Raw genomic sequence first — 72,089 nt, 5'->3', positions numbered from 1 at the left:
TTAAATCCCGCGACATTGCACGGGTTTCAGACTCGCGCTCTTTAGATCGTGGTTTCAGGAAGGCATCCATCTCAGTCAAGTCGAGCAGCCACCTCTACTTTTTTTAGTATACCAAAAAAAGTAAATTGGGTGGTTGTTACATTAAAAAAGTCTAACTTGTAATTTAAACACAATAATTTCATGTTTCTATATGAACGTAATTAAATCATGAAGAATCTGTACGAAATTCAACAACTTAATTTGTTCTTGTTGAGACGACATGATACAATCTAGGAAGAGTGGTTAGTTGCTAAACTCATGAAATTCACAAGATCGCACAAGATTTCAAACTGCAGGAAAATCACTGGAGTTATAAGAGGCAGGCAACTACACACACACCACGCGCATGCTATTGCTATTTATTGTGTATTATTACAAAAACAAAAAAATTCTGCATCAAATACAGGAAATCATAGCTTTCCTACATTTCCTAGATTGTTGGCATGGTGGTTAGTGCTGTTGCTTCACAGTAAGAAGGTTCTGTGTTCAAATCCACATTCTGGCTAGTTTGCAGGTTTCTCTCTGGCTATTCTGGTTTCCTCCCGCAGTTATTAGAGTTAGGGTTAACTGGTGATTCTAAATTACCTGTAAATGTAAGTGTAAATGGTTGTTTGTTTCTATGTGATAGACTGGTCAGCTGTCCATGGTGTACCCTGCCTTGTAACCCATCACTTCAGGGTTATTTCCCAGCCCTCCTGCAACCAGGATAAAGATAGAAGGATGGTAGTTGTTGAAGACCCATTCAATTTTTATGGTAACCAGGATTTAGACTTTGTTGAACATTATGTAATATGAAGACAGCATGTAGTATTTAAGTGACCAAGTAGTATTGGGGTAAAAGTTATTGAATAGTGTTGAAATAAAATGACATAATTGTGAAGGATTAAAATATTCCAAGAGCTCAACTTACTTCATCTGAACATGTTTCAATCGCGTTTTATGAACACAAAATGCACAGGTTTACTGAATATGAAAAAGTTGTGTTGACTTAACTCAGTTGTTTAAGTTTCTGCCAAAGCAAAACATTTGTGTGCAACCAATGTCCACTATTGAATCAAGTAAATCCAACATGGCCTTTTTTTCAGTGTAAGGTGGAACTAGAAAGAACATCAGCTGGAAACCATCACGACTCGTGTGCTGCTGACATACAGTACTAACTCAGCTTTAATCATGAAGAGCCTTTTGTATGACGCTTGATGGAAAGGACAGACCTCTTCATCTCTTTCACAGTTTAAAACATGTAAATGAGGCAAAAATGTGTCATTGTGGACTGAACTGCAAGTTGTTGTTTTTAATTACTGAGCAGTGGTACCCTGACACATACTTTTAAAACTTTTAGATTAAATAGAAACTGCTAGTGTTTTTTTTTTAATATCACTTGATCTGTTAAAGTGGATGCCTCTCTTATTATTAGTATTACTACCACTCAGACCATCTCTACATTCACTTGGTAAACTACAAACTACTTTAGTATTTTTTTAACTTTTCAATAATGAAACTTTATTGTTTGTCCATCACCTCTCACTTCATTTACTCAAGTAATGTGAATGTATTGATACTTTAACTATTTCTACATCGTTCTGCTTTCTACTTCTGCTCCACTTTCTGCTAATAGCTTTAAAACTTCAGCAACTTATTTCTTTCTTCTTCTTCTTTTTGCAGTTTTCTGCAGGAGGTGTCTTCTCCTCTTCTCCTTCCTAAAAGGGAGCTCTTCCTCCCCCTGTTGCCCAGTCCTTGCTCATTAGAGATTGTCTGATGTTTGGAGTTTTTTTCTTGCCATTGTAGGGTGTTTACAATATAAAGTGCCTTGAGTCAGTTGTTGAGATGTACTGGACCTAGAATTGAAGATAATAAAATATAAATTTACTGAGGTATTGTGTTTTTGCTCTACAAAGCCTTGTGACAAACTACGGGGACAATCCCAAAAGTAAAGTCTCCTATTTTTTATTTAGAAATTCAAAAAAACATTTATTTTCTATAATACTTACATAATTTAAAAGGTTGAAGAATTATTTATTTTTCTACATAATCACCATTTCAGTCGATGCATTTTTGTAGACGCTGTGGCAGTTTTAGAATGTCCACGCCATACCATCTCGCCGCCATGTTAATCAATTCCACTTGAAAAACTGTGAGCACCTCTATGAAAGCAGAAGTTTTGGCAGTCTGGTCTGGATTTAGGTGCACGTTAACATGATGGAACAATCTTTCCAGCAAATTCACATCAAGGTCAGGCTGTGCAATGTTCACAGGCCTCAGTTAAATGCTAAAGTTCAAGTACAATTTTAAAAAGACTGAAAGTAGGTTTTCCAGAATAAATCCTCTTCCCAGCAGTGATAAATAATTATGATTCAGTTACTTAGTAAAAGTCATACTTTCACTTTAGGTTAAATAGCTAAAGACCATGCCAGTGTTTCTACTTCTACTTCAATGGAGTTTATTCTTTAGTAGTGGGTCTAAAATACTTTTCCACTTTTGTATTTGATACTGTATTTGATGCAGTTGGTTCCTCTTTTCATGAAGTACCATCAAGGCACAAGACTGCACATCAGCATCAAAGTTTCACTCGGTGTTTTCCACAAATAATATATGATTCTGATTGGGCCAATTAAATTCAACATATTTAAGTTATTTTCAGAAAAATGTCAGTGTCATTTTCCTTATTATTGAGTGTAGTTAGTTGCGCTAAAAAAGGGTTTAGGCTTGTGCTTTAGTTGTGTTGTAGAGTCTGACATTGTTTAAACATCAGTTTATTGGACTGAAATTTATTGCATGAGCGTTGAATACTGAGAATGGAAAATACAACAGATACCTCGAATTGTGCAGAAGAAGACTTCCAGACAGAGCCATGCTTTTAAATATCATTCTTTCCATATGAGAAATCTTATGAGTGAGTGAAAGGTCAAATAAACACAGAAGTTAATTCAAGAACAAAGGTTAAGTTTCCACTTTGGAACTCTAGGAAGCCTATTTAAACCTACTTAAATGTCTGAAGCATTATTCACTGCTTTTGCATGTTAGAGCAGGGCTAACAGCAACACATGTGAGATCAGAAATTCGTCCATATTTGGCCGTGGGTACAGATTCTTTGTCTGAAGGCGAGTTGCGATAATCTGAGTTGGCCACTTTCATAACCAGGACTAAATCATAGAGGACAGGCTTTAATATTATCTGTTCTGACAGATTACATTAAAGTGTGTTCAATGCAAATTAGAAGTAAAATCTTTGCGTAATTTCATGGTTTTTGTAATGGCACACAAACTAAAGGTTGTGTCATTTCCTCTCTCACAGCAAATTTACTGTTTGGTTTGCACATTTTTAATGGCAAAAAATGCCATTTGCCATTTTTTAATAAAATGCTGCATATTTTAAAATAACAATAAAAACCCCCAAATCTCTGACACAGACAGTCCTGACCTGCGACCCTCTGTCTCGCCTGTCCACTCGTCTTCTCTAATATCTGTTGTATCAGCAGCACAGCAGGACAGTTGTCGTGATTATGTATCAGCCACTGAGAGATGTCACTGGTTATGCAATCTCTCTCCAGCAGTACTCATTGTTCTAGTAGCCAGAACCGGGGCTCTCTCAAGTCCCTGAGTGACCTGAAGAGGCCCTTGAGCAAATAGTACTTGAAGAAAATCCACCCTTTGGTTTCCACGTGAGGGATTGGATTTGTATTATTCGCCTTTATTTTGCATCAGATCCACTTCACATTAAGAACTCAGAGGTGTGGTGCTGTTTTGGGCTAATCATGTATTATGAATCCATTATTTGATTTTAATTGGCTCTTCTTATGAGAACACTTGACAGTCCTCTCTGATCTGCAGTGGGAAATTAGAAAATTCAATTACTAACTTCCTCCCTGTCTGTCTGCTGTTTGTGCATTTTAAAGTAAATATGACTACTTCATACTTCAGCAACACTTGGGCGATTATTTTAAAGTAAAGTAAAGTAAAGTAAAGTAAAGTAAAGTAAAGTAAAGTAAAAGAGCCCAGTTTCTGGTGCTTGGCAGCCATGGTATTTTGTTTGATATTTGGATTGTGATTTTGCACGATTTCACCAATTTCAAACTCATAAACTCACACTTCTTTTTTAAAATTTAATATGAAGTTGCCTCCCCTGTTTGTCATGATCGGTTTGTCACTGGTGGGGGCTTATCGGGGATTAGGGTGCAATGCCTCTCAGTAGTTTTAATATTGCTGATTGTTTTTGTTTTTCTGTTTGTTTGGGGGTTTTTTTTGGGGGGGGGGGGGGGGAGTTTTCAGTGGCTGAAAGGGTGATGCTTAGATCCTCTTTTTTGAATGCAAAAGTTTCATATCTATGGTCATAGGAAGCTTCATCAAAATCTGAATCCTTATAAAAAACGCTGAAGGCTCAGAGTGTCCATTTAACACTGTGACATTTTGATGAAGTAATAAAAATATGATTGTGTCATATGGGTTTGATGTTTTTATTCGTAATCCTTAACAGTGCTGTAAAACAGGATTATGTGTGATTGCAGTTAGTACATCATTATTCACTGCCTAGAAATAGGTTATATTTTCTTTGTTCCTGATATTAAATCAGCACTGCGTATGGATTTCAGTCACATCAGCTCATATCTGGACTGATTATCTAACCAATGAGGTGCTTCACAACATGGCTGGGCTGTTCAGTGTACAGAAGGGCCTGGCCAATTTTCCTGCAGATCTTCTTGGAGGACACCTAATCACAAGTGACACAAGAGCAGCACTGCAAATTTGATCTTAATCCATCCTGAAGTCAGAAACATTTCCAAGGCTCTCAGTGGAGCTTTCTAGAGAAAAGGGCGCAACTGAAATGATGTTATGAAGGCTGTGATATGACACCCATTTCACCCATTTACATACGGTAAAAGTGAAAAAGAGCAAAAGTGGAAAAAAGACTGAATTTATACCAATCTCCCTGAGGGCAGAGCTGAGAGCAGCTTGTTTGCATGCAGGTTTTCCCTGTTGCTCTAGCATGTGGTGCTCCGCTTGTCACTGAATGTCAGATTTTGTTGACCTTGAAGAATGTGCTAGATGTTAAGTCCCTACTTGGCACTCTCTCGGTTTCCACACCAGAAGTTATCTCCTAATTCAAAAATGTGTAAATTAGAACTGTGATAAAATGTGGCAAGGATGTTAAACACACATACACAAACTTTTTATTTATTTATTTTTGGCTGTCAAAGTGGAGTTGAGTTTCCAAGGTTGACATATGACAGAGATTCCCTGCAGCTCTGTTGTCCACTGTTGTAAAAGCTGGTGTTGCTTTTTCAGTTTTGATCTCAATGCACTGTGACACTGGAGAAAGATTAGAATAGGTAAGGAGAACAAAACATACATCAAGACCAATTTAAATTAAGCTGGATATTAATTCTAACAATATTAGTAGTGAAACCGGCGCTACCTGTCCCAATCACAGACTCCTGCAAAAACGAATTAGAGAAGAACATACAAACATGAGATGCTCTAAAACCGATTTAAAATTCTTCCTGCTGCCACAGTCTTGAATTGAGACATTGAGTTATTAGCTTCAGGTATAAGGGTATATTATTAATTGCAAAGCCTTCTGTCTCCTCGGATGCATGGTTTTTGATGTTTCATGGCTGTGAATGTCTCTTTTGATCGTGCTGCTGCAGAGCTCTTCTATCAAATCATTCTGGCAAACCTCCTCATTAGTCATATATTATGTCTGACTTCACACAGAGCCACTGACACCAGATACTTTAATCAGCAAAAGTCTCATTTGTGACTACACACATAGGCTTGTCTGCTTGTTAAGAATGATATAATTAGCCAAGCATGGATCTAAATGCTCCTTCAGCTCCCAAAAGCAAACAACCGCAGAGGCACCTCGAGTCCAGCTTCGTTTAACTCTAATAAAGTGATCAGTATAGCTGTTCTCCCAGGTGATGCAATCAAGAGTACCATCCAGGGTTCGACAGAAAAGAGGATTTAAGTGGTTAGTTAGCAGGAAGTTCGATAGCTGTCACTCAGAATATTTTGGACAAAAACAAAGATGAAAATCCAAATTTTGGCGTCCATACAAGGAAGTTGATACATTAGACAAAATAACTTAACACGTAATGCAAGGAAATCTGACCAGAAAATGAATTGTGCAGGCAACCACATATGTTGTATGAGCAAACTGAACTTATTTATAATGTATGTTGTATTTTTGTTTGTGATGGATATTTTTCCTTGCAATATTTTTCCAAAAAGTAATCCTTTTAGGCATAATCGCTTAAACAAGCCTACATAAAGTGTAACCACTCCATGCTGGGTGCAGACTAGGCATCATAGTTCATGCAGCTTTTATGGTTTCACTGCAGTGAAATCAGTAATATTGCTCTGAAAGCTCTGCCCCATTCTCCTGCTTGTTCCCGTTTCAGTTGCAGCTTCAACCGATCAGAAGAACATCCCAGATAGTGCCAAGAGCTTGACTGGACAGAAAGCTGGGCTCATGACAGAAGTCGTGCAAGCAGAATGATTTCTGCAAAGATAGGAAGGTTGGGGGTTGACTGTACCAGACTCAGCAGTGGCAGAGCCAGGGGTCATAGTTATATAACAGCACTAATGTCAGACCTTCACATAAGATGTGACCCTCCCTAGCATCCCTGTAGCTGAATGCCATTTTCCCTTTACCTAAAAATCACATCACAGCCGCTTCAAACCAGCCCTGCTGTCCTGCTGATTCAGGTGTAAAATGAGCATGAAACTGGCCAATGTGTTTTGACTTCAAAGAGAAAGTTCTTTTTTTTTCTTCTTTTTTGAAAATGTGTAGCATTAAATTCTGTCTGCGATTTTTGAGGCACTTACTCGTGACTGATTTTGACAGATAGGTCACACATGCACATCTGTACATGGATTCTTAGAATTATTTATTTGCCAAGAAACAACGATTCATCAGGAAAGGAGGAAAGAGAAATAGCAAGCCAGAGTTATCTTGTTTACTCACGACAATGACGAGCATGTCATTATTTCAGTTTTTTATGCCAAACTGAGCTAAGCCACCTTGCAGCTGGTTGCATCCTCTTAAAGAAGAGGCAATCAAAAGTCAAATGTCACGTCAACATACTAATTAGACCATTAAATGAACAACTGTTAAATAAATAAACAGCTTGAGCACAAAAACTATCACCAACAGGTTCAGCTTGAAATCCTTTTAACCACCCACTGTCCTCTTGAACATATGCCATGCATGTACTATATAGCCGTCAACTTGTTTGGTAGCTGACACCAAAGTTGTAAGTGTTTAAAACATTAAATACCACACGCTGGCTGACAAGAAATTTAAAAAGGACAGGAAAGTGTCTGTAATTTGTAATGTTGACATGTCATTCAGTAATGCACAACAGCTTACTGCTTTTGTCAAAGGAGATGGTTTTCTGCACATAAGAAGACATTTCCTCTCTATGTGATTAACAGCAGGGAGCGGAGTAGGACATTAATGGCATTTTCCACTTGTGAGATAAGGGTCCTGGCAGACGGCTGTATTTTCAGCTTCCTGTGAAAATGAGTTGGCCTCGTGCAATGCAATGCGACTGAGATGTGAGAGGAACTGAATGCTAGACATTTAGTGGTGAACGTACGCCCTCTTCATTTTTATTTATTTCTTTGAATATGCTCTGCCATGCCTGAAAAGGACTCATCCAGATGCTATTCTTTGGAATAATTTTAGTTTATTCTACAAGTTGCCAATCTCAGGAGACAATAGTGACAGCAAATGCAGGAGAACAAGGAAGGAGGTGATAATGTGGAATAGCGTTTTTATAAATGCTGGACAACAAAATATATAAAAAGTGACCAATTTTCAGGTACAAATGCCTTCAGATGTTTTGAGAAATGGCTTCAGTTTGATGGTTTTTTTCTCTGCTGACAGCTCCTTTCAAAAATCAGCGCCTGGATTTCACAGCATGCCGATTATATTCTTGAGTGCAGCGTAGAGCAGCCTTGCAGAGAAGGCCATTACTGTTCTGTACCTACTGTCTAATTACACTGTAACATATTTAGTCCACCTGTATTGTCTTAACATGCTGCTCATTTCTAACAATGTTAATGTTATCTGAGGTGAGAAGGATACGTCCTTTTGTTATGTTCATGTAACACAAAAGTATGAACGTAAGTAATGGAAAGTAAGTAATGGCTTGATGTTAGCATCACCTCAGATTGAAGTCTTCTTGTGCTCTTTTTGTGAAGCTTGGCCGTCCAACCATGAAGAACTGCAGCCTGTCAGATGGTATTTGTGTCCTCGAAAAGCTCATAACTCTGTGGACGCTTCCTGTCATATTCTGTAGTTTTCTTTGATTGTGTCCACAGTCCCAAAAATACTCATTGGGTTTTGTTCATAAATTTGTCTCCGAATTGCGTTGGTCCATTTCACCAAATAGTGCAGAAATAAATTAGTTAAATGCATCAATGATTAAATACATAGCAAAAACATAATGACATAATGTCAGTATGTTTTTGCTATGTATTTAATCATTGATGCATTTAACTAATTTATTTCTGCACTATTTCTTTTGTTAATTTGGAAATTACCACAAACATTACATGCAGATTTTGTAAACCTATGCTAGACTTTCTTTTTTAACAATGATTTCAAACCAGAAACATTCCTATGAAGCAGTGTGGGGGAAAAAGAAAATTTTACAGTTCAATCGAAAAGGAGGACACATCGTTCCAAATTGTATATGTAATAGGATCTTATCATTAATACAAATGATTACTTTCGGGGAAAAATAAAGAGGGCTGGACTTCTCTCAGATGAATCAGTCAGGCAGCAGTTGCCAATAAAGAATGATAGAGGACGATAAACACAAGGAAATGGAAAACGATAGGCTAAGAAACTGTCTCGTCAGTAGCACATTTTTGCTTGTTTATTCTTCAAGAAGCAATGATGGACCCAACCACAGCACTGTGAGAAATAAATGAAGCAATTATGAAAGGCCAGCTGAGCTCATTATTAATGCTACAGTCACAGCAGGAAACAGTGGTTGGAGACCAACAACACAAATAAAATTAATGCAACTGCGTGCAGTGAAATTGTGATCTTGTTACCCTTGAAATATTTGATTCAAACACGAGGACCAGGGCTGCAATCCCTTTGAGTTATCTGCCATCTTCAAACCTACTTTGGTGTGTCAAACAGCGATAAAACTCCAATAAGGTGGACTCAGTCCACTATCAGTCAAGTTGATGAATATGCCCAATCAGTTTGTAATAATACAGTGATTATCTGTGCTGAATTCACAGAAGATAAGGTTGTTGCACACCCAGACTCCGAGTGACCAGCTGGTCACCACAACTATTTGTAATTGGTGCTAAAAGCAAAAAAGTTAAATGCAATCACTTGGCAACCACCTTATCTTGGTGGGGCTGAGCCATAAAACATGATGGACGGAAAGTACAGTCTATAATAAACAACACAGTTAAAGTTTAGTGGCTGTACAGTACAGTTTCTGGTACAGCCAGTCAACTCAATTGTAATTAAATCCCTGCAAACCTATTAAGAGAACACAGTTTGTGCCAAGTCTATCATATCTCCTACATGAGTTTTTGAGACCTAGACATCATCGGTGTAATTTAAAAAAAAACCATCTAAATCCTTATTATGTATATTTTTTGTTTGCTTGGTGTTACGTGTCTGCAGGCTGCATGTTTTCTTTTCCTCTCCTTTTGTTTGCCATTCCCTTAGGTACGCAGACTGCAGGCTGATGTCAATTTGGGGATCTCCAACTAATTAGATGAGGGAGACCCTGATTGGACAAACCAGGAGGGCACACCTTGATAAGGAGACTCACCTGTGGCTGGGCGTGGCTCTCTTCCCTCCTTCGAATTGTTTGGCACATGTGTAAAGTGCCTCGGCTGTATTTCTTTTGTTTGATAGTTGTGGTGGGAGTAAAGTGGACTAAGTTTGGGGACCCCATACACTTACTCACGTAGAGTCTTTTTGTTAGAAACACTAGGTAAGTAGGTTGGTGCCACCCATGTAATTTTGAGCTGGTTTTGAGTTGAGGTTTAGGGTCTTTCCCCCCTGTTTTTGTTTTTGTAGGATAATACCTCAGCTAAGTTTTGTTTTTGTCTTTTTGGTGTCCCTTTCTCCCCCACATTTGTTGTTTGAATTTGGGTTACTTATTTTGTGAGAGCACTGCTATTAAACTTTTTATAACACCTGTACCGGGTTTCCAGAGTTGTTGTGTTATCACCTCCTGCCCTCAAGGAGACGTAACACTTGGATAAACAAATAAATTACACCCAAAGCGTGGAGAACACCTAGGACCAGCAAGTATGGTTCCATGATCTCATGAAGAGCCTCAAATACACAATGAAAACACATACACAAAAAAAGGTGTTGAAAAAGCTCTCACTTTATTCCCAATTCATGCTTTCCACATCCACGTTTCCCCAAGAGTTGTATGAGTCAGCGTGGCATAAATTCAGTTATCTGCCCAAATTTAAAAGGGTCCACAATGACGCAGTTTGGAGACAAACTTAAGTAGGCAAGGATGAGATGGTTTGAACATGCGGAGAGGAGGAATGGTGGATGTAATGGGCAAAGGATAGTAAATATGGAGGTGCCAGCCAGGAGGAAACGGGACTTCCATGGGTCTAGTGAAGGAGGGCATGCAGAGGGTTGGTGTAACAGAGGAGGATGCTAATAATAGGGTGAGATGGAGGAAGATGATCTGCTGTGGCGACCCCTCAAGGGAGAAGCCAAAAGAAAGAGAACCATTAACACATTCTCAGGATTAATTATTATTTAAATTGTTTCTTTTTGCAAGCTTTTTGTAAAATTACATAATGTACAGTGGGGCAAAAAAGTATTTAGTCAGCCACCGATTGTGCAAGTTCCCCCACTTAAAATGATGACAGAGGTCAGTAATTTGCACCAGAGGTACACTCCAACTGTGAGAGACAGAATGTGAAAAAAAAAATCCATGAATTCACATGGTAGGATTTGTAAAGAATTTATTCGTAAATCAGGGTGGAAAATAAGTATTTGGTCACCTCAAACAAGGAAAATCTCTGGCTCTCACAGACCTGTAACGTCTTCTGTAAGAAGCTTTTCTGTCCCCCACTCGTTACCTGTATGAATGGCACCTGTTTGAACTCATCATCTGTATAAAAGACACCTGTCCACAGCCTCAAACAGTCAGACTCCAAACTCCGCCATGGCCAAGACCAAAGAGCTTTCGAAGGACACCAGGAAAAGTATTGTAGACCTGCACCAGACTGGGAAGAGTGAATCTACAATAGACAAGCAGCTTGGTGTGAAAAAATCAACTGTGGGAGCAATCATCAGAAAATGGAAGACATACAAGACCACTGATAATCTCCCTCGATCTGGGGCTCCACGCAAGATCTCATCCCGTGGGGTCAAAATGATCATGAGAACGGTGAGCAAAGATCCCAGAACCACACGGGGGGACCTGGTGAATGACCTGCAGAGAGCTGGGACCAAAGTAACAAAGGTCACCATCAGTAACACACTACAACGGCAGGGAATCAAATCCCGCAGTGCCAGACGTGTTCCGCTGCTGAAGCCAGTGCATGTCCAGGCCCGTCTGAAGTTTGCCAGAGAGCACATGGATGATACAGCAGAGGATTGGGAGAATGTCATGTGGTCAGATGAAACCAAAGTAGAACTTTTTGGTATAAACTCAACTCGTCGTGTTTGGAGGAAGAAGAATACTGAGTTGCATCCCAAGAACACCATACCTACTGTGAAGCATGGGGGTGGAAACATCATGCTATGGGGCTGTTTTTCTGCCAAGGGGACAGGACGACTGATCCGTGTTAAGGACAGAATGAATGGGGCCATGTATCGTGAGATTTTGAGCCAAAACCTCCTTCCATCAGTGAGAACTTTGAAGATGAAACGAGGCTGGGTCTTCCAACATGACAATGATCCAAAACACACCGCCCGGGCAACAAAGGAGTGGCTCCGTAAGAAGCATTTGAAAGTCCTGGAGTGGCCTAGCCAGTCTCCAGACCTCAACCCCATAGAAAATCTGTGGCGGGAGTTGAAAGTCCGTGTTGCTCGGCGACAGCCCCAAAACATCACTGCTCTCGAGAAGATCTGCATGGAGGAATGGGCCAAAATACCAGCTACTGTGTGTGCAAACCTGGTAAAGACCTATAGTAAACGTTTGACCTCTGTTATTGCCAACAAAGGTTATGTTACAAAGTATTGAGTTGTATTTTTGTTATTGACCAAATACTTATTTTCCACCCTGATTTACGAATAAATTGTTTACAAATCCTACCATGTGGATTCATAGATTTTTTTTTCACATTCTGTCTCTCACAGTTGAAGTGTACCTCTGGTGCAAATTACTGACCTCTGTCATCATTTTAGGTGGGGGAACTTGCACAATCGGTGGCTGACTAAATACTTTTTTGCCCCACTGTATCTATAATCTGAATGTATTACTTATGTCTTAAAGAATGTTGCATTCTCAAAGTGGTCTATGGGTGAGGACAGTAACATAATACTGGATGGAGAGCCAATGTATGTAGGCCCTGGAAGGCATCCATTGCCTGCAGGACTTGAACCACAACCAGTGACATGGAAGGTGGAGGGAAGGGAAGAACCCAGAAATTGAGACCTAAAAGCAGCTTAGTAAACGTTAACCCCTTTATATACCCTTTAGATTATCTTAAAAGAATGTAACAAGGAAAAGAAAACCTCTACATCTCTAAATTAGCTGCAGCTTCTTGATTGTGTTTTTATGCTGTGATGTGAACATAAAGACAAGGTATAGAGAAACTGCTGAACTGCAAAGTGGTGCTGAGTGCAGTGCTGCAGGTCAGTACTTGCAGGGTTAAAGGATGGAAAGTAACAAACAACAAGAAGATCTCGGCTGATCATCTGTGCACTTTCTCCTTGGAAGTGGAGCGGAAGAGTTTACGGTTTGCAGCTGTGAAGGTGTGACTGTGACAGTTATATAATAATTTTCAAAACGGATGAATACACTGCAAGTCACCCCATCCTAACTTTGGTTATGTAACATGTCACTGAAGCCTGCACGGCTGAAAAGTTAGTCGTGATGAAAGGACTGGTGGCAGTCAAATACAGATTCAGGGAGTTTTTGCAACATGGGTCACATAGATTTATTATTCATTAAACATAATGGATTTGTCTAAAAATTTGAGGCTTTGTCTACATAGGGTGTTTAAAAAAATCTGGATGTACTCTTATTTTCTGAATACCCATAAAGCCAAAATTGAGATAAAACACAAAGTAGAAACAAAAGTAGGAAAATCTTTGACAACCAAAAATACTAGAAAACAAATTAAGATAGAAAAAGATAATTTCTTTAACTTAAACAGGAACTAAAGGCCTTTTTTTTCCTGAAGCTAATGCATTTTGTTTATGATGCATTAAATACATATTTTATTAAAGCCATTCTGCATTGAAGCAACTTTAATATGTAAAATATTTTCTCTTTGGGTTTAGAAAAAACGGCTGTTGTGCTGTTAGGAATTTTCAGCTCAATGAATATCTGCACTGTGACTGTTGAGGGCATCTCATTCATTATTAAATCCCTGGAAGGTACAAAGAACAATGAGTGTTGACTTCCCCTGCAATCTATAACACACTGAATACTGAATAAATGTAGAAAAACATGCATACAGTAGCTGCCCAGGAGGCTGTACCAGAGTATGTGTAGCAGAGTCTCTTGTTGCTCTAATGCTGGATGATTTGAGCATTTGCTATGAGTTACATTTAACCATATGCACACAGACGGGTGTAGAATTTTTTTTTATTGCAGAAAAATTGGGTAATATTTTTTGGGTAAAGTGCTTTAATTTTTCAAAATAAAAGACAGCTTGTCATGTTTAAAACTACAAAAAAAAAAGTCACTATGTGGCATTGTTAGGGGCACATTTCTAAGCAACTTTATAAAACTTGATACAAAAGCAAAGAAAAGCAACACGTAACATCTGTCTTCAGAGGGTGGAAAGGGTTTGGTTATGTTTTCATTTAGACAAATCATCTGAACTGGTAAATTATTTAACATTATCGCGGGAGATTTCCTGTAAACAAACAAAGATTATGTTTACACAGACCGCCATCCTTTAATTGTAAAATAATATGCTGAATGTGTTTCCTCACTTATAAAATATTTACATATTTTTAAATATTTAAAATCCCACGTTGTTTACATTTATGTTTAACTGCTAAACAATTTTTTTTACGTCTTTCTAAGTGCGTTTCCATCCTATGGGTGTCATTTAGAATAAAAGCATTGTTGCTAACTTGCTCTTTCTTGATTTTTCATGTAGTTTTCTGTTTCCTTTCATGAAGGTATATTTTTCAACATAAATATATTCAACTACTACATTTTATTTGGCCAAAGTAACGCAAACCTAGACACTGGTGTGACCAAATATATATTCCCCAATTGGTTGTGATTGGTTGTTGAATGATGCCACTGGCAGTTACATGGTGAATTTGGTGTCAGAATGGTATATGGTGCTACACCCAGAGCCACTGAGTAAGTCACTTGTGTCAGCGAGCGTTCAGAATTGGGTTTGTCACGGCAGTATTTAACAGCAAATTTAAAGTAAGTGACAAACTGTCAAATTTTGATAATTATAAATCTATAACTGTATTGATTTATTATATTACCATACCAGATACAACTGTATATGTGATTACATCAATATGTATACATACAGTAAAATATGTGAGGATTTGTCTGGACACTTAACCAGAGCTCTTGAATAGAATGCATTGATTTGAACTATTATGAGGCTCCATGATCCGCCATTACTGCAACAAAAAATAGAAAAAGGTTCATTGGAGTGAATGGAGATGATGCGACTGTGTAGTCCATACAATGAAAAAATATACCTCTACTGCTGTACACAAAAAAATTGCGTTACATGTATTTTCAAAATAAATGTAAAGCTGGAAAGTATGTTTTGTTGTGTGGATTTATTGGTAATTGAAATGTGTTAGCAGAATTTTCAAGTGATGATGATTCATCTCAAAAATCACGAGACACTGCTCTCCCATATATAAGCTGCCTTTATAGGTTAAAGGTATCAGTACTGGTATCAACACTACTATCTGTATTTACTTGGTATTGGATCGACACCAATATCATGATTAAAAATTAAAATAATACACCAAAAGCATCAAGATCAAATTTAAGACACTGTCCAAGAGTAATAAATGAGAGCCATGTTAATTAAATCATGTTTTATTATAGTTAAAGAAAAAACATAATGTTAATGTATAGTAACACACAAAGCTGACTGTTCATCACTCCGTTCAAAAGAGATGCTGAACAATGTTAACAGGCATATTGCAGTTAATGAGAACATTCCAGTACAAAAAAAGGATGAAATGTGACACTCTGTAAAGTAAAACTACTAAACTAAAATATGATAAGCTAAAGATTATGTAAGAAAACTCTTTCAGAGAGGACTGAAGCAAAAGTGAGCACTGCATAAAGGCCTCAGCTAGCTGAGCCAAGTGCGTTTAGACGGGGCTGGAGCAAAGACTCCATAAGTGCATGAGGTGCAAACTGTGAGGCCATCAGTAAGTGAGGTGGACGCCTGATATTCTCAGCCATCGGTACTGAATTCAACATTTCTGTGTAGTAAAGTGGGAGGAGTTAATTGGGGTGTATCGCCAACATAATGTGACTCCATTAAAAAAATGGTTCTCCAGTGTATGAAAGCGTGTACGACAGTCCTCTAAGGTGCAGCACTGAGTAATGCCTTTCCACTACACGTAAGTGAGCTTGCATGCTCTGATTTAGACTATGGGAATACAGTTGTTCTATATGAAAACATATGACAAGCAACATGTACATAAGATAGTTTGATGCACACGAAGAAACTTTGCAAAAGAAATTCACAGCGCTTTGCAGTGAAGTCTGAATGGGCTGTCAGGGAGGCCTTAGTGGTTGAAGACACTGTCGCAGGTTTGATCCCCAAAATGTTCTTCAGCAAACCTGCTCAATCATTCTCAGTCATTTAAGCACCTACACGGTGGTTTAATCTCATGGATGGAGAAAATAAAGTAGTTAGCAGAGCAGAAAGTTTGGTTTAAACTTGAACTGTAGACACACAGGAGACACTGAGATCAATTATCTTTTAAACGTTCACTGAAAAAATAGGTTTTCGCTCAATAACACCTACTAGTGTCCAAATATATACAAGCTTTAATTTCACTGAAGTGACCATACTCCTTACAACCAAAGATTTATTTTGGAAAATGTGGATTTAAGTTGTTTTTTGTTTCAATAAAATATATCTTGGCAGGGATTTTATACAGTTAGTACACCCTACTTAAGTGTGTCTCACAGTGTATTTTGTCCCTTTTCATATTCAAACAAAGTTCCGCCTCATGAGCACAGAAAATACTGAGTTCAATATTAAGATACTCGATATTCAGAGGTGCAGAGAGATGCACGTGGTTTTTTCCCCCTGTCTTCTAACAGCAATAGTTGTGTAACGAATGCTTCTAAAACAACCATTAGCGTCATTTCTCTGTAACATCAGTAACAATGTTAGCGCTAAATGGTTTGTGCTTAATTAATGGAAGTTAACTACATGGCTGGAGTCTGAAGGATGCATCCTCTTCAGTGCCAGAAAGAGGCAAACGTCTAGAGTCCAACATCTCTTCAGGATGCAAATAGAGTTCCCTTGGTGTCCACAACTAATCTCGCACCACAGTAGGAGGGCTCTCCCTCACTTCAAGTGGGACTTCATCTAAATGCACAAAGTCCTCTGGGTTTCTAGATGGAACATCTGCGTTTATTGAGTCTTCTGTAGGTGTTGATGCTGTGCAACCCCGTGGACACTGAGCTGATGCCCGAGTGGCGCTGCAGACAGCATACACAGCTGTTAGAGTGAAGGGGATTGGAAAAAGCCTCTCCCTGCTCCATGTAGGTGTCTGAAGTGGAGAGGTCGCGGGGGATGATCATAGGTATGGAGTACTGCAGCTTCTCTCTACTTTTGTACCAAAGACAGGAGCACATGGACTGGAAATGAAGCACCTCAGCGTAAACGTTACGCAGACCCCGGCTTGCCGCTCCGCCTCCCCCGCTTCCTCCGATCGCACTCCCTCCGCCGACAAACCCAGAATGCGTGGAAGAAGGAGAGGCCGGATCTACGGAGCAGTTGATGTGTCCGCCTGCCTGACCGTTATGTGCCAGTAGAGCCCTCTGTTCAGCATCCCTCTTCTCGTCCTCGGCGTTCATGGTCATGAAGCGCAGCACTGCTAAGTTGAGGAACGCTCCAATCACGGCCAGACCTGTCAAGATGTAGATGAAGCTGAAGGCCACGTACTGCGGCTTCTTCTGCAGAGCGTGCTCATTCTGCAGCGCCACATAGTCCCCAAAGCCGATGGTAGTGAGCGTGATGAAGCAGTAGTAGAAGGCGTGAAAGAAACTCCACCCCTCAAAGTGGGAGAATGCCACTGCGCCCACACATAACGTGCTCATGCAGGATATGAAACCGATGGTCACCATGTTGACCATGGAGACCTCAGTGCGCCTCATTCCAAGGCACTTCTTCAGGCGGTGGAGCAGGTACCTGACAAAGGTGTTGATCCGCTCACCCACGCTCTGGAACATGACCAAGGTGAGAGGGATGCCCAGGAGGGCGTAAAGCATGCAGAACATCTTCCCTCCATCTGTGCTCGGGGCTGCATGGCCATAACCTGAGGGAAGAAGGGAGAAAGAAGCAGGGTTACTGGGGCAGAACTAATTAAATCTGCAGTGCAGAGGACAGGGGTCTGAGAAGAGAAGGCTGGAGGCAGGAAAGATATGAATGATTTGTATTCTCTGAGCAGCTCTTCTGATGAATTCAAAAACCCTTCATTTCACAGCGGCAGTATGCAATTGGAGATGAGAATGCACAGCGGTGTGGCGGGAAGAGCCGAGTATTGATGTCGTGTACAGGAGAGAGAGAGAGCTTGAATAATTCATTGACAATCGGTGTCCGCAGAGTGGCTTCAACTAATGAGTACATTTGCACCTAATTAGGACTCAACATTTTCCAGATCAAATAAACAGGACACCGTAGGGTAGTGTGAACATACCGGCCTTTTTGTTTGTTTCTATAACACCACTTTTTGCCCCACATGGTATAGAAACTCGTTAGCATTGTGGCCGTTAACAGTCAAAGCCCCCCAAAAAAGTATCTATGGCACAAAATATATCAAAAAGTGGGAGAAAATTTTCCTGTAATTTATCCCCCATAAAACAGAGAGCAGCTGATAAACCACTTACTGTAAAAACATACTGTCAGGGAGATGTGTACTCACTGAAATGACCTGCAAGCACACACTACCTCCTACTTTATGGCCTGACTCAGAGATTTTGTAAAGATACAGAGCATGGAGCTCCCAAATTTCAGGATGTATTTTCAGGTTAATTGTCAGCCTTTTGTGTCATAACATCATCTTCTCATTATTATTGCCCAGCAGGATATGACTCCCTTGCAAGCAACATCATTACAGCGTGAAATATGTTCCCAATACGAGGACCTGTTGCGCGCCGGGACGGAAAGATGACGTCCCCGATAACAACAGGCTGGGGAAGTGGAACGGGCTGACCAATAGTTGAATGTAATTACTCCTGGGTTGATTTAATTCTTCTGGCTCTGGTTCTTTTGCCGTGCTGATCCGTGCGTTTGAACCATCTGTCTGTCTGGTGCCAAATATGTTTAAAGCTTTCCCAGTTGTGCCGCCAAAATGAGAGTCATTACGACTGATGGATCTCTCAGTAGAAGGAAAAACCTGACCTGTTCTCCGAGTGCGAGGACATCTTGCTTCTTTGTGGCTTTGCCTATTTTTAATCTCATCCCCACAAAGACATTTATCACATTTTCCAAAGACAGAGAAATTACCTCTGACTGCAGTCTTTTCTAAGTAAGAGACTGAGTCTCGGGACAAATGATGACCTTAGGTTGAGCTTAATATCTGCACGGGAGTGCTTTTAAACTTGAATAAAATTAGCATTCCTGGTGCAGCACACGTACTATTATTCCATCACTTATTGGTTGGGATGGTTAAATAATTTACTTTTAGGTCTTTCAACAGTTTATCCATTAGGCCTGCAATAATTTTTCCAGCTGTTCTCCGTGACTGTTATTTGCTTTCAGCCATTACTTCTAGCAAACTGCTTAAACAGTTTAATAATTTGAATTAACGATTTTAAACATTTAATCAGCACTTTTAGCTGTTTATCCATGTTATCTGGCCAGCTATTTATTCAGTACATTTAGCTCTCTATTTCAGCCGTCTATAATGTTAATCTTTTAAAAACTAAGTTTGTAATGTTACCTATTAGAACCATTTTTCTCTTGCTTTCTGTAAGCGATTACAGAGCTAACTAAGCAAACTGGTTGCTGTTTTATTAACCATTTAAAGGACACAACGTAAGTTGTTAACTCTCTGTTCCAGTCACGCTCCATTCCTTTGAGGATATTTAAATCTTTCTTTTCACTAACATGTTTCAACCTTACTGCTATACCTCGTCCTGCATGCTGTATTCAGTTCTTACAATATACTGTTCAAAAGTCTTGAGTCAGCTTTAATTTCTTTACACTTTGCTTCCATGAAGCCAGGCTTTCCTGTCAAGTCTTTCAAAGTTTTTCTTTGCACACTGGCTCCTTTTTTTTCTTTTTTTACATTTTCAGCCCAATCTTTGTACCTGTAAAAACACAATTTGTTCCCATTGCTTTAGCTGAATCTATGAAAAATGACAACAATAACCCAGCTGATTCCCCGGCTCTTTGGGAATCCCCTTGGGTGATTCCCAAAGAGCTGGGGAGCTTCTAGCTAAACTTGGCACACTTGCTGTGCAATGTGTCCTTAGAAATCAGAGGAAACTGGAAAAGTGACGTGGCAGTGAAAGTGGGAGGCCCAAAAAACTATTGACAACAGATGAACAGTATCTAAAAATTAGGACCTTATGAATAAATAGGAAAAAGTCCAGCAGAGACCCGACAAAATACAAGAGAACTGGACTGAAAATCTGTGGCAACATTTCTTATGTAGTGATGAAACGAAATGTGAAAGTTCTAGTTAACAATGAAGGAGGATACAACAGTGAGGGTCTACAGCCATCTTTAAAATACGGTGGAAGTTTGTCTTGGATTTTTGGCTGCATTTCAGCTGGTGGTGTTGGACATATGTGAAAATTTCTGAAATTATGAACACGGAAAAGTACTGTCAGATTTTGATCCACCATGCAGCACTGTGTGGAAAACATCTGATTGGTAATGGCTTCATTTGTCAAATGGTAATGAACCCAAACACACTGCCAGTGCCGTGAAAGGATCCCTGGACAAAAAACACACACAACGTAACACTATCAGTCATGGATTGGCCTCCCCAAAGCACAGACCTCAACATTATTGAAGTAGTATGGGATAATTTTGACAAAGGGGCGACCGTGGCTCAGGGGGTTGGGAAGCGTATCTGTAACCGGAAGGTCGCCGGTTCGATCCCCGGGCTCATCTTCCTATCAAAATGTAATGAAATGAGACGTTTGTACAGTTTTGTAATCAGTCATGTGCATTTGTCATTATTATAATTACTGACTACTGACTTGCTTTTTCTCCAACAAATGCTGCTAATCAGAAATGCATATGGTCAGTCCATCCCTCCGAACTTCCATCTCAGTGTTACTTTTTATGCATATATATTAAAGTCATAACCTTCTAAGGAAATTTTTCATTATTACTTTCATTTCAGAAGGTGCAGCTCAAACTTACTTCTGCATTTGAAATTATTTATTACTGTCCCCTCAGGCCCCGCACACTGCTAGTAGAGAAGAAAAGAAGAAGAAGTCATTGAAAGTTAACATAATTAGTCACAGTGCAAGAAAAGATGTTGGGGTGAAATCCCTGAGTGTGTTTCTTTCTCTAAAGTGTTAGCGACACACAGGGTTTTGTGGCTCTCCCCATAAAAATAAAAAATAATTCCTGATTTAAATGTGGCCACTAGCCTCTTTGAGGTGCTGCAGTATAGCACATGTGCATATGTGATTTCAACAAACTAACCAACCATCAGTCTTCAGTGGAAAAGTCTGGAATGTCCAAGCCTGGCGAAGGAGCGTGTTTGTTGTTTTTACATTGATAGGGTTGTGCAGGGTAAAATGCATCCCTGTAGGTGAGACTGTGAATGTGCGTTTTGTATCATCCATATGCCGTGAATGACCTTAGCTGTGCCTTGTGCCATCGTGTCACTATGTGGTCACTCACAGCACACTGAAAAAGTCAGGAGTGTTGTCATAGTGTGGAAGGAACTTTAATATTTTATCTTGTCTGTGATGTTATGTTGTGGGTTTCGTTAATATTGATTTTGATTATTTATATTTTGTATACACGCATCCACACATGTGCAGTAAAACCTAAGCGCAGTTGTCTTTTTCTGACAATGTTGTATTTTATTCTGTTCTGTTTATTCTTATTATCTTATCCTATTCCAGTGTTTTTCTTAATTTTTGCTACTGTGTCTTTGCACTGTCCACTTTCTGCTGCGACACAACAAATTTCCCACATGTGGAACGAATAAAGGTTATCTTATTCTTTTATTTGCATGCTTTTATTAAAAGAAATTGTACTACTTCCAACCTGCATCTCCATAATTCAACGAATGACCTACACCTGCTCAGTCACCCAATATAAAAGGAGTCCAGCGTAGCAGTTGGCACAGTGGGATCGATACATCACAGAGACTCACCAGGGTGGAGCCCCAATGGAACAAGGAGGAAGTGGCAAAATGGACTGGGAAATCCAGTTAAAGGCAATAATAGTGCGGAAAGTGACAAGAAAGTCATTGTTACGATGGCTTCTTGAGCATTTCGTTTAAGACGGTGATGCCTGTGGACATGTTATTACTGTAGACTGGCAGTTAGCATTGCGTGCTTTTAGTTTTTGTTATTTTAAATATTCTACACTTAAAATTCTTCCTTGACTTCTGCATTCTGAGTAGGGTAGGTTTCTCACCATCCAACTAGCTCACAACTTTGGCTCCATGTGACTTCTTTCTTTTTCCTCAAAATATAATTTCAGTTGAAGGGTTGTTGTTTTGACATAATAGACGTACATATCGCAAATATGCACGTGCAGCAGTCACATTTGGGACTCCCAAAAGATGGGATCTAAAAATAGGAGTACTGGAACATGCTGCAGAACTCATTAGGGAGATGACGGTGAAAGGAATGGCCAAATTTAAATTGGGAAAGATTTTTAAGATTTTTACCTGTAAGTAAAAATAAATAAATGCACTGATTAATCATTCATCATGGAGTAAGCAGGGCAGTGTATGCTCAGGTGAGCACAGAAGTTGAGCTGTAGGCCTGTTTGGAGCTGTCACAAAGAGCATGTGGCCTGTCGAGACAGGAGGATGACCAGAGTGACAGTGGCACTCGTCACCGGCGCACACGGGAGCTGGAGGCAACAACGCCAGCAGTCCTATCACCATGTGAGAGAGTGAAGAGTCGCACATGACAAAATCATCTTCGAAAAGGCCCCCAAACAGTGACAAAGTTATCATGAGACAGGATGTCTCCACGGCTTGTGCTGGCATGCAGGGGAAGGCAGCAGGGCTGTTCGCTCTGTTTGCATGGATTATAGTGACTGGCAGAGGAAAGGTGCAGCCTCATCCGTCACAAAACAATAGAAGATAAAGAGGTTTTGTTTGAACAACCCCTGACTGTCTGAAACTGAAGTATTAATCCAGAAAAGATCTAGTTTCATATTCGCCTCTGTCAGTGCGCCCCAGGGCAGCTGTGGCTACAATGTAGCTTGCCATCACCAGTGTGTGAATGGGTGTGTGAATGGGTGGATGACAGAATGTGTAAAGCGCTTTGGGGTCCTTAGGGATAGTAAAGCGCTATACAAATACAGGCCATTTACCAAATTGGCAGTGTCGTCATGAAGATATTGCCACAAATGTTTATGCATATTTGATGGATTGATCATGGGGGAGGTGGGACACTAATCCCCCGCTAAAATTATCTCAGATTCTCAATTTGTGTTGGGATTGTTGCATGATAGAAAACCAGCACTGAAGGTTTTTGCCGTATCCCGAGGCTGATTGTCTCGTAACCCAATTCCTGTAATTATCATGTGAAAGAAAATCTGAAAATTGCATAACTGTGGAAGGAGATAAGAGTTTTCTAAATACTTATTTGGCATGGGAGGCTAATGAATTTCAGCAGAACACAGGTGCACCATACACTCAGACCCTCCTCGCTGCTGCCTCTGATTGCAGAATCAGGATTTACAGCCAGTCGCTTAAGCTAATGCCTCTAGCAACAGGATAGTGCTAATTTAAGTGCTGCAAAACAAATCATTCTGCAGAGAGAAATATTCCCCTGTGATAGCCTTGCCAACATTTTGTAATTTGGAGGTTTCATTTCAAGATTTCAATCCTGGCCTGTAATACTTTTGGGCTTTTTTTTACCCTGTAATTCAATTCACAGTTTTTAATCCGTATTCACTTTAGCAGATGGGAGCACAGCTTTATTCAGTGCTGTGCCATATTAACCCTCGATCAGATTTTCCAAATTAAATGTTTGATACCTTCCAACACTGCTCATCTGTAGCAATGCAAATACAAAACTGGTGCTGGTTGTCATATCTCATTTATGACTCTAGTTTGCCTTTACAGATAACAATTCAGTGTATACAGTTCCTTCCTGCTCCTTAAACAAAACATTAACCGCTTTCCCAACTGCATCTAAAGTCTTCATTACGCTGATTAATTAGGCAGGGGCAAAACGGGCTTTGAAAATATATCAAAGAATGGCATAAATGCAGCTCCCAGGGCTCCAGTTCTCTGTCACTCAATTAAATTTTCATTGATTACCAGGCACAATTTGTTCTCGCCAGCAAGACGAGGAGCACAACCTATTCATCAGCTCACCTAATGGGAAGGGATTCTCAAAGAGGTGGTGCATTTATCAGGGGCTCTTTGTCAGTAATTTGTAAGGATAGGCTGCATGCAACTAATCCACAGCATACACCACAGAGGTAACGTGTATTCACAATATGCGACCATATATGTAAAAAGATCCAAAATCTCAGGATATGGAGTCTGTAACTTAGATGCTGGTGGCAGCACTACACTCTCTAGGGTAGGCAACTGATAACGTCCTTAAACATCTCTGCATCCTGAAGCCCAGGCAGCACCAAACTTGGTAGTGCACTCATCAGTCTCTCTCTGTGTATGTGTGTGTATGGTTTCACACAAGACTGAGGGACAAAGGTGAAATGATTGGAGGGTTTGGTTTTCTTTTCTTTGTATTACTGAATAAATTAGAAGCTCTCAGTGTGAGGAAACGATGCTGTTTGCTGGGTAGCATGTTAAGGTGTTCTAGAGGCATGTGCAGCATTTGAATGGTCTATTTAATAAGTGTGATGAGAATTATTTCAGATTTTAAGCTAATATTTTGACAAAATTAGCATATTATCCTATTTACTGTGTGGCATAAAAGATTGTTATCTAAAAAGTTAGAAAAATCTTACTTAAATAAAATTTAAAACAACTATTTAGTAAAATATGTAACAATAAATAAACAAAGGTCAGAAACCAAAATAAAACATTAATGTCTGTCATGTAAAAGACGATGTCATTCACAGACTGTGAGTACACAGAGGCCCGCGCTACGATGCATGATTTCTGTCTATCCAATTTTTAGTATTACAACAGCAGTTCACTTCCTGCCAGGGTATATTGTCATAGTAACTTATGCTGCAGACCTAATCTGCTCTAGATGCGGTCGCCCTCTCGATTAGAAATCAGCAGGTATGAAATCACTGCCTACTGAGCAATCAGGTCTCTGGAAAATGGCATCACTGATCCTGAAAGACCCATCAAGGGCATCTAAAAGTCTTTGTGCTTCCCAGAACAGGTTCAGTAATAAATATAAGTTATTAGAAGCAACTTTATTATTGTTGTTGTTTTTTTCTTGTTGGTTCCAAACAGTTTTACAACAATTTGTTGTGTTGTACAAGTATAAACACATGATCCTAAAGCAGCGATTTGTGCTTTTGAGCCTTGTATTGAATTTGCATTTACCTTAAGCCTAAAGTTTAATTCTGTCTTTTATATTTATTCATTACTCTCAGGTTATGAAACTCTAGCGCGGCTGCAGGTAAAATAATAAAAACTGCTGATCTGGCTGCAGCAGCGGTATGTATGTTTAACTTTTTCATATTTTTTACTATTATATTTCTCTAATTTAAAATCATTTGTGAAATTTAGCTGCTCTGCTACCAACAGACCCGCCCATGTTTGTGATCGGTCAGATTCTGCCAACACGATCCCTTTTAAGATCGTCTTCTGTCATCTCGGTTCTGTTTCACCTCCCAAAAGAAAAATGATTACTAGGGTTTCCAAAATTACTTCTTAAAGATGAGGTGTGGTTATATAACTGTAGTCAAAATTAAATATTTTTTTAATTAATTTTTTGGGGGAACAAGAGGCTGAGAGGAAACACTTACAGTGTAACACCAAAGCCTTAACAACTCAACAACTGTATGGGATTTATTCTCCAGCCACAACCTCCAGGAGTACACGGACACTGTACTCTCGTACATCAGGAACTGTGTTGACAATGTCACCGTCAACAAAAGGGTCAGGGTGTTTCCAAATCAAAAACCCTGGATGAATAGCGAAGTGCAATCCCTCCTAAAAAGCCGCAACACTGCCTTCAAGTCAGGGGACAGGGCTGCGTATAGGGCGGCCAGGGCAGACCTGAGTAGAGGCATCAGGAAAGCTAAGGCTGCCTATAGGAGGAGGATTGAAGATCACTTTGCTGACAACGACCCCAGAAAAATGTGGCAGGGGATCAATCACATTACCAACTACAGAAGCAATAACCAGGCAACATCTAGGACTGATGCCTCACTGGCTGAGGATCTAAACCGTTTCTTCGCCCGCTTTGAGACGACCAAGCCCTCAGCTGCCACACCACTTCCACCCGCCCCCAGCACTGGCACACTAACACTTAGGGAGCACCAAGTGAGGTGTGTTCTAAGGTCAGTGAATCCCAGGAAGGCGGCAGGTCCTGATGGAATACATGGAAAGGTTCTCAGAGCATGTGCTGACGAACTGACCGGAGTCTTCACTAAAATCTTCAACCTTTCCTTGTCATCAAACACCGTCCCGCCCTGCCTCAAAACCTCCACCATCATCCCCATCGCCAAGAAGACAGCTGTGGCCAGCCCAAATGACTACAGGCCTGTTGCACTTACGCCTGTAGTGATGAAGTGCTTTGAGAGACTGGTCTGTCAGCACATCAGGGCCGGTCTGCCTCCCACTCTGGACCCCCACCAATTTGCCTACAGGACAAATCGTTCCACCGAGGACGCCATCACCATAGCACTCCACACTGCGCTGAGTCACCTGGAGCACCGAGGAAGCTATGTGAGAATGCTCTTTCTGGACTTCAGCTCAGCATTCAATCATATCATCCCGGAGATCCTGGTCCAGAAACTGTCTCACCTGGGACTCTCCACCCCCATCTGCCTCTGGATCAAGGACTTCCTGACAAATAGACCACAGTCTGTCAGACTCGGCCCCCACCTGTCCAGCACCATCACACTCAGCACCGGGTCTCCACAAGGATGTGTTTTGAGTCCCCTCCTGTTTACGCTCTACACATCCGACTGCTCCCCTACCCATCTCTCAAACACCATCATAAAGTTCGCGGATGACACCACAGTGGTTGGACTCATCTCAAGGGGGGATGAGTCGGACTACAGAGATGAGGTCAACAGACTGACTGAGTGGTGTTCAGTTAACAACCTCCAACTGAACACCACGAAAACTAAAGAACTTATCTTGGACTTCAGGAAGGGCAGAGCAGACCCGGCCCCACTTTACATTCACGGGAGCTGTGTGGAGAGGGTACACTCCATGAGGTTTCTGGGCGTGCAGATATCTGATGACCTCTCCTGGACCGCAAATACTACAGCGGTGGTTAAAAAGGCCCAGCAGCGTCTCCACTTTCTGAGAGTGCTCAGGAGGAACAACCTGGAGGAGAGGCTGCTGGTGACATTTTACAGAGCCACCATAGAGAGCATCCTAACGTACGGCATAACAACATGGTATGCAGGGTGCTCAGCTGCAGACAGGAAAGTACTGCAGAGGGTCATCAACACAGCCCAGAAGATCACTGGCTGCTCTCTGCCCAGCCTGGAGGTCACTGCAAACTCTCGGTACCTCAGCAGAGCTGGCAATATCATCAAGGACCACTCTCACCCCAGCAACCAACTGTTTGAACTATTACCGTCAGGCCGACGGTACAGGTCACATAAAACCAGGACAAACAGATTCAGGGATAGCTTCTTTCCCAGAGCTATCACCGTAGTAAATAAGCACAAAAACAATTGAACCTATTCCATACCGTCACTGTCATTATATTATGCTGCTATTCATACTGTCATTATATTAATGCTGCTATCCTGTATATATTGTACATACTATTGTTTGAGTACTTACGATTGTTTTTTTTGTACTTTTTATATTTTACATTTATATTTATTATTGAAACTTGCACCAAGGGAGTGGCACTCCAATTTCGTTGTACTCTGTACAATGACAATAAAGGCTATTCTATTCTATTCTATTCTATTACAGTATTTATACAAGATGCGCATTTTGGAAGGAGTTTGAAACATGCTGTAAATATATAGACTAACATGCTAAACACAGCAGATGCTCAGAGGGCTAGCTACAAGTATGATATCCTGACATGCCTTGCATTACTCTAGCCCCGCCTATCTCGTGTGTCATGTTGCACCATAAAAGGCTGAGTAGTTTGACACCCAGCCCATGAGTCCTGGGGGGAGGAAGTGCCTCTTATCTAGCTATGTGTTGAACTACCCAAAAGTGAATGAGTGGAAAAAACTGCAAAAAGCTTTGGATGTGCATACAAAAACCACCTGTTTCTATAGACCTACTGAAGCAGCATACCTAGAAGAGTTGTAATAATTTGCGCTGAGAGGGAATGGCTGTCAGTGTGTAATGCGGTCGTGATCTGTAAACAAATTCCTTCTGCAAAGCTGAAGTGTGCTCTGAGGTGTTGGACACAATCACAATATTCAGCCGTATATGGCCATCCTAGTTCTTCAATGTACAGGTGGCCAGAGGAGGCATCCCAGCGTGACGTCACCCTTATCTGCGTTTACACCATCCCTGAAATGCTGAGCAGATTGGGGAATGTTCTGTACAAGTGTGCAAATAAACACATCATCATCATGTCATCCTCTTGGTACAGACTGTATTTGAGCAGCAGCCCAATCTGCTTGCCTTCCCCGCAGCCCGCTTTCATCTCTCGTTGACTCTGGCCAAAGACATCATTGTATGACCCAACAAACTGTAAGTCTTCTCCACTTGTAAGCATCAAACTTTTCGAAGAATAACACCTAAAGATGGCACATTAAAAGGCCATTATGACATTGTATTTCCCACAAATACAATTCCACTCTTATCTAAAATGTGGACCTAAAGCCCCCCCATTAATTGTCATTCACAGACACTTCAAACTCCAGACGACCTCACGATTGTTTATACAGTACAAGCACTCCAGCTCAGCACTGGTCCTCCCACCTCCCTCCAGTACTCCGTTTGGCTTTTGACCCACAAGGCCTTGCTGACAGCTGCTGCGTAATGTCCGTGTGTGTGTGAAAGGCAGGAATTCTAAGACCAGTTTTAGTGGAATATTTACAGTGAGTGAGTGAGTGTAATCACGAACTGGGAAAACAGAAACACGCTTGCTTGATTTATTTGAAATGAGTTATGGATTTCAAAGAAATACATTCAGGCATGTTGATGACTTCAAGTAACTCCAGTGACCTGAAAAATTAGAGTTCTCATATGCTGAAAATGTTTAATTTTATACAAAATGAGGAGAAATTCACCTCTAAGCTCCAACCTGATTGCCAAGATAAAGATGTGAAGTGGACGCAGTTTCTAAGATTCCATTTGTTCCTCCCATACAGTAAATTATATACGCTATACACATCATGTACACCTTGCTATTACTGAGTTGAACCGCCTTTTGCTGTCAGAACTGTCTTAATTCTTTGTAGCACAGACTCAAGAAGGACGACACGATAGCATTACACAGATTCGTTTCCTGATCGTCCCAATCCTAACCCCATTCCATATCCCAAAAGTGCTCCATTGGATTGAGATCTGGTGACCATAAAGGCAATTTGAGTACAGTGAACTCAATGTCATGTTCACCTAATGTGTTTGTGACATGGTGCCTTATTCCAGAAGATGAGTACACTGTGGCCATGGTCACGGGAAGGACATGGTCACCAACAAGACTAATATTCTGTTAAAATGATGTTTGGCTGGTACTATGGTACAAAGTGTGGCAAGAAAATATCCTTGACATCATTATACCACCAGCAGCAGCCTGAACTGTGCTTTCATGTTGTTTACACCAAATTTTTACCCTACCATCCAAATGTCAAAGCAGAAATGTTTTCAGAATGTTTTTTTCTGTCTTCTGTTGTCCAATTTTGATGAGCCGGTTTGAGTCGTAGCCTCAGTTACCTGTTTTTAGTAGACAACAGCAACTTCAGGGTTAAACAGGTACATTCAGACATGCTCTTCTGCATACTTTGGTTTAATAAGTAGTTATTCCAATTACCATCTTCTTCCTAACAGCTTGAACCAGTCTGGTTATCAGCCTCTGTCATCTGACATCAACAAGGCATTTTCACCCAGAGAACTGCTCCTCACTGGATATTTTCTCCTTTTTAGACAGTTAGGAGAAAATAGGGTTGTGTGGGGAAAATCCCAATAGAAATACTCAGACCATTCATCTGGCACCAACAACTATGCCATATTACAGTCTCCTTATCACCTTTGATGATCTATTTGAACATACATAAATGCATTAATTTGCTGCCATGTGTTCAGCTGATTGAATATTCATGTTATCAAGCAGTTGAGCACCTAATAAAGTGACTAGTGACTTTAGAGAAGGTCTGAAGAAAACCTGCATTAATTGTATTAATAGCCTTCAGTGGTGGCTCCTCTGATGATAAAGAGTCCAGAAGGAAAATGTTTACTGAGATCATGAATCAAGTAAGATTCATGAACTCCTGATGGGTTTATGGTGTTAATCATTTGCTTCAAACCCTCTGAAAAACTTCTTGATGTTAATTTAGCAAATTATTGTTTCACATACCAATCTTTGATCAGCAGCCATAGCTGTCAGATATTAATGCTTCGAGTAGTGTTATTGTGAATGTGTCACATGTGTCATATGTCTTAGATTTTTGACCTCTACATTATCAGTGGGACTTACTTTTCCTGAAAAACAAAAATGCCTGATGATTGGTTTGTTTGTTTGTTTGTTAAAGGGAATTCTCTTGCAATTTCATGGGTCAAGTTTTAAAGGGTGACAAAAAAGAGTTTCTGACCAGGCATCCTTATGTGACAAATTGCAAGTGAGAGTGTTGGTAAAACAGACAATGGAGCAGATATTCTGAGCGTTGGGTTACAATTGCAGTGAAATTGGCGTCTCAGACACATACATCTCTCACTTGTCAAGCATTTAATAATTGGACTAATTGTCAACCAAATCACCTGTTCAGTCTTTCCAAAAAGGCTATATTTGCTTTTTAGGGTGCTTTATCTTGACCAAAAAGCATCCCAATTTATATGAGAGACCCATCTTGCTAACCAACCTAGGGTTTTAGCACTGGCTTCAGCTGATTATCTCAACCCTCTTGTCCAAAGATAATGACAGCAACAGTTAAATGCTGAACTCAAGTACTTAAAAGTAGTATTCCACACAAACAATATTGATTTAATGCACGCAGTGTTAAGTCAGGAGTCGCAAGAGACGGGAACTGGGAACTGGATAGTGGTTCGGTCTACAACGTGGATATGGACAATGCTTTTAATTTATTGCACAAAAGGAAGAGAGCATGATGGTAAAGTGCAAACTGCATCCAGGACAGAAACAACTGCTTTATGCTGCTAACACAACTTCAGCTCTTTGCAAGCACCTGCACAGCATGCTGGCTGTAGGCTAGCCAAGAACCTGGAGTGATATTAAAGCTGAGTGAATACCGACCCCAGCCCGGGAGCCAGACCTTGAACTTCAACAGGTAACAAAGTCAGTGATGAGAAGTCTGGCTGCATCCTCCATTTCTATTTGTTCATGTTCCTAAAGTAGACTCCCTTAGGCAATCACTTTAAAGTATCTCTCTCTTGGTTTTCATCTTTGCCTTGTGTTGTCAGCTTTGTGTTCATACCTAAATACTAAGAGAAAGATCATACAGTATGTGTGTCCTCATTAGGACAGGGATTTGTGCTGATGTGTGGTCTAAAGTTTTTTATTGTTCAATGATAATTACGAGGCAGTGTATTTTAGGTCATATTAAAGAAAAAATCTAAGTAATGTCAGGAGTACTGCACTGACCACAACAAAAAAGGGGAAAAACATTCAACATGCACAAACATTTGACCACACAACATGAAATTAATTTGCGCAAACGTAGTCTTTGATATGCCGCTTAGCAATCATGGTCACTCGCAAAGCAGAGCCAATGAGAACCCAACGAGAATTGGGTGGTGACATCATTTCTTTCAATGTTTCTTTTTACCAATGACCACAAACATTTCCTTTGCTTTCAATACTAGTTAGCTTAAATTAGGGGTCGCTAAATTTTACTATAAAAAGAGACATTTTTGAGCTCAAATCGACATCATGAACAACTGTATAATTTAAATCTGTACTAACGTTTGTTATTTTTTTGGTAATTAAACTTTTCTTTTTCATTTGTATTTAAGAAATTATAGAACTAAAAATGCAACATTTTCATTTTTCACTTTATTTATTGGTTTAAAAATTGTATTAATGAAATCTTGGTTTAAAAAAATTAATTAATAATAATAAAGTAATTCAATGTTTGTTTGTTTTTAATTAGCTTTTTAAAATTTGTAAACTGAGAACATGAAGTCTTGGCCCTGATATCTGCTGGCCACAGCCTCAAAACACTGTTTGTCATCTCAAGGCAAAGTCATCAGACGATAGATGGGTTCCCATTAAACCTTAAATAAACCTTAACTCAAGCCAAAACATATCAACAGGTGTTATTTGTCTGGACATGCTCAATGAAGAGAGCTTAAAAAGGTGCCTATAAAAACAAAACAAAAAAAAAAGCCAACACTATCCTGCAAATGGGAGAGGCAGAGCAGGAAATAACAGTTTTGACTGGCAGCTATAGAGTCCCTGGCTCCTTTGTACAGTACAACACATGACTAGTCGTGTAAATCACTGCCGTCAGTGTGTGAATGAACAAGTGTATTTCTCTAGCTAATAAATTAAAATACTGGCGATAGCCACTGGAACCCCTCAGCTTCCTAGCAGACACACTTATGGTATCAGTTTCAAAATCCTACGTTGCCCTGGCCTCAAGTCAAGATTTTCAGAATACTGGACCTCTGATCTTGAAGTCAGGGTCACTGAGATTTGAAAACATCCAAGATTACTTGTTGGTGCACCTATGGCATCAACTTGAAATTCCTATGTCACCTTGTTCTTGAGTTAATGCTCACCCGCCTGCCCGGGTGACGATAGTTCCCCATTGCTGTAAAAATCATAGCCTTTTTTGACTGGTAGTAGCGTCAGATCTCAGAACACCCAACAACATAATGAACTGGCCTTTTAACTGAGATTTCTTTGCAAGGCTGTACTTTGACATACTGATAATGATGTCAGATTTGTCAGCTTCTACATTATTCAGATGATGCTGTCAGCTGACTGTGAAATAGTGAGAATAATCTCTTCAATCAGGCTGTCATTACATGCTTCAACAGTGAACAAGGAGCCTGTCCAGCCGCTGAGAGCGAGCGAGAAAAAGTGGGTGATGCGGGATGTATTCATCACAGGCAATCTGATGTAACGCCAGAGGAGACAGCGCATTGGCAGAGCGTCTGTCTGGGTTCACTTTAACTTGGTTACCCCTGTGTGGGCCTGGGAGCATGTGCTTTCATCCAGCACACAGCTGAGGCCCAAACACAAGCGTTCAGACCAAAGCGACCAGGCGTCAGATGTGAGAGCTGCGACTCGGCTGCCAGTGCCCCAAATATACCTGTCTCGTAGTAAAACCCTTTCACTATCATGCCATACAGCCGCAGCATCCGCTATCTGCCAAATCGCCTTTGTCCACAATAGAAAGCACTGTGGCTGTGTCTGTGTGTGTCCAAACATCCAAGTCATATGTTTTGCTTTCACTGTGAAAAAAAAACCCCTATCAGCGTCTATTTCCAAACGTACTCCTTAGGTTCCTTTTTAGGGGATATGAGAGGAAACCTTGGCAGGCCACAGTTTTCCATGAGGTCAGTAAGCAAGGCATTCCAAGCAGAGTGTGAGATCTCTGGGAGGCTTAGCTAATTAAAAAAATCATGTGATTTATGTACCTGATACACAGTGGATATGGACTTGTTTAAATCTCACAACACAGCTGTATTTAAATGGGTTCACATACACTAACACTGTACACAACACGGAGGTAAGAGCGGAGAGGAGGACAGAAGAGGACAGTAGGGATGAAATATGACGGGAAGTGAAGAAATTCAAGGTTAAGAAATATCACTTAAAAGTAAGACAGATTATGACTTTATCCTGTATCGTGTCCTCTGAAGCATTGTTGTGAATTTAAAAAGGGCTATTAAAGAAGTACAGACGCATTCAAGTCTTAATTTAGGTGGGAGGAAGTCTCTAATTTGTAGTCGTGGCTAATGTAGGAGCTCGAGTTGGGATTTCTTTTCTACGCTTTTAGGAGGTCAACTCAAATAACAGACGCATCTGTTTCAAGTGCTCCACTTGGGCTATCTGCTTTAAAAGTGTGCCTGTGTGGGCAGGGAGAGTGAAAAAATCAGGAGAAAGGGAGAATATGTTGTGTAATATGAATTTCAAAGAGTTTCTTTTGGGAATAGATACAAATTCTCTGGGTCGTGCAAAGCATCGATGCCGGTAATAATGACGCATTAAGCCAAAACAAGCAGAGATTTACACAATAATGACACGATCTGACTGCTGAATGAGTCTGGGCCGAGTCATAGCCAGGAAGTGAAGAATGTCGAAAAGCTCGACCCATTTGATAAAATATCAATTAGAACTGTAAAAATAGCTTTACATTGAGAGGTATGCCTCAGTGTTATGGCTCAGTTTCCCGGGCATAGATTTAGCCGAATCCTAGAGCTCAATGGCAGTCTTCATCAGTTTTCTTCAGTCTAGGACTAGGCTTTATTCAAGGCTTGGAAAGTAGATTTATATGTAGCAATTAAGAGTGTGACTTTCAGTGGGCAGTAAGAGCAGTGGATAATTGGCTAGCCGGAAAGATAAAAGTAATGAATAATGAATTAGTAATGTTTAAAAAGAGTAATATGTGATTATAACCTTTTTGAATGCTTTAGTGAAATAAACAAATATGTAATTTAACTAAATAAGATTTAATAAAAGGACAGCAAAAAACACAAGGAGGCACAATTTTAGGTAAGAACAGGGTTTTAGAAACTCCAGTGGAGCCACCGTTTAATAGGAAAACAATTAGTATCCCCCGGCTGGTTGCTGGAGGTTTCTGGCTGCCGCTTCAGTAAAACTGGTTGCAAAGTAGTTGGTAACTGTATGCAAACATGTCAGGATCTTCCATACAAACTGCAGGCACTGATTGGTCTTTAGACCTGTGTAACTGGATCTTTGGCATAAGCCATTAAGTATAGCTCATACAGTATTAATTAAGAAAGACCATCCCCTGCAATGGTTGAGCTGGATTCGCTAGTACACCTACCAATAATGCACAAACAGTTGAGGTATAATATTTTGAAATAATCAAATCCCCCTCTAAAGCGGTCGCATCAGGTCAGAAATACAAACTTTAGTTCAATATACTGTCCTGACATGCAAATAAGGTTGGGAATCACAGGTTTGGTACATTTACTCACAGGTGTCGATGGCGAGGATGACGAGGACAATTTTCTGTGGAATATATAAAAAGCACAGACACACTTACATCTAGGCTAGGAACTAGGTCAAGTGTGAATGAGGAGATGACTGCTATAATCCACACACTATGAAATGCCTTTTGATCCATTTGGACTCCAAAAGTGTTTTGTGTTTGTCACGTGCGATGACAGCTAAAGCAGCAGATGTACCGCAGAACCTGAGCAACACTGTATGGTTGTTGATCCTGACACACTGGAGGGGCTTTGTCTAGTCCAGCGTGTTAAACAAAATACATAACAAGACTGCTATGATTTGACTTTTCTTTCGATTTATGTTTATTTGAACAGCAGTATTATTTTATCCAGCTGAATGCCCTGTTAGAAAATAGCTGCTGTTTGTCTTGCGATCATGTTTCCATGACTATTGCTTACCCTTTCACATTTATTTACTCTGCATTTATGACTTTCCTTTATCCTCTTCTGTATCTATTTATTCTGACCCCTCAGCTGTTAATTCAGTCTTGTATTTGCTCTGTCTTTACAGCCTGTACCTGCCTCTGTCACCTGATTCCAGTGATATACGCGTGCTCGCTCTGGCTCATGTTCAACTGGTTCAGTTGTTCAAAGGGAGCAGATGCTGTCCTAAACTGACAGACGGAGAGGGGGGCGGTCTGGAACATAACACAGAAAGATCAATTTACTCAAAGCAAAAAGATAATATGGAAAAACTCAGAACTAAATAAGAGGCCATAGAAACACGAGGAGGTGCAATGACACGTGTCTCGCTACGTAAACAACTTAAACTGTGCCCATGTTCATCGGACCCAGTCCCGACCTGTGGCTTTTTTAAAGGATTGTGAACCTTTTTTGGTTATGTAGGCCACCTCTCTGTCGTCTTTCCAGAACCATTATTATGATTTACAAGAATACTGAACAGAAGCTAGTTCCATCCATTCTCTTCCAGTTATCCATATGCAGGGTGGCTTGAGCCTATCCCAGCTACCACAGAGTGAGAGTCGGGGTCCACCCTGCACAGTGGGCTTTCCCAAGTAGTTTTAATGCCTAAACCATACACTGTTTATAACTATTGATTAGTCAAGTCTCAAAGTGTGCTTTTTGGGGTTTTTTTTTTAGTTTATGCGAGTAGCCAAGACCAGAACAGTAGTGTGGGGGCTTGATACAGGATTAATAGGCACAAGGAAAAAATGCCAAACACATATCCATGCCACACGCTTGATTTATTGATTAAGACAGAACCGGTGCCCCTACAGTCACATCATGTCGTTAACTTTACTTCTTCTGCAAGAATTTAATGGCACCCAATGATGTGTGCAACTCAGAAGCCGCTCTATATACATAAATAGCGATATCAGATGGAAAGAAAGTTTAATTACCAGAAAGTTGATCCTGTTCATCTGATTTATACTGGGAGAAAAATCTTTCATTCAAGTGAAAAGCATACATCCAGCTGAACAGACTCAACCTTATAGGATTTCCTTATTAAGCACGCACCAGAACAAACATTAGCTGCGTTTTATTTTAATTTTCAGTACAGTTCAATGGCAAAAGAGTCTGACTTTTCATTCTTGTGACTTACAAGGTGCAGTTTGAGAAAAGGACTCCTGTGTTAAACTAACTTGTCAGAGGTAAGCAGGTTTCCATTTGCTGTCCTCTGATGATCTCAGCAGTTCAAGAGGCATTTTTAAAATGGAAATTGATAAAGACATTTCCAAACACAAGCCCACATGAGAGAATGTGTGGGTGCATCACAGCACTCTCGCAGAGATAGGAGCATGTGTGGTCGTCAGACAACGGCTGGAGACACAATTGCCCATCAACATCCTGGCTGAGCCGTCGACCAGGCTCATTGCCACATTGTAAAACTATCATATGTCGTGTCATGTGATGCACAAGACTAATGCTGGCACCTGACTTAATGACCAGAGGCAATTAAATCATGTAATGGATCTTATTAAGGTGTTATATGAACCCTAAAAAGAATTAACTATTCCTTGTGTGCCTCTGCAAAGACAGTATGTTGTTCTGTTTATCTTGTGATTATTTTATATTTCTTGTGCAAAACTGACAGATAAATCTGAACAAAAGAGCAAAAAGCATTTGGCTTAATGGTTTTTCATAAGAGAGTCATGCTGTCATTCGCAGCAGGGATTCAATACCTCGATTTAAATGGCTGGAAAAGCCAAACAATAAAAATTGTGGGAGCACAAAAGTCTTTATCAGCAACAAATGTCTTTTTCAAGTGCAGCATGTTTATTGGATTTTCTGAGCTTGTACTGCATTTCTTTATACTTGTTCTTCTTAAGTTAAAGATGACAGGCAAATATAATGTGTGTGTTAGAGGTTAGGTGTACCTTTTAATATCACAGGTTTTCAATATCAAGTCAAGTCAGGCTGACAGTGTGCTAATGGGGCAGCTCTGGTTGTTTTTTCTTTATTATTCAATCATTTTATACACTCGAGTGTCCCTGCTCGTCCAGGTTTTCTGGTCTTATAACAAGAAGGGTGTTCAGCCCTTTGAACTGACCTGCCTTTGCAAAATGTACACTAATGCATCACATGTCAATAAATGTTCCTAATCAAATCCTGCAAGTGTAGTAACTTTGGAAAACTGCTACAGAATGACTATCCAGTTTTCACTGTCAGGTCTCTTTGTCACCTTGGTGAGGTAACTGCTGCCTCGGGCAGCCCATATGGCTGGAGCAAAGAGACAGGGTGCCCCACCCCCTCTCAATCTGCTGGATCACATAATATCTGCAAATCGCTCCGTGGCATTCATGATAACCTACTTGGAGAGCTGGACTCCAGACTTCATGTGTTTCATTTAATATGTTTTGCCTGATACCATACATCAGGCAGTCAATACTACTTATCGTGAATCCTAGTTTGAAGAAAACACCACTTTTGGTTTAAATCCTGTCTTGACTTATATTCTTATAATGTAACAAACTCAGTGCGTTAAACAAAAACCAGTTTTCACTCCAGTTTACACTTTATATTTATTAGAATCAAACTGTCCAGCTGATAAAATATTTGGCTGATACAGCAAGAATGGGCATATATTATGTGAACAAAATGAATTAAAAAGTAAACAGCCAGTGCTGATGAATGAATTATTTAAACATTACACACACGAGAACAGTTCCTCTTTCCTATTTCAATCCATCACAGAAAATTAGTTTGATCTGCTACGCAACTATAACTGTTTGTTTTATCCAACGATGACAGCACAGCATCTAAAACTGTAAGAGAGTATTCACTGTGCCACAAACTATGATTTTTCACCTTAATAAAGTCCTTCAGTCATTTTATGATGATCTTTTTGATCTCTAACAAGTTTATGCTAAAAGTTACCAATACTTAGTCATACCATAGTCTTATGTTTAGATTTTCAGCACGGATTTGTAAATGTTTTGAAGAGAACAGAAAATATTTCTGTCATCCTGAGTTGTATTGGTGTTGAAAGATAGCAATATTCAACTAAATCTGAATACTTCTTCATGTCACTAGATAGTGAAATCAGTCTTGTTGGGCTGAATTTCATCTCACAGCACCATCCATGTTTAAAACAGCTATATTTTTTGTTGCAAGGCCGACTTTGTTAATCATTAGTGCGACAAAGTCATGCATCGCTGTTATCTAATACGAATGCAAAAGAGTGTATTACGAGCCTAGACCCTACCAGGTCTAAGCAGACCATCCAGAAGAAGTGTGTCAACAAAGTGAGATTAAAGCATTAGGGAGGTACGTTGAGCCTAAATTCTACATTTTATTGTCACAAGCTGAGTGTCGTTTTACGTGGTAAAATCACCAGGATAATTTATGCTGAACAACCTGATCCTAAGCATCATCATCATCATAGATTATTTATACAGCACTTTAAAAACACATAAGCAGGCTATGTTCAGAGTGTAGTTTATCAGTTGAAAGCGACCACCAAATGAAGCACAGACGTAAAGTTACAGCAGTGCAAACTGTGCTTTGTACTGTTACTGGAATTTGCATTCAGATGGTGATGCAGAAAATGGATACATTTTTTATGTTTAATCATAATTTACTCCCAAGTCTTTGTTATTTATCACCAAGAATAGCTATCCATCCAATAGCAAAAGAGCTGAACACTGAGTAATTTTTAATGTCAATGTGTATGCAGTTTAGAGTTTAGAAATAAACAGACTGCACTGAGCGATCATATAAATGCATTCATATGTTTTACTGCCTTGTGTAAATATGTTTATTTCACCACTTAGCAGTGATGATCAAATTTAATCAAATTAAAATTATTAATATTAATTAATTACCATTAGACCCGCTTTCTTTCCTTTTATTTATTTGGCACCACAGCAGAAAAACGGCAAATGTCTTTAAGTTATGTTTCAGGTACTTCAGTATCTTGCAAGAAAAAGGAGCTGCAAAGATAAAGGGAGTAATATTTTTTAACTGGCAGGTAATTCCAAATGCAACGTTTCTACCAGTTTAACAAACATCAGCAAACACACAAACTGCTTGTGTGAAGATTGTCGCACAGTGTGTTGCTAGCTGTATTTCACAGGGAGAGAAAAGAAACAGCTAAATTCATTCAGAGATGGAGAAAGATAAGAAAGACAGGGCAGTAAAGGAAGAAGAGGTGGTGAGGACTCGTATTTGATAAACTGGAAATTTAAAGCTTGAGGTTTTTAAATCAGATCTTGGGTGTAAACATGTGATATGTCTTTTTCATATTGTGAAATGTGCTGCAAAACAAATTGAGGTAGACTAACTGTGTTATTATAAGGATGCATAAAAATCCTCTGCAGGTTAGTGAAGGATAAACAGATTGCAGTACTGTGATGGATTTAAAGTAAAGGCCAGTGTGTGACTGGTGCACAGTGGCCATCTAGTATAAAGACAGCATAAACAGTGTACTGTCGGTATTGAGAATGGAAACCAGCCAGGACAACTCATGAAACATCTGTTTACATCTGGTTGAATTCAGGTGTTTAAATCTGCAAAGGGCAGCAGGTCTGTACCTTAAGAAAATCTACTGGAGCTCTCAATAGAAATTATTGTGAGCTGTGCTTCCTTCCCCCACGCTGAGCCATTAAAACTGTTTTTAGGGTTCCCCCACTCCCTGAATTCCACTCTAACTCCTGACTGTACTTGTTTTCCTGTTTAGGGGCAAAGAAAATACAGCTTTTTTACTCTCCTTCTTTTTCTCTGCTCATGTTCAACATAAATAATTCAAGCTAAGCAAATGTATTCAAATTCTTTATGCCCTTCTACTGATATTATTTAATTATTACATTAACATAGAACAAGGTTCAGCAAGCTTTGCACAAAAATAGCTGTTAGAAACATCCTCCAAAGAGCTACTTTTTACTTTCTTGCTGTGAGTACATTTCAGAACTTGTACTTTTTCACGTTTACTTTAGTAAAAAATTTGAATCAGCACTTCAACTTTCACTGGAGTATTTTTCAACACTGGTATCTGTACTTCTACTTAAGCACAGAATGTCTGTAATTTTGTCACCTCTGGCATTTTGCTTAAAAGGAGAATGCGTCATTTTATGTGAGGACACACAGAGCCCGAGCAGGAAACCTGGGTTAACAAAGAAAGTTGATAACCACCAACTTGATACCTGTTATCTCTGACTGGGATTCTGTCAAGCAAGCTAACACAAAGAAACTCTGACAATGTTAAACTTGCTTTGTAGTAGACTGTTGTTTTGATAAACTCCCAGGTATGTGTCTATCGTGCTTCTTCTCTATTAGAACAAAAGATCAGTGAGCGCTGCACCTACACAGCAGCTTCTGTTTTTGATTTGCGCCACACAATATGACAAAATATTTGTTATCAACTTTTCTGTGCCCTGCAGCCATGAGAAACTGAGAATGCAGTCATGTCCAATACTGAAACAAAAATAAAGAAGCTGTCAGAGTTTGCAAATTTAAAGACAGACTGGTCACACAAAACTGAACTTTACTTAGACTGACTGCAAAGTCCACATCACTGAAAGCCATAATGCAAGTTAATTGAAAACCAAAACTCCAGAAATGAACAGGTAGCATATAGGCGAATATGGAAGCTGTTAACACCACTAAAATCTTTTATTTTTTTGCTGTCCATAAGTCAAAATTTCAGGTTATTGTCTCAAAATTGGTTAGAGAGTTATCTTGAAATATTGCCTTAGGAGGGTTATGGTTAGGGTTCATCTAAGACTTTAAAAAATATAACCCAACATTTTCACTTATTGACTGCAAAAAATGTTTAGTTTTTTTCAGCTGGAGGAGGAAAAAAGCTTTCACTGGGGTGGCTAAAGAGACACTATTACAAAGACAAAGGGGAATGGGCATTACTGATGCCTCATTGGCAATTGGAAACAGAAGGGAAACAAGACACAGCTGAACCTAATCAGGACAATCACAATGAAGAAGTAAACCTCAAGCATGACAGACTATCAAAATAAAACAGGAAATAAAAGGGAAGCCCCTAAACACAGAGGCAAAGAAACCCCAATGTAATACACAGGAAACACTGGAACAACCTAAAGGTGATCACAACTGATAAGAAATACCCAAGTAATAAAACTAAAGCAGAGGCTCAAAAAGAAATACAAAAACCAAACCCTGTAGACATGATTGCAAAATAGACTGCAAAAAAAAACTAATTCAGCAGCAAATGAAAAAAAAACGTCCCTGTTTGTACTGTCTATATTATAATATATTGTATTAATATTATAATATAGACAGTTATCAAGGATTAGGATTACGTGTAGGAATTTTCACTTATTTGATATACTTCTGAAACTGTTTTTAACAGAAGAACTGTGCTGCCAAAATGCATTTTTTAAATAACAATTTATTATATTTTATTTATTTATTCTTTATTTGAAACCTTTTCGTGTTTGTTATTCTACAAGCGATGACTCAAAAACAGTCTAAGGATGTGTTTAGTCCATTTAACCCAAACTCTGGCTCATTTTCCCCCTTGGTGTGATTCGTTTGCGCAGATGTGAACACCATATTTGATTGGGCACATACCAAGACGACCACACAGAGGCTCTTTGGAGGAGGTGCTTTAAGTGTGGTTTCAAATAAACTGCAGAGTGTTTCATTTGTGGTCTGACCGCAGTCCAGACCAACTGTCAGGGGTTTGAGCTAAACAAAAACAACTTTGCTTTGTATTCTGGGATGCAGCAAGGTATCCCAGACTATATATGGTAAATGGCCTGTATTTGTATAGCGCTTTACTTGGTCCCTAAGGAACCCAAAGCGCTTTACACTTTCAGTCATCCACCCATTCACACACTGGGGATGGCAAGCTACATTGTAGCCACAGCTGCCCTGGGGCGCACTGACAGAAGTAGAATAGAAGAGCAGAAGTTATAACAACTAGCATTGAAATGAATGTAAATTCTCCATGTTCTCCAATAGTCCAGAACACAGCACCTTCTTATTGTGTTTACTTTTGTTGCTCCTGCTCCAGACACGCTTTGGTCAATAAGCGGACAGATTATTCTCATGTGGTTTTTTAGCGACATATTGGTTTGAAGGGACTTCACTTGGCTGTTTCTCCGTGTGAAAACAAACCAAACCATAGGAAAAGCTTTAGAAATTCATCAACTGATCCAGACCAGAGCTATCAAACTATAGGTGTGAAAATGCCTGAAAACTGTGACAGGTGAACAGCAACCTGCTAAGAAGCTGGTATGAATGTCGCTGTTGTCAGTGTGCATGTCGTCCACCAATCAGGTAACTTGATAGTTCAAAGGTGTAAATGCCCTGGCACCATTTTCCACCAGCACAAACCAGCATGTAGATAAGGAGCAAACACTCTGACAGCTGTGATATTAGGATTAGTCCAGAGAAAATAGCAGTCTGTTGTTTTAGCCCACGGTTCTCACAGGACACTTGTTTTCTTTTGTGGGTTTTTTTTTTCTTTTCTCGTTGGTTTTTTTTGTTTGAATGGAAATTAAATGTGTACTCATATTCTCATGTTTCATTCGCAGCCCTCGGGGGTAAACATGACTCACCTATCACTGTTATTGTTATTATCATTATGCCCCGGTGTGTGACAGTCCACTTCATCCAGGTTGGCTTGTTGAGAGATTAAACAGATGCTGGAAACAAATTGGAAAACAAATTCCCCTGGGAGACGGTATATAAGCCAGGCGAGCTCCAGTCGCTCGGCTCTGTCGGACTGAATCATTCCAGCGCTCAAAGCCAGTTGGAGTAGCGTAAAACTAATACAACACCCGGGTTACCAAAGCGTTCAACACAATCCCCCTCTCTGGATGCAGAGAAGTTGGAGCCGTCAGGAGCCAGTGAATTGTGAGAAAAATCACTTCAGGTTGTTATGATAAGAACGGCGTGGACGGCTCTCATTTTTAGTGTGAACCATAAACATGCATAAACATGCAGTATTAACTTCTCAGCGCTCACATCAGTGTTTGGACGCACTGCGCACAGCCGAGAAGCCTACTATGTGTGATATGGACAGAGCTTTCTTTTTTTGCCACATGTATGTTCTGAGGCCAGGGGGGAAAAAATAGCTAAGGCTATTTGGGCTCCACCATCGCTGGGTGCCGGGAGAGACAGCTCACTGCTTTGGGCACACAATCAGGGCTCAGCTGGCATGAACACTCCCACCATTACACAGAGAAATCTGTGTGAGGGGTGCATTTTATGGCACTGTGTTTCTCTGGGAGATTTATAGTGCGGTCGTGTGATAGTGATGTAGACCTTTTAGAGCTATAGAGGGTAATTACAAATGATATGGTGAAATATTTGTTTAGATGTAGATCATTTCTGGTTTTCTGATGTTGTTTTGCTCCTGATTTCTTGATTGAATTAGCTTTGCATGCATCATATCCTACATCTAGCTATGGCTCTGTACAGTAATGTTTATGGAATGGGTTATAGAGGGTTCACGCGCAGCACACTCATACCAGAGTGGCCATTATGAGCTATGGGATGAAATTTTCTCATCAGCATTTTAGTCATTTCTGTCCTAAATAAACAGGCAATTTGCAGCCGAACGCGAGCTGTAATATTTTGCTTCTTCTGCATGGTTGAGAGAAAGTGTCTGTCCAAACGTTTTGTCAGTGCTAGCCATCACATTTCTGCAAAATTTAATAAACACAATGCAAGTCCTATCAGACAACTCATGTGAAATGCTTTGCATGGATTTCTGAAATTAATGCTCATAACCTATGAACTGCAAAAGCTTGGACGTCATCCGCATTCAAATTTCTGAGAGGTCAAATCTTTTGTAAGATATACAGTATTGTTGAATTGAATTTGTAGCCTGTGGGGACTCCTGCTAGAACTCACCAATTAAAAATAGTCAACAACAACAAATCTTTATTTTTAAGGTCCCTTAAAATAATGAACGTGTAGCTTGGTTGAAAATATGCCGTAGAGCTAATATCTGATTTTGTAAAAACCATCTTGCAGATGTGTGTATCCAGGCTTGTTTTTACGTGACAGATGTGGGAATGAAAAGGGAACATTTGCTTGTAATGTGCTTGAGAGTTGGCAGACATGCTCTTTGCGATGCATTTTTAATCCAAATCTATGGTTACAATTGCATCAGATAATTTTTGTCCTTGAATTTAACCATGTGACAGAGACAATAAACATAACATCCATCCATTTTTTTCTGTGTGCCCATTACATAATTTATGAATGAGTGTCCCTTTTGAGCGACATGACAGTAGATTTAAAGGTGCAGAGAGCAGCCACCACAGAGTTCTGGCATTTCAAACCAAACAAGCTGCATCTTTCCCTCCCTTTGTATTTCATTAACAGCTAGAAAGGTTATATTAATTGAAGACAATAACATCAGCTCAGCTTTTGCCACCACTTTCCCATCATCGTCTTCTTTCAGCTGCTTCCATCATAGATCTCCACAGCAGATCATCTGCCTACATCTCACCCTAACCCGAGCAACATCCTCTGTTACACATACCCTCCACATGTCCTCCTTCACTACATCCATGAACCTACTATCTTGCCTCACTGACCTTTTTCTCCTGACTGCTCAACCTGAGCTGTTCCTCTGATGTGCTCATTTCAAGTCTTGTCCTGTCTTCTTATTAAGGTGCCAATATACTCACAAATGTTCGCTTCGCTCACCACTGCAACCTCGATCTCACAGTCACTTGTATTTATACCCGCTGCTGCGGTATTCTCCTGAACAATAGGTATCGCCACTCAGACAATATTGCCGCATAAGCGCTGACACAGGAAGAGAAGTCGTCAAAATCGGAAGCCAAGACTTTGTCAAGTGTTATTTGCAAAGTTTGTGCTGGAATATAATTAAAATGGTGTTAAAAAACCAACACAATCATACACTTGTGTCTTCAATGCGATGCAGCAGATTAAAAAAATGGAGCGGTGCTTGGGTTGCTCTCTGGAGCTCAATAAATTCCAGCGTGGTACCGTGACAGGATGCCACCTGCACAACAAGTCCAGTCAAGAAATAACGTTCTGACTTTAACCAAATAGAACACTTTTGGGATGAATTAGAGCAGAGACTTTCTTGTTCAACATCAGTATCTGACCTCATCTCACAAATGTGCTTTTGGAAGAATGTTCAAAAATTCCCATAAACACACTGCTAAACCTTGTGGAAAACTTTCCCACAAAAGTTGAAGCTGATGTAGCTGTAAAGGCTGGGCCAACATCGTATTAAACCTTATGGATTAAGAATGGGAAAGGGTGGAGCGCCCACTCCGGGTCGGGGATGAGTTCCTGCCCCAAGTGGAGGAGTTCAAGTATCTCAGGGTCTTGTTCGCGAGTGATGGGAGAAGGGAGCCGGAGATCAACAGACGGATTGTTGCTGCGGCCGCAGTGATGCGGACACTGCACCAACCCGTCGTGGTGAAGAGGGAGCTGAGCGCAAAAGCGAAGCTCTCAATTTACCGGTCGATCTACGTCCCTAACCTCACCTATGGCCACGAGCTGTGGGTAGTGACCAAAAGAACGAGATCGCGGATAGAAGCGGCGGAAATGAGTTTCCTCCAAAGGGTAGCTGGCCTCTCCCTTAGAGATAGGGTGAGAAGTTCAGCCATCCGGGAGGGGCTCGGAGTAGAGCCGCTGCTGCTCCACATCGAAAGGAGCCAGTTGAGGTGGTTCGGGCATCTGACAAGGATGCCTCCTTGGCGCCTCCTGGGTGAGGTGTTCCGAACATGTCCCACCTGGAGGAGACCCCGGGGCAGACCCAGGACACGCTGGAGAGATTATATCTCTCGGATGGCCTGGGAATGCCGAGGTGTTCCCCCGGATAAGCTAGAGGAGGTGGCTGGGGAGAGGGAGGTCTGGGCTTCTCTGCTTAGACTGCTTAGGCTGCTGCCCCCGCAACCCGGCCCCGGATAGAGCGGAAAACGATGGATGGATGGATGGATGGATGGATGGATGGATGGACGTTACTCAAGTACACCCAAATACTTTTGGCAATATAGTGTATTTTAAACTTATCTATTTTCACTACCTCTACTCCTTGTGACTGTTATGCCCGTATCCCTCTCATTCACATATATGCGTTTATTTCTACTAACTTTCAATCTTCTCTCCAGATCATACCTCCACCTCTCCAGATTCTCTTCTACCAGCTCCCTGCTTATCATTACTTTCAGGTTGCAAGGTTAAAATTTAATTCTTGAGCAAACCATCATCATATGTATTTACGGCTGTTTTGCTGCGCTCCTCTGCTCTTTGTTTAACTGTGCATGGCTCCCAGGCCTCTAGATTAACCTAAGTTTTGTGGCTAGATGAGGGGAGTGGATGGATTAGAGCAGGGCTGGGGAACTCCAGGCATCAAGGGCCGGTGTCCTGCAGGTTTTAGATCTCACCCTGGGTCAACATACCTGAATCAAATGATTAGCAGGCCTCTGAAGAACTTCAAGACATGTTGATGAGGTCATTTAGCCATTTAAATCAGCTGTGTTGGATCAAGTACACATCTAAAACCTGCAGGACCCTTGAGGTCTGGAGTTGCCCCACCCCTGGTTGAGAGTAAATTTTGTCACTGGTTTACCGCCAGTACATCCTGTCCTAAGCATTCAACTACTCTCTCTGTCCCATGTACTTTTTGTTTGAACTCTATTTCTTGGTTTACTTATACAGCATACGTAAGTCTACAAACTAACTGCATCACCGATTTGCTGATTATGTATCTCATTTCTTTTGTTCTTAAATACATTTGTTTTTCTTATAAGTCTTCTACAATCTCCATATTTTGCCCTTCGCTTATAGCTTTTAGTAGCTCGGATGGAGAAACAAAAGGCAGTGGAACAGCTGCAGAGACAGAGCTACATGAAAAGATTTCATATAAATGAGGTAAATGACACGAATAAAATACTGTTTTTGTTCTTTTTTATATTGCAATCTAAACTCTCTTGGCTGGAGCCTTTCATCAAGCGTTCAGTTTTATGTTCACACTTTTTATAAACAGGCTCAAACTGAGAGACTTATGTGAATAAACCTGGCATGATGTTGTGGATAACTATAAACACAAAGGGAGTACGAATTCATTCTCTGCTAAAGACCCCATTACCCCGCTTTATTTTTTAATACCCAATAGATCTGTGCTGCCATATTAAAATTTTAAATCTCACTTATAGAATCATTAAGAGAAGGGTAGCAGAGCAAATAAAAAAATCTGAAGTTTAAACTGCCCAAATGGCACAAATTATGCTACCAGAACATAGCAGATTTGTCCTACAAGTAATTTTTATGAAGTCTATATAACTGCACAGATACCTAGAAATGCAGATTCTTTCAACAGTATGCAGTGTGCATCCATCTCTATGTCATGTAAGGACCGTTATCATGTTCTGGCAGAAGCGATGAGTGAGTGTGGTTGCAGCTAGCTCAGACATGTCTGTTATACCACCTGGAAATATGTGACTGAACGTTTTAATGGCTTTCGGACATCAGTGATTACGAAAACAAAAAATCCACAAACTTCGATGACCAGAACAGACAAAGTTGAGACAGGCTGAGATGTCCCAAAAGTAAAAATGTATAAACAGCTGTCTGTTGTATAGAAAGTAAACCACAGAGATGTCTTCTTGGCTGAAATGATTGCATTCAGTTACAGAAGTTAGAGAAGCAGAGGCATCTTATCACATTGTGCTACAACCTAAAACCAAATCAATCGGTCAAATAAAACCAGCCCAGCTGGGTGGGTGGGGGGCACACTGTAATACACACATTTTGCCTCTACTGTACATTGCATACCCAGTCAGAAAAACAAAGAGGTGTAATATTCACAGCATTATTGCCAGCATTGCACCTGGAGTTACGACCCAACTGTCTGCACAAGTTCCCAATACCTTTCCTTTTCAGGTCACGAGAAGAGAAACACGGCGAACGCAGCCCAGTGACAGTTTTAACAAGCAGTCAGTCTGCTCTGTGCAGAGATTCACACATCTCATCTTCCAACAGCAGCCCTGTCTTTTATAACGAAAAAAAGACAAGTTCTTAATACTGTCATTAAGTAACATGAAAGACCAAAAGACAAAAAAATGAATTGGTCCAGCTGACAAACACAGACTGTGTATTCAAAGCCTGATGTATCTTGTTCCTAGAAGTCATTATGGTCTGTAATTGAATTCAAACATTGGCAAAACCAGAGTTATTATAGTTTTATAGTTCCTAATTACTTTTTATTCTTATGTTGTTTTGACTTTCAGTTTTGTTTTTAGTTCAGTTTAGTTTCTGTGGTTTGAAATGATTTTGTTTCGTTCTAGTTTTTATTGATTTCACCGTTAGCTTTCCTTTCCTTAATTATTCTAATATGGAGAGTATTTGTCAGGGGTATATTTAAGACATTCAGAGGAAATATTATAACACAAATGCATCACTTTTTGAAGACAGCTGACTCGCAGGAACACAGATATATGTTTTCAATAAACAGATGCGCCATGGGCCTGACCAGAGGTTGGGATAACAAATCTGACAAAGACTAAAGTGCTGTTGTGTCCTTCAGCTTAATGAAAGCCTAGAAACCAGGTGATGTGTTGTGGACAATGAATTTGATATGAAATTTAAGAAACTGTGATACACTGAGTCTAAGACAGTGAAGTGCAGAGGAGGCAGCACACGTGCTAAGCACACCTGGCTATGGGAAGGTGTTTAGCTCAAACTTCCTGCGTACAGCTAGTAGTTGGGTTTGACTGAGGTCAGATGGCATTCTTACCATAAACAAACTGCTTTGGAGTGTCTCTGGAATCTCAAAATAGTCTTGGTGCAGTTGTTTTGATCCTCACCCGATTATTACGTTCAGAACCACATGGAGGCTCTGATAAATCACAGTTTGATTTAAACTAATTAAACACAAATTTCTGCTTATAGTTCTCATTTTAATTTCATGTGTATTTGAAGATATATGGTACATACACATGCCCACTTTTGCTCTATCCCGCAATGGTAAAGAATCTGACCCTGAATTCAGAGCAAATCTGGATCAAGACTGACTCCAGGCATTTAGCCTGATTTAGACTTCTGCAGGAAATCCATATTATATTTTACAACATAAGTCGAAACACTTTTTAACCCTACGCTGTTACCTTCCATGCCATTTAGTCATTGTAGCTTGCGTGGACCCGATGTATAGTTAGAGTTCTGAGAAGGTACAGATCTGACTACGTGGAAGATTAAAGCATAAGGTTGGAGGGTTTTCCGGTGACATCCTAAGTTATAATGTAGATTTCCCCACAAAGGTCTGATTTAGGCTTTTCTCATGTCCCTGACTTTAAGAAACAAAAAAACAGACAAACTAAAATAAATCACATTCCCAACAGAGTTAATTAGCAAATCTAACAACAATATTTTACATTTAGAATTTATTTTAAAAACTGTCACAGACAAACAGTATAATCCCACAAATTCTTTCCAATGCACCCTGAAATATTTCTTTACATTGTTACAGTGTTGAGTTGTAATACATATTTAGTGTCTGATGAAGCTAGGACACATCTCAGTTAATCTCAAATTTCCAATGGAAGGATTAGGACATTAATCGAGCAGCAGTGCCCAGCGCTCACTAAAAGCTCTGGGTTGTGAAAGAGGCTCATAATTCAATATTGCAGGATATGAGATTATAGGCATTCTTACATTTGGAGAAAAAACACAGGAAAGAGTTCATATTTCTGATCAAATAAACCATAACACAGCCAGTTTACCCCAATATAGAAAAGATTTCATGCTGTATCCTGTATATTTATACTCTGGAACAGAATCAGTGGGAGATCTCACTACTGTGTACTATTTTATTTGGTTAAACTCCAGCCAGCTCCTGCTGGGATATAAAGTCTAAAAAATACAATGTCATGTTTTGTTTAGAGAGTCAGGCAAGTACTCAACTTTCCATAGAGGCAGTGGAGCATAAAGCAGACGCACAATAGGTAAACATTGGCTGGTCATGTGAACGAAGCAGCAGCAACAGCAATGAGAGTGACTTCTATCAACTTTCTCAGACCTAACTCCTTCAGATCCAAACCAGCAACAACCTGCCTCAGCCAGTAACAGCTGCGCATCTTTCAGTATTTATGCACTTAGTTTGTGCCTGTGGTTGAGTGTAAAGGTTTGCATCTTCATTACTAATGCAAAGAACATACAGTGCTGTATTTTTAATTTGAAACATTGAAATTTAGATGCAAAATGTCTTGTAAAAGTTCGTTTATGTGGCGTGCTGCCATCATAATTAAAAAGCTGGTTACTTGCTTAACCCAATTCATAACAGAGAAAGTTTGGCCAACTTTCAAACACTTTGACTAAAATTTCTGAATATTTCGTATTTAATTTAAAGTTACATCAGCCAATAATATCGCGAAGGCAGAAAAGAGATCTTTGACTGACAACTGATTGTTGGTTTACCTTTAATAGTAAAGAAGTCAGCTAACAGTCAAACAGACCTACAGTCATATGAAACAGAAGAGAGTATATAGAGCCGAGTGAAAACTTACTGTGACCACAGGAATTAAGTGGGCAAGTAGCAGACAGGTGCTGCGAATCAGATGCAGTTAATAACCTTTATAAAGGCAGAAGTTTTGCGGACTTTGCTGGTATCAGCAGTCCACTCTTCCCAGGAGTGGACTGCTGTAAATTCACCCCAAGGTCTTACTTTACAAAGCTCAGAGACTCTTCAACAACTCCACAAGCTACATCTCAGACTCCACGGGCAGTTAGCATTTTAAATGTTTAAGTTCATAACAGCACAATTAGAAAAAGACTCAACAAGTACGGCTTGTTTGGAAGGATTGCCTCTCTGAAAAGAACATGGCAACACATCTTAAGTTTCCAAAGTCTCATCTAAACAAATCACAGTACTTCTGGAAAAAGGTCCTTTAGACAGACCAAGCCAAAGTGGAGATAGTTGGCCATAATGCACAGCATCACATGTTGGGAAAACCAAACATAGCATAGCAGCCACAGGACCAGGGCACCTTGCAGTCATTGAAGGAACCACAAACTCCTCTGTATACCAAAGTATTCAAGAGTCAAAAAGGCCATCTTTCGCGCAGCCAAAACTTAGCCAGTAGTGAGTCATGGAAAATCAGAATGATCCCGAACACAACAGCAAATGTACAAGAGAATGGCTAAAAACAGAAAAGAAGCAATAGATTTTGCAATATCATTAGCCCAAGTCAAAGAATTCGACCTGACTGAAATTCTGTAGTGTGACCTTAAGAGCACTGTGCATAAAAAACTAGCCACAAACCTCAATGAGCTGAAGCAGTCTTGTGAAGAAGAGTGGGTCAAAACACATATGTGCAAGAAGCCCCTGTGAGCCAAAGGGCTCAGGCTTCAGGCTCCTCTAAAACGCATATATTATATTATATATAATATATATGTATGTATTCCTATTATGGATTTCAGGCACATGGCTGAGGAACACAGTCCTTTCTGTAAGCACAGAAGCCCCACCCACATCCTGCTTAACCCTAGAACACTATTGCTATAAAAGTAACAGGATCACTAATGCCGGGTGATTTTTACCCGATATAATATAACCAATGAAAAGTAATCAAATATATCAAAATATGACAACACATGACAAATTAGAGTGGTCTTCTTTTACTTTCAACTGTGCCATGTCTAACAAAATGAAAAATAAAACTCCTAAAACAAAATAATGACTCTGGAAAGCTGGTCTTTGGTCCACCCATTCCTGGGACATTTGAGACTTCCCTGGTGATGGCACAGGCTCCTCGACACGCAAACAGCTGCAGGAGAGAGAAATCATGTAAATGTATTTTCTCGGGTGTAAATCACCCAGCGATAGTGTTCTAGGGTTAAATGTTTTGTTTGAAAGGGTGACAAATCAGAAGAAGGTTGGCTTAGAATGAGAACAGGTTAAACAGTTTGTTACAAACAGATGCTGAACAGCGCTTGACTGTACTCCAGTAGAGTCCACAAATAAAAAACATGGAACTGAAAATGAGTAGAAAGTGTGCACTTTAATCTGCAGCATGTTAGGACAGATTTGCTTTAAACATGGATGCAAAATACACTATCATAAATTACAGGGCGAATTTTGGGGAAAAGTCACATGGTAACGCAAAGAACAACATGAAATCATTGAAACGGAATTATAAATACCAGCCCGCCACTCTGGCTTCTAAAAGCTTTCCATCCAAACAATGGGTGGCATCAGATGTAAACCAAAAGAACACCAACTCTGTGGGAGTTCAGACAATTCATCACTTCCACCAGCACATGACAAAAGGGAAAACATTACATTCATCTCTATTTAGAAAACCTGTTTGGGAAGCTACCCCTTTACTTATAACCGTGTAATTGCAGATAATTAGCAGCGACCACAAAGTGAAGTCAAGCTTTATGTTATTATAGCTCACAATTGTTTGCGGCTTCCTGAGGAAAAACATCGATCATTACCATAAGTCCATTATAGATCAATACAACAATATTTAGCATCACCACAAGGAGACGAGGGGATTTAAAAGGAGCTATCTCTCTTTCAGTGGGATTTTTATGTGCATTGCAGTATGTCACATGAGCTCGGCATTAGTGAGCCACATCCGCTCAATGAGATACTACAGTTTCTAATCATATGTTCATACTAAGACTACTGGAAGTATGAGTCTGGGAGTATATTACATAACTTTGCTTGACTGGAAGTGAGAGTAAAATGTATTTTTCAGCTAAACTCACTGTTCACAGTGATTGGGACTTTACGGAGGCATCAGAACATGGCCAATTAAGATAATAGAGATTATTTAACTGATTTTGCTTGAAACAAACTGGAAAACAAAGACGCATCAGGTGGGAGGACTCAAAAGTTGACATTATATCAATTTGAAAACCTACACAGAGGCTTCTATGTAATATTTCTCCTTTTTTGATGATGTCTCCCTCAGTGACCCCATCATCTGCATTAACCAGTGTGCCTTATTCAGCTGTCTTCCTTTCCAGATTTGTGATCTGCTTGTAACCTCAGTGACACAGAGCTGGACGAATAAAACAAAGAAAGCTTAGTCATCCGTTCAACTCTTCAGGCTTTCAAAGACGACCCTGTGAACACACTGTCTGACTGACTCTCAGTCTAATCATTTGTTTTATTACTAACATGCATATACACACTTTTTGCTGTGATCTTTATGGCTTGGAACTGGTATGTGCTATGGAAACACACTGGTATTATGTCACTCCTGTAAAAATGAGAAGTGGAAAGGGTTGTCTTTTTTTTTCAAGGTGTATGTCACATTACATCCAAGTGTGTCTGCATGATAGGTTTGGAGGGCAGAGCCCAACATTCAGAGTGCAACACTGGGTTATGTAAGGTAATTTGTTCTGTTTGGGGGACCTTCTGTAGAAGCACAGAAGAGTTAAAGTTACCTTATCCCCGAAATCTCCGAAAAGATAGCAGCTGTTCCCCAGCAGCATCGGGATCAGTTCACCGCTAATTCAATTAAACTGTAAACTAAAACCACTCTGGTTGATTATAACTATTCTTTCTTTATTTGCTGTAAATGAGTTTTATAATATTTGACTATTTTTCATTTGAAAACTGTGTTTCGGGAGTTCTCATTATAAGAGCAACGTTGATATTTTGAAATAATAAAAAAAACAAGGATTCATTAAAAATCATTTATGTATCAACAGCATTAAAAATAATTCAAGTGTTAATATGGAATACAGCTGTCATCTTACGTGTCTTCTTCCCCTTAATTTAGAGAAAACACATGATCTTGATTAGTTATTAATAAAGTGCAAAGCGACCTGAAGGATGAAAAAGGCTGCAAACCAAAATAAAGCTTGTTCCCTTTTTAATGTGATTAAAAAAGGATTTCTTGAATCTGATTAGACACGTGACTTGTCACAGAAGACTGTGTGCTCTACATGTTTATTGTGTTTTTGTCAAGCATTCAGTTTGTGCATATAAATCCATATGAAAATGAATTTTGCATAAATTTTGACACTTAAAATAAATTCTTTATTTTGTCATTGAGTTATTTTGTTAGTTTGTCATGGGCATCTGGTAAATTGGTAAATCATACATTCTTATATAGTTCTATACTGTGTATTGTGTATTTTGTTGTACAGTTATTTTATTTTCAACTTATATATTTTATCTTATTCTTTCCCAGTTAAATTTACCCTTCATTCTAATTTGTGTTGTACAGTTATTTCATTTTTAACCTTAATTTTTTATATTTTATTCCTTCCTAGTTAAATTTACCCTTTTTAATTTTTCATATTTATTTCCTATCTTATTCATAACCTTTTCCTTTTTTTTTCGTTAGGTCACGAGCAGTTGTCTAAGCATTTCACTGCATATCGTACTGTGTATGACTGTGTACGTGACAAATAAAATTTGAATTTGAATTTGAATTTGAATTGGTGCGACATGCACATGTGCTAGAAAAGCATAGCGGATACTCATCTTGTGCATATTTGTCATTAAGTTATTACTCATAATTCATCCTATTTTTAATTGCACAAACCATTTTCTATGGTTGCCATCTACAGCAGCTGCTCGGCCCATGCCATGAAGCTCCTGATGCACAGTTTTTGTGCTGATGTTAATGCCAAAGGAGGTCGGAAACTCATGTCTGATATGGAAGAAATTTCACAAACTGACTTGTTGCACTGGTGGCATCCTATTACAGTACTACACTGGAAGTTAGTTGTTGTTTAGAATGAGCGTTTCTTTCACAAATGTTCGTAAAGAAAGCCTGCATGGTGTTGGATGTTATACTGTACATCTGCTGCAGCAGGACTGCCTGAATTTTGTCTATGTCTAAGTCTGCAGGTATGTGCAGATGCAGGCCAGGAATTTCTATGACTTGGTTTAGTTGACATGGGTAAAAATTGTGGCCAGTGAAAACACCAGAAGGGTGTAATGTGGCAACTACCGTATAGCCTCCCTCACACTCATACAGTATGCATCTTTACTCTTCTTTTTCTCCCCCCATAAACGTTGTTTCTTTCATGATATCATTAGCTCACATACTAACTTCATTAAGTACGTGAGGTAGATGAAGTCATTAATGACTATAGAATAAAGTATGAATGAAATGTATGACTAAATGTGGCCTGTATTCTAAAGCACTTTTAGTGGGCAGTAAGACTACAAAAGCACTATATAAATGCTAGTGCGTCATAACGTAAAGCCAGCAGAGGAAGCAGAAACCCACACTCAGGGCCACTGAGGGAAAACACTAATGCATATGTGCAGTTTGCTGCACAAGCAAACCTCAAAGCTGGAAACTTTTTGGGCTCCAGGCGAACAATTTTCATTCAAGCAAGCAGACACCATTTTTAGTATCCAGTTCTCCTTAATTCATCCATGAGTGGCACCCACAGAGAGTTTGGACCTTAAGGAGCTTGCATAACACTAGTGGACGGAGATATGCATCCAGTTTTCTATTCTCATATTGATGTTTTAGGAATTCAGTTAAAACTTTCACTACAAAATGAGTGGGAACTGCACATGTCAAACACTAAGATGGGATCACATCGGCCATAACACCAATGACTTTTTGAGTCATTAGCCTTGCAGATGGTACAATCATTTTTTTTAAGTTGTAGGTATTTGTGCGCCTCATGTAGGCAGGCTCCAGCCACTGTCACTGAATAAGAAAACCGGAAGAAAACAGGTGGAAAATGATTTCTTGGTAACACCTCTGGACTGAAACGTGGAGTAAAATTCAAAATTAACAAAAAAATTTGTTTTAAAGTTTACTATTTGTCAAACAAAAATAAATAAATAAATACATAAATAATTGTTTTTATCTTTGCTGATGTCTTTTCACTTGTCTCTTCACCTTCTTTTATCTTCCCAGAGCCGACACTTTCTCCGCTCTCCTCTGAGAAGAGCTGAAGTATTCGTCTCGGTGCGCCCACGAAGAACATCCACGGAGAGTTACGTTCTTTGTGCACTCAACCACTTACTGCACTAACCTCTTAAGCTGACTGAATAATAATGGTGATTCTAATGTAAGTAATTAATTGCATTAATAATTCAACACGTGCCCTCGTGCGTAATTATGCAACAGCTAAAAGACGGGTTCGTGCCTGCTGCCAAATCAAACTGCTGCCAGCAATGGAGATAGAGAAATGATCCGATATTTTATTCAGTTCCAGCCCACATATAGAAACATTAGAGTCATTGACCCAGAGAGGATTTGCTGAGCACGCCTGCTCATTTTAAGCAGCAGCATACGTCACATGCATACACTAATGTGCTTACGCACTTGGTAACTGCCCAGCACATCAAGAACTGATGTACTGCTGGTGACAGAGTAACTAAACCAGCGCTGGAAGGGCTTTCAGCACTGTGATCCAAGCCACTTTTAATGTGATGGCAGAGTATGTCCTGCAAACAAACTAGGGGATTCTCCTTAACACTTCAAGGCTTTATCTTGGGATTATAATGACTAGTAGAGACAGCATGTCCCGCACACATTTGGATTCAGTTTCTTTCTCCTCAGAAGATTAAAGATTTAAAGAATACAGATGATGATGTGTCTCTATTGAGACAATGAGCTCACGTCTACTGAATCAACAATAGGCAAACAGCCAAATGATCTTTATACAAGAACTATTTAACAAGAGGTGATTCACTGTCATAAAAGTCCAAGCAAAACATGCTCTTTTTTTTTTTGAAGTAATGGTTTTCTAACTATAAACATGTGGGTTTAGATCCTATTCAAAAGAAAAATGTTTTTATGAGCCCAAAGCGAAGGTTAATGACATCAGGGATTAGATATTAGATGATCCTGAGGAAAAGAGATGCTTATTTTTTTATTAGTTTTTTTCCTCTTTTGAAATATTGAATTTTCTGCTGAAAATGCAAAATAAAAACTAACTTTTTGCATCATTCACCTAAATAATACAGTTGCAGAAAATAGTTTGCAGACCGAAGTGGACATAGCCCAATGAAAGACATGAAAAGAAAATACAGATGTTGATTTTGGGGGGTCTTTTTAACTATTTTTGAGATAGGACAGTGGAGATTCAAACCTAGCCTTACGGTGTATGGGTTGCCTGCTTGACCAAGTGAGTCATAGCAGTACAACCAAGGTTTTGGTTTTTTATTTTATTTTATTTTTTTGAGGGACATGATATGATATTACACATGTGGGAGGAAAAAAACTTCAATCAACAAGAATTTGAAGTTGAAATGGTTTTTATTTATTCATTTTCAATTAGCTCGTTCATGCATTTTTCTTCTGTCCTGCATATTTTTTTCTTCTCTTTCCAGTTATGTTTTCCTCATTCTAGTGAGTGATCTACTGAAGAGTGTGCTTTTAATGAGAGTATTACATCTGTAAGAACCAGCTCCATAACTCACAGTGAGGTCTGCGGTTTATTCAGAGTTACTGGGACATGTTCCTGTTGAATTTTCCGTCTTTTATGAGACTTTTTGCATGATTATATCACCTCAGAAAATTGTAGTTATTTATATGATGGTGTTGGAGAGAGGAAGCAGCAACTGCAAAGAAAGATTTCTTCCACTGATTGCTGATTAAATTCAGGCTTATGAGAAGGCTTGAGCTTGTCCAAGCTGTCATTGGGTCAGAGACGGCACACCATTATAGGACATGTTTTAGAAAAGGCTTGTTTCTTTTTCTTTTAGGTGGTCCAAGTGTTTAAGACAGCTAATCTAAATATCTTGTAATAATTATTTTATGAACATATAAAACAACATTTTTCTTTTCAGTATGTAGTTAAAGAGTGGCTAGAGAAAAGTTATTGTTATTGGTGAATTAACAATACCGTTAATCTCTATAAAGTCATGCACGTGAATATGTATGTAGGAGACAAGATTTTAAAGGACAGGAAGTAGAGGTAAAAGAAACCTTGCAGTTTGCCTGTAGCTCCACTTCCACTGACCAGTCACTTTTATGCAGGCTTTAGGTGGATGTAACTGAACAAGAAGGTGAAAAAATGCAGTTTTGTAATACATCTTGGATGTAATCTAATTACAATTTAGCCTTGTATTATCCATTCATTCTCTTCCACTTATCCTTATCAGGGTCTATCCCAGCTGTCATGGGGCAAACTCCACACAGAAAGGCCCCAGTTAAACCCAGTCCACGCCACTATGCTATCCAGCTTTGCGTTAGCTTTTGTGAAGCTGTCTGGATTTATAAACACTGACTGGTGCAAAGAGCAGCATGACTACTTCCTGCAATGAAAGCCCTTAAAGCTGGGCCTGATGCGTTTCCAGGCTGTGATGTCACCAAGGTGTTGCTAGTGTTAGGGTTGTTAAAACAAAGGGGAAAAAAGTCTCATTTCAATTGTAGGTTTGTCTTGACACTCAGAACTGCATTAAATTAAAATGCACCAGCTTGTTTTATAGTGTTAAAAAGGAATTGTGGTAAATAATGTTGATCAGTTGGTTAATATTTAGTTTGCATGAAAATATTAGATCTTTGTAAAGCTACAAATTTACAAAAACAAAATCTTCTAAAACTTAAAAAAAATTGCAGCTTAATGGTATTTTGTGCACCTATAAACATTATTTGGGAAGTTATTATAAAGTTTATTACGGTGTTTCAAAGACCATATAAGTAGGGGTGAGGTGCCAGTGATGTCACAAAATCTGAACCTAGTGATGGGTCAGATGCGTCCTGTTTTACTCACAGCTCTGTCTGTTCAGCTGTGTGGTCAGTTGATTTTTTGTTTACTTTTGCTGTCTTTTTTACCACGACCAGTCACAGCAAAGTACCTACCTGGACCTGGTTTTGCTGGAGATTTCTTTCTGTTAAAAGGTATTTTTTTCATTCCCACTGTTGCCTGGTGTTTGCTCAAAGTGGGTTGTCTGATTGTTGGGTTTTCTCTCTATTATTGTAGGAGAACTATCTTACAGAATGAAGTGCCTTGATGCGACTGCTGTTGTGGTTCGGTGCCAGATGATTTCATTTCTGTTCCATTTAGACACTACAACATCCTGATTAGGCTGATTAAAAGATTGTAGTTTGCAGAAATTGGTCTCTGTCTGTTGCTGTGCATCACAGGACCAGTGTTGAAGAACATCTTGTGCATCTGCGATGTGAGCAGCTTTCACTGTATATGTGACACCAAATGTGATTTCTATCAAACATCCAAAAACATCAATGTTGAGAAAAGTTACTTGAAATTTCGATTCAGCGCTGCCAATCAGTAATCTACGTGAATGATGTCATTTCCTTGGTACCTGGAAGCTGAAGCCCTCAGCTACAAATGCTACAGCTAAGCTACCAGTATTATAGCCAGTCATGAATGCACAAGTTGCTGAGTATTTTCAGCGGGGCTTCACAAATAATAAAATCCTTGTGTTATTAGCTGAATCACATGGTGTTACTATCAGCAAATGTACTCTTGAAAGGGCCAACTTGTTGCGATCTGGTTTTGAGTGTGCATTCCTCTGCACCATACCCTGCCGGGTTACAGGAAAATGACGTCATTCACGTAGATTACTGATTGGCAGAGCTAACTCGAAATTTCTAGTTACTTTTCTCAAAATTTTTAATTAGTAAGTCAAAATTTCGAGTTATGGATACTTTTATTTTTGTGGCGGAAATGGCCTTCCATACAACACTAATAGAAAAATTCTTAGTTTTTTATTTTTGCTTTTTAAATGTGTTTTTCAAACTTGTGAGAACAATAAATATCATTTGTTTTCTTTCTGCAGAATTCTGTCTGGATTCAGTGAAAGTCAATTCAGTGAATGTGTGAGCGTAATTCCGGGGAACCAACCGTTTAATTTGGCTTGTGTAATCATACAGTGATATCATATTGCTTGTTACACAAAGACTTCTATAGTGTAAGTCAACATATTATATGATGGCCATCTGCCCACGACTGCTTCTCATGACCTCCAATTGTATGCCCCTGTCCTTCTTTCTGTTATGTAACAGTCCTCTGCCTGGTAGAGTTCAAGGTTTGCCCTGTGGTGTGGCAGTGATAAGAAGTTCACCCCTGGGGTGAGGATACAGGGAAGATGACTCTGTTTCATATCCCCGCGAACCCCCACATTTTATAATACTCAGTTCGAAATCGTGCAGAGGCGCTCCCCAGGTGGCATTTAGAGAGCATTTTCTTGCCCAAAGCTCATTTATTTTTTTCCTTAGAGGTGTATCCCACATTGATTCCATATTACTCCCACAGTTGGGTTAGTAAATATACACCCCAACCTCTTCCTTCCCTTTTCTCTTTTAGAAAACGATGTGTGCTTACTGGCTGTAGCTTCTCCTGCCTTTGTCAGTTACATGGATCGGCCAAAACATTAAAACCACCTGTCTAATACTGTGCAATTCCCCCTTGTGATGCTAAATCATGGCTTGGATGTAGGACCTTGAAGAGTGTTCTGACTGTAGGGCCTTTTTTTCCTGAAGGTCAGGGTGGGAACTTAATGTACTGGGCTTTTAAAGGTGTATCTCACAGACGAGTCAATTACTCAAAGTCTTTGAAATGTTTTTAAGTCATTTGGGGTATTTAGCACAACATTACATTGTATCAAGATGATCCCTGTTATTACCTTCTCCTTTCAGTGATTTTAATATTGTGGCTCATTGATTTATCTTAAATTATCATTATGGCTTGCAGGGACTGATTCTGTCATGTGCTAGCTGGCAGTTGACATGGAAAATTCCCCATTTTATTCTTGATACTGAGCTGTTTGCACATCATACTGAGCTCTCTGGTCCTTGGGGGTGTCCTGCGTTGGAGCGGAAAGTCCTGAGGCCTCATTCTGAAAATGACTTTAATTATAGATTCAAAGAATAAGCGAGGAATTAAGAGGTTCTTGTCTATTTTTACGCTTCAGCTTAACAAATTAGGCATTCCACTCTCATATCCTGAAGCAATATTTGGACTTTGCTATAAGCCACGGCTGCGTGATATTATGTGTACAGTACAGTGTCCGTACTGTTGATTTCATGTGCCAGGAGTCCAGTGGAACAGCGAGGCTCTGGTGTTGTCATTAATACTTAATGGCAGACTGAAACGCCAATCACTGTATTTGTAGCAGCCTCGAGGCTCGCAATTACAGAATGCAGTTACAGCCACCCGGGGGCTGGGGTAGTGTGCAATTAGTTGCCTGCATCTGATAGGGTTACAAGTCACAGATCAATAGTCATTGCTGCCCCGGCCACTAAATACAGGAGGAAGACTCAGATAGGAGATGAAGATAAGAACAGCTTCTGACAGATAAGGACAATGTGATGTAGGGAGACAGTGAAGCCTTTTTAAAAAATGTATAGAAATAAATGAGGTGGTGTAATCTATAAAAATATGACTTTATGAGCAAACAATCTGAATTTGCCACTTTCGCTGTCTAGTAACAGAGGTAGCTTATCTGTTTAAGAACTATGGTTTATGACTTATATTGGATATGGTTTTTGAATTATTAGTATCTAATGAAACATTTTATTGGTATATATTCATATGCAAACCATTTTTTACTATGGTAGTACAATTATTTTTCTTAATTGCAAAATGTGCAGTTTTAAAACAGCCTTTAAGTGCACGCATGGTTCACACAGAAGCTAATCAATTGCTCCATTACTTCTGCTATTTCAGTATGTCAGGGAAAAGCATTAAGTCTGTGAACAGTGGACTGTTTAAAGACTCTTTGAAAATTCAGGCAATATCAAAAAAGATCAACAATTTGTTGCACAGTGCTTTAACTTTTCTAAATATTTAACTTATTTAACATTCCCTGCTTTTTATCATTGTTTTATGTCTCTACCAAATCACTGGGGAAGTATGTGACTCATCAGCTGCTAAATGACCTACCATAGTCATCCACAAGTTACTAACTGTGTGTTTTATGGCGTGAATTATGTGGGGAAACCAGCATTTTCTCACTTTCCCCCTTGTACAGAGGATATTTTGTCTGAACTGACAACCTGGAAATCCAGACTTTGTAGAGTGATTGTGATTGTATGCAACTTCCACCTCAACTTTTCTCTCCTGTAAAAGATGTCATTGTGATCTCAATGGGAATTCAATCATTCTCAATGGGTATAATTGCATTTTAAAGAACCTACACTGAGTAGAGCTACCTGTTGCAGCCGTAATCTACTGTATAGACAGATTTACAGTGAAGGATGTGCTAAAGCTGCAGGGAGCTGCAAATTTGGTGATAATTCTCTGTATTTGCATCAATACCACCCCTCCTTTCACTCTGATGCACTTTCTCATGGCTATTATGAGCATAATGATAAAACAAATGGTTATAACTCTTTTAAAAGCAAAATGAGCTGATGTAAACCTGGCCTCAGATCACAAGACAATTTGATTCATTACAGTAATTAAAGTTGTTTTTTTTTAGTTCCATTTTTCTGATATGATGTCAGACTGAGTAAAGCACGGAGAGTGCTATGGAGGAAAATGAGTAAAGCTGACCTCCAGTGAAACCACTAAAGCAAACAGGCTAATTTTCAAGCCTGATAAAAATTGAGTAAAGAGCTGCCAGTCTTGTGGTGTTGTCCTTGGACCCTTCGGAACAGGAGAAATGCGTTTGAGCACAAATGAAGATGCAAATGAAGGTCCCAATAATGCAGAGCTTTTCAGTATTCATCACAAATTCACTGGCTGAAGTTTTAAATCCTTCATATTGTGTCTCAACATGTACAGAGAGATTTTCAGATTTTTGAAGCTCATGTCTAATGACAAAGTTGTGAGCAAAAGAATTCTTTGGCGAGAAGTTTGCACTTAACGTTTACGCACTCATTGGCTTCAAATCTGACTTTTAAATGATCCTCTATAATGCTGGAACTCAAAATAAATGTGGCCACTTCCAGCTGATGTAACATCCAAAGCTTGCTTTCCCAGTGAGCTCTAACCTGACTTTTTGGTTACTTTTTTGTTTTTGTTTTTTTGATTCAGGCACAGCACTCCTACGTTACCTTTGGTATTTCCTGACAGCAGAAGTTTTCCAAATGTTCTCCCACCTTCCTCACACACGTATTCATAAGGACTGGTGATATTGAGGCACAACTCTCGGATGAGCCTGCCCCTCAGTAGTCTTCCAGAAATGTAGCAATCACATTAAGTATATTTCCCTAACTATGAATAAAACAAATATAAATTATTTAAACCCTTATGGTTAAAGACACACCCCCCCCCCCCCCCCCCCCCACCCCACACACACACACACACATGCTACCTTCATATACTCTTAAAATACTCGGTTTTCATGTCTCCTGGCAGATTTGGCTGTATCTATTTTATTATAAACCTGTTGCATTGATATGTTTTTAAATAACATGATATTTTATGCTCTGTTTCTTTCATCTGTGCTATCACTGATTAGACCAGGACATTGTGCAGTGATCATATTTTAATGTGATCAGCAGTGTTGGACAAAAATTACTTAAATCGGGGTACCTCCTCCCTCATATTCAATCGCGTTTTGTCTTTATACTCCCAATAATCTAAAACTGCTCCACAGGTTTATTTGATAGTCGAGACGAATTTTCTTCGTTTTGTGCAATAACCGAGAGTCAAACTAAAGTCCGAGTTTCCGCAGAGTATCTAAGAAGTTGCTCTCTTACCTATTGTCGTGATCACAGTGATGGCGAAGTAAAAGGAGCCGGCGAATTTCCACTGCATGCCGGCTTTGTGCGGCTTCAGCTGCAGCACCACTTTTTCCAGCTCGTCAAAGTCCTCCGAGGACAAGTTGAATGTCTGGAGCAGCTCCCCTTTCTTCAGGTGCAGCTCCATCCTCTGGGTCGTCTCCTCCTGAGATTCCAGGGCGTCGAAGATCGCGGCTCCCACGAGCAGGTAGGTGAAGGTGCAGATGATGAGGGCGAGGGTCCTCACGTTTTGCCTCTTCATGGTGGTGTGGTGTGTGTTAGGGGGACAGGCGGAGTGTCAGAGCGGGTCTTGAGGACGGGGAACTCGGCTGGCTCATGGCTGTGCTGCTCTGACGGAGCAGAGGAGCTCTCTGATTACTTTATGAGCCGAGGAGCTGTTCATTCAGCACCACGCCTCCCTCACCCACCAACCCACCCCCCTCCACGCATCCATCCCACCTCTCTCTCACACACACTCTCTCTCCGACTGCATGAATCCCATTTTAATTCTCCTTATGAAATACTGTGGACTCACTGAGAAACTGAGAACACTGTGCCCCAATGCTACAAAAAAAAAAAAAAAACGTCAGCCTTTAATGAAGCACAGCGAAAAAATGTATGCCCACATTAGGGAAAAAGAAATGGAGGATAAATAATCTCACTTTAAAAAAGTATTTAAGGTATTTAAGTTACAAGAAAAAAAAACGTTACATGCGAACCAAGAAAAAAGGAAAAACGAAAAAAAACTTGATTTTGACTATTTAATTTTTCCTTTTACTTTGTTTATCATAAAAAAATATAAATAACCCAAGACATCCACATGCAAAATGTTTTTACAGGATTTACAGGCACTAGTAGAGAGGTGAAGAGTTTACTTCTCAGTAAAGAAAAACCTCTTATAGAAAATAATTTTTAATGAGATACAAATGAAATGTAAAAAAAATGCTACTTAACAATCAATAACAGTTTGGAAATATTTAGAGAATTATCTGTTTGCCTTGTGGAGTCAGAGGAGACGAGTGTTAGGGGGGGATCTGTGACAGAAGGACAGCAGCGAGAGTGAAAGGAAAGGTTTACAAGATGGACGTGAGACCTGCTATGATGTGTAGTTTGGAAGTAGTGGCACCGACACAAAGACAGGAGGCAGCGCTGAAGATACTAAGATTTTAGGTGGGAGTGACTAGGAATGACAAGATTAGAAATGAACACACCAGGGGGACAGCTCAGGTCAAACGGATTAGAGACGAAGTTAGAGAGGCAGGCCTAAGGTGGCTTGGTCATGCACAGTTGAGGGATGATGGAAATATTGGACAAAGGGTGTTTAAGATGAAGCTGCAAAAAAAGGAGGAAAAGAGGAAAACCACAGAGAAGGTTCATGGATGTAGTAAAGGAGGACATGCAGAGCATTGGCTGGACAGAGGATGTTTGGGATAGGGTGAATGAATAACTCAGGCAACTTCTAAAGAGAGCAGCTAAAAGAAGAAATGTATAGTATGATCTATTACCTGATTTACTATAAATCTGAAAATCTCTCTGTACATGCTGAAATCTAACCACAAAAGCATATATGAAGGATTTAAAACGTCAGCCAGTGAATTTGTGATGAATACTGAAAAGCTCTGCATTGGCTTGAGATGAGTTTGTTTATTTGCACTTTCACCTTAAATGTGACAGAGAGGAATACGCAAACACAGCCTCAGGAGCCACAAGCTAGTGTACTCCTTGTGCCAGTTCCAAGTCCTGATCAAAAATCAACATGCTGATCCATCCACTGGCGCAACCAATTGGGAAATACCAGAGAAGCTGAAAGTACCATATAATGATCTTTAAACAATGTGGGTTTTGTTACCTAAAGCAACCCCTTACCCCTGCAAAACTTTTAGGATACAAGTCATAATATCCTCTGAACATGAACAAAAAGAGTGTCGTTTTATTTTATTGTTTTTATTTTTAAAACCTCTGCTTGGCTGGTTTAGGCCAAAAGTAAAAGGGAAGTTATCTTTATTGCATAAAACAATAAAGAACTAATTATATCTCGTGCACTTGTAGCAGCATGCTGTGCACTCATTGCAACGTATCGCCTCTCTCTCTGTTTTTGTAATCTTGCAAGTACTCTGCTTCCAGGTTTCATAGCTACACTAACTATTCATGGAAAAAATACAGATTATAAAAGCAGTACTTCAGTGCCAACATCTTTTTGCCTGTCTCCTTGCTAATTATGTCACTCTAAAAAGTAACCAAGAAATGGTATATCTCACTGGACCCACATACCTGAAGGCTGCTGCAGAGGCCTGGCTTAAAATATTGTATGTAAAACTACTCCACTACATTTTTTAAAGGGGGGGGGATATTAAAGTTCTGTAGAAACTTAAATTTTAAGCCGGCAAGATTTAAAAAGGGGGAACCATGGAGAGCATTAAAAAAAAATCCAAGCTGTTTTCTTCACCAAACTTTTTTTTTTTGTTCAGTTTTCAGCTTTGATGAACACGTATCACAATTGTATCATCTATTACCTGAATTATACAGGCAGTAATGATCAGGTTCATTAATAATGGACAATAATTGTTAGTTTAGCCATATAATGAAGTTCCACGCTCAAACTACAATTTGAAAAAAAAACTTCAATTCCAGAAAAAAGACATCGGACATAGAAACATAGTGCAGCCCATTTTCTTTTAAGATGGAATCAGGTGAATTCCTGACAGACTACAGCTGCTTTTGGTGACTACTGACCTACTTCAGCAGAGCAGCTGGGGGTTTAAAAAAAACAAACAAACTTTTTCATTCACATTCACTGCTGGGAGCTGTGAGATGGTTTTATTGCATCAAGGATTCATGTCCATCTATAACCGATGCTTTCAACATGACTCACCAGAACATTTCCACAGTATCCAGCTGTTTCTTCGGCTCCAGTAAAGACTCAAAAGTCTGCTCTTTGACCCCAGCTTTTCCCAGCTCGCCAAGGCAAAACCAGAAGCTGCTCCTCAGAGTTTTCAGCATTACTGAAATATTCCATGTTTAGACTGAGGGGTAATTTAGCCGCAAGAGGTGTGCGAGAAGTAAATAATGTTTAAGCTGAGACAGAAATCATGACGGCAATAACGCAAACACAAACGGACAAAATGTCAAGTGAAAAGTCCACTTGGGCCAAACTTGATGACCTCCAGAGTCACTGGTTTCCAGTAAATGGTTCTCTGACAGGTTGTACGTCAGCGGGAGATGCAGCCACTGTTTAGGGATATCGCGCAATCTTGATAATGCTCATTTTTACTTACAAATTACTGTACTGCACGTCGCTGCCTCAAATAAATGTTTTAACACAGGAACACAGACATACCGAGCAAGAGGAATAGCTTTTTTTTCTCAGGGAACAAAGTGGTTGTATTTCTTCTGATTTTTAGCTATATAAAGCCTATTTCTGTGTGAATGTGAGACTAGTTGTTAACTCCCCAGTGAGCCATTTCTGAGAAATAACACACAGCATGTCAGGAACTCGAGGACCTTTCTGTATCTCTAACTTTATCTCTGCCAGCCTGTGACAGACCATGACATCTGTACTGCACGTCGCTGCCTCGATTACTGACTGATAGATTCTGGCCAATCTTAAGTTCCACACCGTGAGCCAGGCTAAAAATAGCTCTGGCTTCAATAAACAGGTCAGTCAAGTCAACCGTGACTGAGCCTGAATAAATCCTCCCTTCACAAACCGAAGTGCTGCCTCAGCCGATCAATACGTCAATTAATCGATGACACTTTGATCAAACCTGTGACTTTTTATTTTAAATAATGCTCTTTGAAAGGTAGAGACTCATTACCTGATTAAAAGTACCTGCACTTTAACAGAATAAGTAAATATATATATTTTTTTGTGAATAGCAATGCTTTATATTATTGTATTATAATATTTTAATCATGTGTACACAAGAAGAATGATTAACACAATGTAAAATCTTGTAACAGGGTTTCTATCCCTCTCAAAATCTTTAATTGCAAAATAAATGTTACAAACTGATGGGTTTGGGAAACTAATAGTTGAAAGGATTATATTTTATATTAATGTAGCCTATTATAGTCAGTATTTAGAACATGGACAAAAAAGACCAGTCGTCTACTTTCAACTATTCTTCATCCTGATACAACACCAGAGGATATTTGTGACCAAGTAAATCTGTTAACCACTACACTATGGAGACACCTGTTCGATAAAGAATGCAAGATAATTAAAATAATGTAAACGCAATAAAAGGTGGTGGTGGTGGTGGTGTGTGTGTGTTCGGGGGGTGGGGGTCCAATGCTGAACCAGGGTGTGGATACTGGGGAAACAAGGAGAGAGACTACGTTAACACGAGGAGAAATTTAGACAGGTCTAACAGTGCTTGGGCCCTGACTCACCAGGATAAGGTAGCAGAAAATCTGGCAAGGAGTAGGCTTGGGTTCGCCCTTAAATGCTGGCTTGTTGCTACAGATGATGGTTTGCAGGTAAGATTTTCCAAGAGCGGAGAGAATTTGAATAGTTTATTATGGCTGCCATGCAGATACTTCTTGGTGTTATCACTCAGGAATCTTCATAAGCACAACTGACACTTTAACTGTACCCACTGCCTTTCTCTTTGTCCGATTGTCTTTTCACATTGTTTTTAAACCTTTTTAGAATTTCTGCAAATGAGCAAATAAACAAACACCATACACAAACTTCTTTTCACCCTCCTGTGCATTTTACCTTATGCTCTTACCAAGGTCTTCTGTGCAATTCATTGTCTTTTGGAGATTTGTTGCTCTCTATCTAATGCCCTTTTCCTCTTTTATTTATGCTTTGTCGATGTGCCTCTAGGGTGTCCGGCATTTTGGGTCTACATAATAACTTTTGCTAAATGCATCCTTTTTCTTCCACTTATCTATTTCAGGGTTAAATAATAAAATATTCTATAAAAACACACAGATGCTATAGTCTTGTACTATTAAATATCACACTGACATATAATATGAACTTTTTTCTTTCCCTCTACTACTAAACTGATTTTAGCTATACATTAATTTAATGCTTTAAAATATTAGAAACATGAACATCTAACAATAGAGTTAAAATAAAACCTACTAGGTTTGAGGGTTTTCTAAAGAAATAAATTATGGACGTAATCAGATTTGACAATTCATTAAGAACACTAACAGTTTTAATGTGAGGCTTGTTTGGTTGGTGTTCTTTATTTTGTATTTTATTATGTTTAAGCTGAGAACTGGCCTCAGCTGCAAAGTCCTGCAGACCTGCTGCAGGCTGATCAGGGTTTTTTTCGCCCTCCGCTGTTTAATCACCAATACATCTTCATGAGTCTGAGCACTTCCTGCAGCTATGGGCCCGTCATAAAAAGTTTTCCCGTGTTAGGATTTGACCTGCGGCAGTTTAAGCAGGGCATCGAAACTGAACCCTCATTACTGTGATCTTGAAGAGGCTCCACACAGAAGTCAGAGCTTTGATGTACTTTGAACATCATGGATTTTCAGAAATGTTAAAAACCACACTGCTTTAGCTCCTAATGGCAAATATCAACCAAGAAAAACAGATTTAAAGGTCATTAGACATGGATTCACAGCTGTTTTATTTATTCTAGGCTCTGGGTCTTTAATACCAATGTCTAAATTGTAAACACTTTTTAATGACTCAGCTTTAAACGGAATCTCCCGACTGCGCACAGTGAATGATGTTATACTGCAAAATGCTATTTACTAATTGCACAACTTAGTAAGTCAAGGAGACAGAGGGGAAAACACCAGATATAATGAGTCACACCATATTTGCTGTGCATCTTTAAACTGATTTACCTGTGAGTCATCCCCTCTCACTCAAACAGGTCTTCAGTTAGAGGAGATCCTCTCTGAAATGTGTCCTCTGTGATGTGCACAGGCACTCTGATGATCTTAGAGCACTCACTCAAAGTTAAGTAGGAGAAACAATAGATGTAGGTAGGTAAGCAGGCAGCTGTGCGTGACTCCATCTGAACAGGAAGAAGTGCCATGACCTTCTAAAAAAGTTGGCAAACCTCATCTTGACTTTGACAGGATTTTTGCTCCTTAGCAAGATAGAGCCATTATATCACTGGTAATACAGCGTAATGCTTGGGGTTTTCTTGTTGTTCTTTTGTGCTTCAAAGCATCACTGCATCCCATTCACAGACAGTGACTGGTCATTTCTCTGTGTATGGTTTATTTAATGAGTCACAAATACACAACAATGACTTCTTCTTTCCTAGCGGTTCATAAAGTTTCCTGACATCTTCATTCATCACTCGGTCGAGTCGTGTGAGACCCAGGGGCCACCTCAGCATCTTCATCTCCATGGTGTGAAGAACTTGCTCGTGCTTGCTCATCGCTGGCCAGCACTCTGACCCGTGCAGCGCCACTGAGCGCACGATTGACTTGTAGACTTTCGCCTTGAGGTAGATTCGCATTCTCTTGTCGCACAGGACTCCAGTTGCACAACAATGGCTGCACAGATTAAAAGGTGGGGTACAAAAGGTTGGAGTGCACTACTGCCATCTTGGATTGTGAAGGCAACTAGGAATGTGAAATTCTAGCTGTGTCCTAATTCCTAGGCTACATCCTTCAAAGGACCAGGCCTTCGCAGTCTATTAGGGTCGGGTCCTCCGAAGACTGAGAAGGCCGGAAGTGCGAGGCTGTGAAATGGGACGGTCTAGCCCACAGATTTGCGTCACCAACTGTCTCGGTGGAGTTTAATAAACTCAGCCTTCTGCTCCTTGCTCCATAAAATATAACAGGAGACTGGAGTAAATTCTCTACCATCTCACACTTCTGTTTAATCAATTTTCTGTTTGATGTTTATTCAGCTTTGTGGAAACTATAATCTCAGCCAAACCAATTTACTCAAGAACAAATAAAACACTGAAAAAAGTCAAACAATAACATTTTTAAGTTATCTGAGTGACTTACATATCATGTTTAATCTGAGTAGCGAAAGACCGCAGGGTGGGGGTCTGAAAACGATGTGCCGGGAGTTCGCTGTCCTCTCCGGCTCTAGTGAGCCTTGACCTCCCAGTAAGCTATCGAGTTGGTGGGTAACAGACTTCTCTGAAAACGTCTGAGCACTTTTGCAAATATGTGATGTCTTGATAAATTGAGCAGATGTTTGAGGTTTACACAGCTACATTCTCGCCTGAAAATATCTTAAAAGTTTAGTTTTTGATGCAGAAAGACAATATTAAAACTAAGTAGCTGACGCCATTGTTAGAAACTGGAATTGGCTGAGCTACGCTTTGAATTCTGGGATAGGTTTGCCCACGAAGGATACACCCGACCCATCCTTCAAATCCGGGGAAATCAAGGACACATTTGTTGGCTACATTTAGAGCAGCCTTCGAATTTGGACAGCCTGACTGTGACGTAATCGGCCTTCAAATGCAGCCTCGGAATTGGGACACAGCTTCTGATTTCCAATTTCAGATGGAACGCACAGAGTTTCTTGTTGGCATCCATTCTTTAAATCACTGCCATCTTGTGGCCGCATCTGGCTACGGTCTCTGGAAGTAGAATTAAGTCTGCTTCACTGTGTTTACATTGGAATCCATATCAGTTCTCCTGTAGATATTGACAATTACCCATATCACAAGGCTCAAAGACTTTAAATTCAGCTGTGATTTATTTTAAAAATGTTTTTACTTCTTTAAATCTGCAATTATAATGTTGATCTATATCATACCAATAGGGAACATTTCTATGCAGAGTAATTACTTTTGTTTTTGATAATCTACAGTTTCATGTTAGTAAGATGAGGTGTTTTATTGCTACTTATACTAAAGTAATGGTTATAAAAAATTAGAAAAAAACTTAGAGAAAAACATAACTATACATAATGATACTTTATAATTCTTCAGTCAGGAAGGTGTGCAACAAGCTGCAGGAGGCTGTGTAAATTTAAGAAGCAATAGCTCATAAGTAAATAAAAACCTGATTTATGACTTAAGAATGGCAGAAAATGTTTTGTTTCGTTTTGTGTTTTTTTTTTCAGCAGTCGCAAAAATTTCATACTGC

The 72,089-nt window shown here is 39.7% G+C and overlaps 1 protein-coding gene across 1 annotated transcript; it reads right to left on the bottom strand.

Annotated features, from left to right (window-relative positions):
• Positions 1-16,426: 16,426 nt before the first annotated feature.
• kcnk3a (potassium channel, subfamily K, member 3a) lies at positions 16,427-64,428 on the bottom strand. Its single transcript, XM_082506633.1, has 2 exons — positions 64,029-64,428; positions 16,427-17,727 (listed from the first exon to the last, which is right to left on the bottom strand). The coding sequence occupies exons 1-2, from the start codon at positions 64,309-64,311 to the stop codon at positions 16,802-16,804; spliced, it is 1,209 nt and encodes a 402-aa protein (XP_082362759.1). The 5' UTR covers positions 64,312-64,428; the 3' UTR covers positions 16,427-16,801.
• Positions 64,429-72,089: the final 7,661 nt, after the last annotated feature.

This window comes from Aulonocara stuartgranti (genome assembly GCF_965226115.1).
Source record: "Aulonocara stuartgranti genome assembly, chromosome: 15".
Lineage (NCBI taxonomy): Eukaryota > Metazoa > Chordata > Actinopteri > Cichliformes > Cichlidae > Aulonocara > Aulonocara stuartgranti.
The sequence above is the reverse complement of the archived record's forward strand: the minus strand, read 5'-3'. Positions and strand labels throughout refer to the sequence as shown.

What these genes read in the sequence shown, in the direction of transcription:
- kcnk3a (XM_082506633.1), bottom strand. Translation starts at nt 64,311, where the DNA reads ATGAAGAGGCAAAACGTGAGGACCCTCGCCCTCATCATCTGCACCTTC. An exon ending in CACTGTGATCACGACAATAG is followed by an intron (nt 17,728 to 64,028) that starts GTAAGAGAGCAA and finishes TTCTTCCCTCAG; the next exon opens with GTTATGGCCATGCAGCCCCG.